This window comes from Carcharhinus amblyrhynchos, chromosome 13 (assembly GCF_965287045.1).
Source record: "Carcharhinus amblyrhynchos chromosome 13, sCarAmb.v2.hapA, whole genome shotgun sequence".
Lineage (NCBI taxonomy): Eukaryota > Metazoa > Chordata > Chondrichthyes > Carcharhiniformes > Carcharhinidae > Carcharhinus > Carcharhinus amblyrhynchos.
The window spans coordinates 51,167,344-51,221,552 of record NC_137336.1 but is presented as its reverse complement, the minus strand read 5'-3'; the positions used below and the strand labels follow the sequence as shown (position 1 = coordinate 51,221,552).

At 39.8% G+C, this 54,209-nt stretch overlaps 1 protein-coding gene across 1 annotated transcript; it reads right to left on the bottom strand.

Annotated features, from left to right (window-relative positions):
- Positions 1 to 2,678: 2,678 nt before the first annotated feature.
- slu7 (SLU7 homolog, splicing factor) lies at positions 2,679 to 49,748 on the bottom strand. Its single transcript, XM_080201683.1, has 17 exons — positions 49,722 to 49,748; positions 47,642 to 47,717; positions 43,624 to 43,836; positions 41,263 to 41,416; positions 40,060 to 40,140; positions 35,464 to 35,628; positions 33,197 to 33,265; positions 28,276 to 28,320; positions 25,406 to 25,534; positions 22,564 to 22,661; positions 17,902 to 17,969; positions 17,669 to 17,808; positions 14,513 to 14,674; positions 11,240 to 11,344; positions 10,099 to 10,182; positions 8,942 to 9,055; positions 2,679 to 3,323 (listed from the first exon to the last, which is right to left on the bottom strand). Exons 3-17 carry the CDS (start codon positions 43,794 to 43,796, stop codon positions 3,144 to 3,146), a joined length of 1,767 nt encoding a protein of 588 aa, XP_080057809.1. The 5' UTR covers positions 43,797 to 43,836; positions 47,642 to 47,717; positions 49,722 to 49,748; the 3' UTR covers positions 2,679 to 3,143.
- Between the last annotated feature and the right edge of the window lie 4,461 nt (positions 49,749 to 54,209).

Here is a 54,209-nt window from a genome sequence, read left to right as displayed (position 1 = left end):
GGGCTTAAATTGAGAAACTCAGTACTCCTGTAGCTTTTCCGCACCAGACAACACACCACATGGAGTCTTTAAATAGAATTTATTTTGATGCAGCACAGATGGAGACTCACTCAACCAGATGTTTCCCCAAATTTCTTCAAGATTATAATTGGTTTTGAAGAACATGCATGTCAATCTCAGACTGGAAAACAAATTCGGATACTGTAACTGCTTTTGTGGTGGTGGGTTTTATGTTAAATTGATCCACAAGATAAAGGGTATTTCTCAGCACCTAAACATGAAAATAGAATTTCAAAGCTTTAGTTATTTCTAAAATTTAACTGTCTTCTGGATGACAAAAGTCTTTTATTTTGAAGTTTATGGAATGGTTTTAAGAATTTATTAACCTTTATTTTTTCCAAACTAATGACAAATTTTAAAAGCTCCATTGAGTGCAATCTAGCGGCCTGGTTAGCTACGGGTGCAAATCCCACTAAATCTCATGAGTGGACAAACGCGTGATGTGCTCTAGAGATTTCAATTTGGGACCTCTTCCTCCCCGCCCACTCTCTGGTGATGTAACTAGGATCATGCCCAGAAAGGGTGTGAACCAGATTTCCATATATTTTAATAAATTTACATCTAATACTGGGCTTGATGGCATAATGTCAGCCCATGATGTTTCTACAGAGCTACTCTTTCTTTGCTTTCTTGTAGCCAAAGTAGCTTGTATGGACAAGAAAGAGCACAGCTTAAATGTTTGAACAAATGGAGCTGGAACTCATACCATGATTCATAATGCGGAACAATTGCTCAGAGGAAGTTTACATTGTGAACGTACCTACACCGTATAGAATGCAGCAGCTCAAGAAAGCAGCTCAGCACCAACTTCTCAAGGGCAATGAGGGATGAGCAGCAAATGCTGGCTTTTTCAGCACTAATGGCACACACTTTTCAGGGTCAGTTAGCTCAGTTGGCTAGACGACTGGTTCATGACGTGGAGCAACATCAACAGCACTGGTTCAATTCCTGTACCGGCTGAGGTTATCCATGAAGGCCCCACAACCTTGTCCCTTGCCTGAGATGTGGTGACCCTCAGATTAAATCACTGCTAGTCAGCTTTCCCTCAAAAGGGGAGAGCAGCCTTGGGGACCATGGCAACTTGCACATGGCTGGCCCTCTGGCAATGGTAACCCAATGGATCTTGAAAGTGGGGGATTCAGTAATGTCAAGGAAAGATGGTTATAGATCTCCTCTTGTTGGAGGTTGTAGGGGGATTTTTACAGTAATTTCATTGCAATGTTAATGTAGGCCTACTTGTGACACACACAAATAAACTTAGGTATTCACTGCCTGGCACTTATGTGGCATGGATATCATTTGCAATTTATCAGCCAAGCCTGAATATCATCCAGGTTTTGCTGCAATGTGGACAGGGGCTACTTCAGTATCTGATCTGTGAATAATGCTGACCATTGTGCAATCATCCGTGAGCAACCCCGCATTGTTTTTATTAATTCATGGGATGTGGACATCATTGGCTGGGCCTGCATTTGCTGCCCATCTCTAATTGCTCTTGAACTGAGTGGCTTGCTAGGCCATATCAGAGAGCACTTAAGAGTAGGCCAGAGCAGGTAAAGATGGCAGATTTCCTTCTCTAAAGAACAGTAGTGAATCAGATGGATTTTTATGATAATCAACAATGGTTTCATGGTCATTAGACTTTTAATCCCAGATTTGTTTTTCACAGAATTCAAATTTCACCACCTGCATCTCTAGAGTATTATCTAGGTTTCTGGATTACTAGTCCAATGAAAATATCACTAAGCCACCACCTGTCCTTCTGACAATCTGATCACTTATGAAGCAGCTGAAAAAATGGTTGGGCCTGGGCTACTACCCTGATGCACTCCTGCAACACTGTCCCAAGAATGAGGTGAAGTGAACGCCAAAAACCACATGCAACTTCGTTTGTGCTGGATATGACACCAATCAGTGGAGAGATTTCCCCAATTTCCGGTGACTTCAGTTTTGTTAGGGCTTCTTGAGGCCATAACTAGGTCAATCATCATCTGGATAATCATTCTCACCTCTGGCGTTGAGCTCTTTTTGTCAGGAGTCAGGAGATGTATGGCCCTGGCAGAACTCAATCTGAGCTTCAATGAGTAATTATTGTTGAGTAAGTGCTAGGGGCACAGTTAGTTCTGGGGCACAAATCTACAATGCTATTGTCAGAATACTGACAGGGCACATAGCTTTTGTGATATTCAGTACATACAGCCCTTGCTGGATATCACGTGGAGTGAATCGAATTGGTTGAAATTGGTGATGTTGGGGACTTCAAAAGACCCAGATGGATTATTCACTCAACACTTCTAACTGACAGGGGTTGCAAATGCTTTAGCCTTGTCTCTTGCATGTGAATGTTGGGCTCCCCTATCATGGAGGAAGGGGATATTTGCAGAGTCTCCTCCTTCAGTTAGCTGTTTAATTGTCCACCATCATTTATAACGATAGAGCTTCAATCTGATCTGTTGGTTATGAGATTGCTTAACTCTGTCACATGCAAGTAGCCTGTGTTGCAGCTTCACCAGGTTGACACCTCATATTTAGGTATGCCTGGTGCTGCTGCTGGCATGCTCTCCTGCATTCTTCACTGAACCAAGGTGGAGGAAAAGATAAATTGCACACTTTCTGGAAACAGTCATATTTGTAATTGTATGGTCAGAGTGTTTATGGGAAAACAAGAGTTGACTCGGTATTTGCCAAATTACCAAAACATATTTCTAAATTGGTGCCAGCCATTCAGCTCATACCAACTGTCTGTAGAATTGAATGTAACGTATGTTTAAATCAATTCAATTTACTTGGAGAACAGAATGCACTGTACACTGTCAAGACTTAAAATAAGAAATCTTTACATAGTACAAAACTTTTTGTCTAACCAAAGCAAAATGCACAAGAGCTAAACACTGCAAAGTTTCTCCAGAAGGTCACTGGCCAAACAGCATTTGCAAAAGGAGATGTTGAATTCATCACACATATTAAAAAATGAAAATGGAATTTTACTTTGACAGCAGATCTGAGAAATCAAGCTTTGTAGAATTGGTGTTCAGGAATTCTTGAAAAGTTCAATTCTTTGATCTTGAAAGAAATCATATAAATTATTGCCCAAGGAAAGAAGCCATAGGATCTTCAGGTCTTTGTCGTTTCATTCTGTATGCCTCCATTTCTTCTTCAGTAGGTTCCTTTGCTTCATAAAGGCTGTTATACCCTCGTTTACGTTCATCAATTTGCAAAATTTGTTCAACTTGCTTCAAACGAGCTTCTTCAGCAACCAGGGCCTAAGCATATCAAAATAAAGTATTATGCAGCAGCGATAACACAACAACAATCTCAAAAGCTCAATATTAATTTCCAAAAGATGCAAAACAGACCAACAAAGTTGCACACCAATCATACTAATATGGCTTAGGTCTAAGGCCTGCACGATCATTAACGGTGGGTAAAAGAATGTATTTAATACTCAGTTTGCCTGAAAATTTCTTATGCTCTTCAATGTGTGTGCATTTTTAAAAAATCTTAATGCTCCAGTTGTGTGCAAGCATGTTTAATAACAATTAACTTTAATATCCAGAAGTTACATTATTTTAAATTAGAGTTGCTCAGAAGAGTGAACTGACTGACCAGAAAGAGGTAAATACAAAAGTTAAGCAATTCAAAATGAAACCGTCTGGGAATAGTGTCCTTGCAGGCACCATCACCAGGAAATAATTTCCCAATGGGAGCAGGTAATTGGTGAATAAGTCCTGATGGATATTTCTAAACTATATTAAAGTGTATTAATATATTATTAATAGTTAATATCTTAATATATTAAATCCAACAGGGCTGGATGGCGTCTAATAGTAGGAGTATTGCAGGTAAAACAGATGAGTTAAGGGGATGATTAACATGTGGAATTGTGATATAGAATCTTCAGGCGAGACAAAGGAGGGGATAAAAGAGGAGGCATGGCATTATTAGTTACGGAGTCAGTTACTGCAGCAAAGAAAGGTGATTTCTTGGATGGGACATCAAATGAAGCTTTGTGGGTAGAGCTTAGGAATAAAAAAGAGGCAGTCACATTGCTGGGTGTTTATTATAAACCCCCAGATAGTCAGCAGTAAATTGAGGAGCAAATGCGTGCACAAGTTGCAGAGGTGTGTAAAAATAATAATAGGGTAATTATAGTAGTTGGTTTCAATTTATCCAACATTAACAGGGATAGACAATGTTAAGGGCTTAGATGGAGTGGATTTCTTGATGTGTACAGGAAAACATTTTAATTCAATATGTAGAGGGTCTAACAAGGAACTGACTGGACCTTATTTTGGGAAATGAAGCCAGACAGGTAGTTAAGGTGGTGGTGGGGAGCATCTTATTGATAATGATCACAACATTGTCCATAACAAGCTTAAATTGTACAAAGAAATAAACAAGTTGCAAAAAAAAAAATTCTGGACTGGGGGGGATGAATGGATTTTAGTAAAATAAGGCAGGATTAGGTCAAGGTAGACTAGGAATAGCTACTAGTGGGGAAATCTACAGAACGGCGGTAGGAGGCATTCAAAAAGGAAATGGGGAGGTTACAAGCCCAGCATGTTTCCTCTAGGGATAGTAATAAGTGCAGAGAACCATGGATGTCCAGAGATATTCAGGCAACAGTGAGATAGAAAAGGAAGGTGTTCAGCCAGTACAAGGGGAGCAGATTAGCAGAAGATTAGAAAGTGCAGGGTGGAGCTTAAGAAAGCAATTAGGAAAGCAAAGACAGGATATGAGAAAGCTCTGGCTGGTAAAAGTAGGGAAAATCCCAAGATATTCTAGTAGTATATTAATGGGAAGAAGACAACCAGGGCCCATTAGGGACCAAGGAGGCAATCAGCGAGTGGAGCCAGAAGATATCGGTAGAATGTTAAATGAATATTTCCCATCCGTCTTCACCCAAGAGAATGATGATAATGGTATGAAACACAGAGACTGAGAGGTTCTTGAGCAAATTGACTTGGGGAAGGACAAGGTATTGGAGGTGTTGGCAGGTTTAAAAGTGGATAAATCTTCAGGTCTGGATATATTGGGCTCGAATTTACCATTTTCATTCTAAGTGCTGAATCTGAGCGTAATGCAGATCTGACTTAGAAATCTGCTTTTAGGAGTCCCCATACACACACAGCCTGAATCACGCAGTGGGCATGGCTTAGAGTGCCTTAAATGATTGGAGCTCTGAACTGCGCATGTGCACTTAGAAAAAAATTCAAAAAAGCACACCCGTGTCAGATTGCTCCTAGGCTGCAGAAAGTGGAGAAAGCGAAAAATGGGAGTGATGGCCCCCAAACACATCGCTGTCCCCCTTATCAACGGCCCCCTCTCCTGCTACCCAGACTGATCACCACCCCCTACCCCCTCTCCACACCGATCGCCCACAGAGTGGCAGCAGACCCCCTTGCCCGCCCCCCTCCCCCCCACTACCCAGACTGATCACCACCTCCTGCCCCCTCTCCACACCGATCGCCCACAGAGTGGCAGCAGACCCCCTTGCCACCTGCTACCCAGACTGATCACCCCCCCTGCCCCCTCTCCACACTGATCGCCCACAGAGTGGCAGCAGACCCCCTTGCCACCCCCCCCCCCGAGATCCATCTGCTCCCCTCCCCACCAGAGATCCTTCTGCCCAACACCCCCCCACACCAGAGATAATCTTACCCGCCTCCCTCCTCCCCCCACTCAGAGAATGATTTGGCCTCACACCCCTCCCACTCCCCAGAAGAACATCTGACCCTCCTCCTCCCCACCGGACAACAATCAGCCCTCCCCACCCCCCCAACACCAGACAACGATCGACTGTTCCCACCTCCACCACCAGATATACATCTGACCCGCCTCCTCCTCTTCCACCCCTGCCCCAACTAGGCAACGATCGGATCTCACTCCCCTCCCCTGCCAACCAGACAATGATCTGACCGCCTCCCTTCTCCCTGCAACCACCGATCTGAGTCAGAAAGCCATTCGAAGTTCTGAACATACTTTTTAGCAGCTGGAGCCCGATTCTGACTTTTATTCAGCAGGTTCATTTTGGCACGATTCCGGATTGATGAACACGATGGTAAAGGGGGAAATGCTGTTGGGCAGGCAGTTCATTAATTCAATTTAAATGCATGCAAATACATTTAAACTGCCGTTGCGCCCGTTTTGGGCACGAAGTGGATCACCGCCATTCCCGGGTTTCGGTCAAATGGCAATCTGCGCGGACACGAGCGCAGATCACGATAACGGCCTCACACCCAACTTTACCACGTTTTCGTGCCTGGACACAATGGTAAAATCGGGCCCATTGTGTCCCAGGCTGCTGTGAGAGGCAAGGGAAGCAGATAAGTAGCAGATGGAATTTTACCTTGAAAAGTGAGAGGTGATACACTTTGGAAGGAGTAATTTGACAAGGAAATATTCAATAAACAGCATGACGCTAGGAAATTCTATGGAACAAAGGGACCGTGGCAAGTTTGTCCATAGTCCTCTCAAAGCACGTTAGTCAGGTGGTGAATAGGGCAGATGGGATACTATCAGTCAAGGTACAGATTTTAAAAGCAGGGAAGTTATGTTGGAGTTGTACAGAACTTTGGTGAGGCCACAGCTGGAGCGTTGTGTGCAGTTCTGGTTGCCACATTATAGGAAGGATGTGATTGCACTGCAGAGGGTGCAAAGGAGATTCACCAGGATGCTGCCTGGGGTGGAATGTTAAAGTTACTAAGGATGGGCATGAGTTGTTTTTGTTAGATCAGAGAAGACTGAGGGTTAACCTAATCTATGTGTACAAGATTATGAAGGCATCCTTTAAAAAGTACCCGGATAAGCAGTTGGCAGATCATAATATTCAAGATTATGGGACAAATGCCGGTAAATGGGGTTAGGTGGGAGGTCAGGTGTTTCTTGCGTGTCAGTGCAGACTCAATGGGCCAAAGGGCCTCTTCTGTACTGTATGATTCTATGATAGGAATTATATTCAATAATTGTAGATTTTCAGAACGCAATCCTTTTTAAAGGAAGAATGCAAAACAAATTTTGCCTGGTTATTGACAAACGCAAGTACAGTGACAATGTTATTAATTCTATGTTTAGTAAAACATGTTATTGAGACTTAAAAGCACTTGACAATTAGTCTGGAAACAAATCAATCCGATCGACACTAATTCTGGTTCATCTCACAGAGAAACACTGACAGGATTGCCACCGTAAATATTTCCAGATGAATTATAAACATGCCAGGGACTAGAGTCATCAAGGTTTGCAGCAAGGAAACAAAACAGGTCCTTTGGCCCAACTTGTCCATGCTGCCCCTTTTTAAAATCCCTAAACTAGTCCTAATTGCCCACATTTGGCTCATATCCTTCTGTATCCATCTTACCCATGTAACTGTCTAAATGCTTTTTAAAAGACAAAATTGTACCCGCCTCTACTACTACCTCTGTTCCAGACACTCACCACTCTGAAATGATTGCCGCTCAGAACGCTTTTGTATCTCTCCCCTCTCACTTTAAATCTATGCCCTTTAGTTTTAGACTCCCCAATTTTGGGGAAAGATGTTGACTATCTAGCTGATTTATGCCCCTCATTACAATGGTTACAGTATCTCTAAATCGTACTTCTCCTATAACAGCATTGTTTGTATCGACATCTCTTAGAATGCCACTGACTTTATTAAATATTTTGAAGTAATTTTTAAAATGTGAACACTGACATTACATTTATAATATGTATTTATACGATTTTATTTTGTGAATAGTGTTATATTTTCCTGCTACTTTTGGTTTCTGAATAATCAGAGAATTTAAAAGAATATTAAGAAACAGTAAGCTAAAGATGAAGAATATTTGCTCTTGCAGAACATGAAATTGCCTAAGGGAAAACGTATCTTGTAGAAAGTTACTGATTCATGTAGAATCAATTACATATCATCAATTACACGTATTCTCAGTAGACATTAGAATCTCCTACACGACATACTCCAATAGTTATCAGCACAGTCAGCTTTTGTTGCCTATTCTAAAGCCACAAAATTGATCTGATATATTAATAGCCAAGTTATGTCTAAACCATTCCTTGCACCTTCATTCAAAAGCATTTTATAATGGCATAATTGAATAAAATAAACATTAATCAAAAGCATGAGGCATTGAAGTCATATATTCTTCTAGGTTAAAAATATTACATTAAGATGTTTCAGTAAAACAGGATTAGCCAATGAAAGAAATATTAGGAGGGACAGAGTACAAGTTATTTTTGTCCATCAAAGCATCGTGTTTGCTCGCTGTAATGTATGATACCATAATAACTCATTTCCATTTTCACAGCAAATGAAATATAGCAATAAATCTGTACTTCAATAACTGAAGTAACAATATTTACTAGAAACATTTATGCCACATGCATCATTAGTATTAAGCTAGAAATAAAATTTTGTAGAATCACTTTTTTCTTATAGCAAGGCTAGCCTATTTTGAATTATTTGTGAACAGTAAAATACTCTAATTGCTCAGAATTTTGATCTATATCAAATATATTCTATATGGTATAAAATTTGTCATGCACAGATGTAATTAATGTACGAGTGCCTGCACAGCATTGTGCACATGTTTCGATACATCATTTTAATGGCTGATTTGCACCATTAAAGTTTAATCCTAAATATGAGTTTTGAAATCATGACAAATAATCAACCTGTGACTATATCATTAAAAAGTTTAATGCTTTGAATTCACGCCTTCAGTTTAGTTACATTTATATTGATCTATATGTTTACACAATTATGGGAAAGAAAATAAATATCATTTTGGTAGAAACCAGAGTTAATAAACAATGAATTAATTGTAGGAATTTATCAAAGCAGGTTTACTTGGACAGGTAATAAATAAATTCGCTGACTCACCTTTTTCAGTTTTTCTTTCTTTTTTGCTTCTTCATCTTCACTGTCTGAGCTATGACTTTTCCTCTCTTTTTTCTTCTTTTTCTTCTTGCCTTCTTTAAGCTTTTCTTTATGTATCTATAACCAAGCATTAAACTAGTGTTACAAGTTATTAGTCAAAGCAAATGCTTCTTGAAGCTCACATGTTGGAAAGTAAATCATTTCAACACAGTCATACTTCATACCACAAACTCAACTCCTGACTTTATCCCTTTTTTAACCTCAAGAATCACACACCACGTATGTTTCAGCTGGCAAATCTGGGTTTCTCCCTCTACGACTGTGGGTCAAATTGTACTCCTGTTTGTTGCAAGCTTGTCAAATGTCAGTTCTTTGATTATGACCTAATCAGGGCTGCTAAAGATTAAATGCTATCTAGGACAATAAAATCACGTAAATGTTTGTATTCAGAGGAGTGGATGTCTTTGCACATGAATCACTAGATGTATTATTCTTAATCACCAGGTTGATTCCTCAGTTTGAGGGTTGTTGAACCATTGCCCATGCTAGATTGTGATATCTCTGAGGCAGACCTCAAGCTTATCTCAGCCAGAATGGGGATTGAACTCTACTACTGTTGACATGATTCTGAATCACATCCTAACCATCTAGCTAATTGAGCTAATCCCACCTGCCTAGACACCAGCATCTAATATATCAGAAAGCTCTGCAAGTGGCCAAATTATTGTCGTTCTTAGAAAATGTGATTTGCACCTGACAGCAAGAAAAATAAAATCATGAATATTCAGGATGGAAGCTGCATCTTTGAAGAGAGAAACAGAAATAACGTCTTAGGTTAATGACCTTTAAGATGAATTGCAAAATGTCGGTTTTGGCTCTTTTTAATCAGAAAAGAGGCAGTGTGTTTTAATTAAAATCGCAATTGTCTCATAAAAATATATGCAGGAGCCCACTCACTACAAAATCCCCATTACTTCAACAGAGCATTGGAAGTCACAAACAAGTTCTTGAGTCAGTAACAAGTGTAAAAAGCGAGGGAAAATGATTCAGAAATTTAGGTACTGACAGCTTCATGCCATCATTTAAGAAAATAAAGTTCCAAGTGATGTTATAGTTTTTCATGATGTTTGTACAGAATATCATGTAAAAATGATACTTACCTCCACTAAAGTCTTTGGTATGCTCTCGTATGCTTCCTGGTTAGAATCTGGGATCTCACTTAGACAGTCTGATTTCTCCTCCACCTACATTGAGAAAAACATGGGCAATGTTACAATGTAAATAGGAATCTAGTATTCTTTATGCCTTTCAACAACTTATCTATAATTTAAAAAAAAAATGCTGCTGGAAATATACAGCAGTCCATCAGTATCTGGTAAGATTAAACACAAGTTAACCTTTCATGCGTAAACCATTCAACAGAACTGGGATCTACTATTAATTTTAAATTTAAGACAATGCTATCACTAAAGTCATGGTGCTTATTTACTGTAGGTATTTTTGGCTTTTGTGCTTCAGGCTGATCTTCTAACCTTCTATGTACCAAGAAACGAACAGACCTCCATCTTGGTTTACTTCAGTAACTGGTTTCAGTAGGTCACCTTGCTAGATCACATCAGTAGTGGGGTTAGTCACTGAATATATCACGTTCAACTCCATTCACAACTCTACACAGCATTCGGATCTAGGATTACATCTAGGTTGATAATCATCTCAAACCAGAGTAAGTTCAACCAGCTCCTATTCACTTAATAGCATCAAGCACCAATACTCTCATTTACCATCATTAACTGGCTCAGTCACATTAAGGTTGCAAAAACAGGGTGGATGGTGGTTACCTTGCAATGAGTGTTGGTGTTTGCTAACCTGTTGAAGCTTCTCCATGACTTACAGAAGTGTAATGGAATATTCACCAAGATGGGTAATCCCTTCCTCTTTTTCACATTCCCCGTGCTATTTCTTTGCTCTCCCTCCTTCCGGGGTTTAACCAGTGGAAGTAGAACGTCTCCGGCCCTGAAACTGCTTATTTTCCTATCCTCTAAACTATAGTAAACATTTACACAGTGCTCCACTTAGAAATCCTTCAACATAACTACTGCAAATAAAATGCTCAAGATTAAAACTTAAATCCTATGGGAGGAGTTAATGCACGGTTAAAGTAAACCAAATAGCTTACAGAATTTAATAATCATGAATAATACCAAATATATGCACATGATTCAACATGGGCTGCTGAAAATGAGGGAATCTTACAAGTTTAATAATAACATAAGGGCCGTTTTGAAGTATTGCAGTACTTACAGCAATCTGCTTTCCTGCTTCTCCTGTACAATAGGAAGTTTTGATAAATGAGTGACAGCACTTGTACCCCCATCTCCCTTCTTTCCAGTAGGAGCCCCAAACGGACTGTAAAGTAACACACAAGTAAAACATGAATTGGAAATCAGTACTCTAAAAATTAGCATTACAAATTGAAAACTCATTAGCATCAGAATCACAAATTTACTGAGACTTGTTCAAAACTATTTAGGAATGTAACAAGGTACGATATTAGTAAAGAAAAGTTCAAAGATTGAGAGTCTCCCCCAAGTAACAGGTAATTCCTTAAATAAATGTCCAACTTATCCCGAGAAGATTCCCCATCACACTGCACATGGGCATGCAGTTTTTTAGTATTTACCAACTTCCCATAATGGCCAAGATGTGACAGTGATTTCCTCATGGTTGCAACATCAACAATTTTACTGAAACAAGATAACACAATTGATTTGAAATGGTGGTAATACATACCTGACTGACACTAAAAGATACAGAGCAAACAAAGAAAAATACAGTGGATTCTGGAAATCAGAAAATGCTGGAAATACTAAAAAGGTTTGGCAACATCTCTGGAGGAAGAAAGGGAGTTAACAAATTACAGGTTGATGATTTTTCTTCAGAACTGGGAAAGATTTAGACATGTAACAGGCTTTAAGGAAGCAAAGTGGGGAGGGGTGAACAGAAGTGAAGGCCTGTGATGGGATGGAAGACAAAGTAGATTAAATGACAAAATGGTTATTGTTGCAAGGAGTGGTAAAGGGATAAGTAAAGAAACAAAAGATGCGTCTAGAGGAGCTGTGACCGGCAACATTACGAGCAGCTCCAAAAGCAAGCCAAAGAGGGAACTTGAATAAATAGATCCGTCACCAGTTGGAGAAAGGAAACAAGATGGGGCAAGAGTTACAGTCTGAAATTAATGATTTCAACGTTGAGTGTGGAAGGATGTGAAGCTCCTAACTGAAAGATGAGGTGTTGTTCCTCAAACTTGTGCTGAGCTTCATTAGAACACTAAGAGGCAGAGGCCAGAAAGCCAGAGTAGGAGCAAGAGAGAGAAGTAAAATGACAGGTTCAGGGTCAGCTTGCAGTCTGAACGGAGATGTTCTGTAAAGTGGTTATCCAGTCTGCATCTGGTCTCCCCCGTGTACAACGGACTGCATTTGTAAGCAGAGAATATAGCATACTGAATTGAATGTACAACATACAAATTGCTATTTTGCCTGGAAGGAGAGTTAGAGCATTGGGTGAGGAAAAAAATAATCAGGTAAAAGAGTAAATGTGGCTCTTCCATTGCTTGTGCTCCAGGATGCCATGGGAAGAAGAGGGGGTGTTGGAGGTGATTGAGGAATGGATCAGGTCACAAAGGGACCAATACTTGTGGAATGCTGAAAGAGAAGAGGGGAATATGTGTTTGTCGGTGGCATCACACTGGAGGCAGCAGAAATGGCAGACAATGATCCAGTAAATATGAAGGTTGGAAAGATGGAAGTTAAGGACACTCTTGAGGATGTGGGACAGCAAAATATCAAGATCATGATTCTGGGAGGAAGGGGAGGGAGTGAGTGGGGAGGTGCGGGAAATGGGACAGAAATGGACATGGGCCCTGTTGACATTGAAGAGGAAAAGACATATCAGAAGTGTTAATTCAAGGACTGGAATTTTGAGTTAATGCCCCATCTACACAAATACTTTATTTCAACAATAATGTGCAAACGCTTATTTAAGGCACACAACTGACAACAGGGAGAGAAAGAAACCTCTCACCCTTGGCTGAGAGACAGGGATTGGCCCATCAAGTTGGCTCTCAAAAGCTGCCAGCTTAACTAAAACCCCACCTTGCCCCCTGGTATGGAATCTCAAATTCAGAAACGAACTGGAAAATTGGTGCTGCCTTCCCCCCCACAAAACGCAAAAGTCCATTCTGATCTTGAGGTGAAAACCGCTTTGGGACAGTACCTCATTGTCTCAATGCTATAACGGTTGGTCTGTTTGGTATTCCACCTAAATGCCCAGCGTCAACCTTTGCTCAATGCTCTCATCTCCAAGTCAAAAAATTATGGCTTCAACCCCATCTCCCAGATAGTTCACTGTAGTATTGAGGGAAACGCTGTTGGCTCAGCACACTGGCCTCTTGGATAAATGTTAAACTGAGACCATATCTACTTTTTTCAGGTGAATGTCACAGATTCCACAGCACTATTCAAAGAAAAGTAAAGGTGTCCTGGCCAACATTTATACCACAATCACCATGTAAACTCACCACTGAGTTTAATGCTGCAACTTTATAAGACCCTTGTCAGACCCCACTTGGAGTACTGTGCGCAGTTCTGGTCGCCTCACTATGGGAAGGATGTGGAAGCTATTGAGAGGGTGCAGAGGAGATTTACAAGGATGTTGCCTGGATTGGGAGGCATGCCTTATGAAGATAGGTTAAGGGAGCTAGGTCTCTTCTCCCTGGAGAGACGAAGGTTGAGAGGCAACCTGATAGAGGTTTATAAATTGTTGACAGGAATAGATAGGGTGGATTCTCAGAGGCTATTTCCCAGGGCTGAAATGGTCGTTATGAGAGGACACGGGTTTAAGGTGCTGGGAAGCAAGTACAGAGGAGATGTTAGGGGTAGGTTTTTCACTTAGAGGGTGGTGAGTGAGTGGATGGAATCGGCTGCCGTCGGTGGTGGTAGAGGCGAACTTGCTGGGGTCTTTTAAAAGACTTCTGGATGAGCGTATGGGATCTAATGGGATTGGGAGTTACAGATAGTTCTATGGCTTGGTAGGTATAGATGTGATCGGCGCAACTTGTGGGCCGAAGGGCCTGTTTGTGCTGCAGTGTTCTATGTTCTAAAGAGATTATCTGGTCCTTTATCTCACTGCTTTTTGTGGGACCTTGCTGTGTACAAACTGCCTGTCAAGTATTTAAAAAATGTGGTGATGTCCTGAGGTTTTGAAAGATCCAACATAAATGCAAGTTCTTCTTCCTAATTCACAATCTAAGTAATCTTAAGTATTACATTGTTTTATCAAGTCCAGAAGCCCCAGGAAGTAGTTCCAGGTAACTAGGAGACAAGGATAAGATTATGTTGAGAGAACACTTCTGAGAACGTGAGACAGCAAAATATCAAGATGAGATGAGAAGGCTAGAGGGGTGTTGAATTGATGGCTGAATACAAATTCCAATGAACTAATAAATGGAAATCATAGTTCTTACGCTTTGAAAGATTGAAGTATGTGAAGTTCTTTGATCAAAGCTCCGTCACTTACCATGTGATTACCAATCAGGACATCCTCTTCGTACTTGGATCGTATGACTGCTTTCTCCTGACCCTTTAAGACAGCACCATGCCTCGAATATTCCACATAATCCTCTGTCTGCGCTAGCAGCAGCTCACGTGGTGGCACATTTAGATGCTCCTGTCCTCCATACTGCAAAAAGAAAGTGATTTTATTAAACATCAGCACCTAGTGCAAAATTCAAACAGGACAGCTGATCACTGCTCCAAAAAAAAATTAATCAGATCATCATACAGTTCTCACATACATCATATTCTATGCAGGTCAAACATGTACAGGTTCCCCCACTTCAGAACGAACACTGGGTCTGAATTCACTGCAACAACAATATTAGTGTCCAATGGCCAATCCACCATTTGTGAATTTGCACCAAATATACTGGCAGAGAACTGATCAGAATGTGCCACAGGAAATCAGAGCCATTGTGGTCAATGGCCAAAGGCCAAAGGAAAAAGCCAATGCAATGTTACACTACTCAGACCCAAAATGTTTAGAAAGGGTTTAAAGGTCAAACTGATGGACTGAACCAAACACAAATTTAAATCAGAGAGCGGATTCTCCATAAGGTCTATATTTACATCTATCTGGTTAGTCCTTTGGATGATTCCTGCTACAATAGCTACCCTGAAACCTCAAGACTTTTAGCCTTCAGTTGCACAAGTAATCTGTAAGTCCTGTACTATCTTTAACTTCCCAGTTGGATTATAATAAGTAATTGGACACACTGCAGTCACCAAGGACCAAATTCATAATGCCTAGAATTGACAATCCAAATTATACTAAAAGATCTAAATAGCTGTTTAAGTCTAGGAATTGGTACATACAGATTATGCATACAGATACATACAACTCTGTTATTTTGCACTTTACACTCAAGTGACCCGAGATTCTATTAGATCTGCAACGCTGAATACAGAACTGATGTTAGGGAACAATGATAGCCAGATGAATGTGTTTAAATATGAGTCTATGGAAAAGCATCAACAACAAAATAAGTAAACAATGACCTGGAGCGAGTGCGATTAAATCCAAAAGTACATAAACGACCACAACTTTTCACTTTTCTATTCTGCTCCAATGTTCATGTTCAGTTTAAAATAGTCTCAATTCAAGGAAATACTTGGGATTCTGGCTGGATTCAATAATACCATAACAGAAATTTAAGAATTCATTGCTACATGGCAATTTTACCAAATTTGCTGTTCAAAAATTAAATGAGGAATAAGAAATTTTTAAGGAATGGATTTCGGCTTTGAATATAGTGCATTCTAAACAAAGAGCTTCTATTGTCAGATTAGATTTCAATTGCATAAGCTAATCTTTATATATTAAAGATGACTAACTTTTGTGTCTATTATAATTAATCACAATTAATTTAACGTGATGAAACATTTGGGCATAGTTAAGATTCTCTCTCTCTTTCTGTCACATATTTCAGCATGCAGCAATCCAGCACTTTTTCTCAGTCAACTCTTAAGATTGTAATGAAATGAAAAACCCTGAGGTAAACAAAGGACTTCTTTTAGGTTTGACCCTTAACTCCAACAACTGCATTTCCTCAAACCTGATACCTGTTGGGAGTGGAGAAGTCATTTTTGGAAAGAAAATCATTATTCGATTGATGGTTGCTCCGGCTCTGCGCTATACTCAATAAACAGCTTTGGATTTAAAACAATCTTACTAACTACCGACATTGTTTTAAATATAATAAAATTTACACACAATATAATTTGTACTGAAATGACCAGTTCAGCAAGAAATGCATTTAAAAATACAGCACAAATTGGGAGAAGGATAAGGCCATATGGCCCTAAGAGCCTGCTTTGCTATTCTGATAGTGGCCTCAACTCCACATTCCACCTACCCCAATAACCTTTGACTCCTTTGTTAGTCAAGGATCCACCTCAGCCCTAAAAAATATTCATTGACCGTGCCTCCACTACATTCCAGGGAAGTGTTCCAAAGACTCATGACCTTTAGAGAAAATAATATCTTCTCATCTCTGCCTTAAACTGGGAGACCTCTTATTTTCGGTCAGCCAGATTTGAGGCACTGTGTCCATACAAGTTCTTCAAGGCAATCAACAGTAAAGTGGCTATTCCTTTTGCATTCACAAAGATATATAGGTTGGACTTTGAATAAAAAGTGGATAAAGACTCCATGCACATGAGCTATTCCAACATTACACACCCAGCACAATGTTCCCTACAGAATTAATGGTGATGTTGTAACTTCTAGCAGAAGCACAAAAAAGCTGTATATCCAATGAGCCAGCCACTTTGCCCTTGTAATTAATATCCTAAAATTAAATCCTAGCTGTGTAAGTCTAACTGTTCACTTATAATGGTCATTCCATGCTGTTTTTAACTTATTATTGATCCTGTTAATTAAAATAGTTGTACTGAATGTCCCAAGCCTTGTAACAAACTTGGATTTTTTTTGATAATGATTAGTTAATTACTGTATTAAATTAATTAATTTGACACACTGAAGCATCAGGGCACTTACTGATACCTGTTTCCCCATTACTGTCTAATGAGAGAGACTTGCTCATGAAGTTTGGTTTGAGTTATTTAAATTAATTTCATAACATTATACAGTGAGTTTTAAGGCAATAATTAATATGCTCTTGTGGTTTACTCCACCTTCTGGAGCAGCTTTCAGGAAATGTTTGATTCGGTCAGCTTGGAACTTTGTGATTCTATACTTCATTTTGAAACAGAAACGGGCTTTCCCAAAAAGAAATGCAACAAAGAACTTGAAGTAACGGAGGTATCTGATAATATGTTCATGATTCCATTTTTTTTCCTTTAATGCAACAACTCTACCAGGCACACACCAAAGATGAGTGCTTTAGGTTGGTTTGAAATTATTGCCCCCTCATAGTTGCAACTGAAACCACTCTGGGAAACTCCATGCTGGTGACACCATGTCTTATCCATGCAAGAAAGGAGATTCAACCCAAAAATCTCCATGTTGATCAGGAAACCAATGACTTAAAAAAAATCAAAAGAGCCACTACATTTTCTACAAAATTTGAACAAAAAGATGTTCAGCCTAGTTTGTAACCTTTAAAGGTGCAACTTTCATGATGCTATTTGGTCTAGAACTTATTTTTCATTGTACCTTTTCTAATATGCTTCCTTTCTGCTGTTTCTCAAACTCTTCTTTCTTAACCTTGAACGACTGGTGAAGGACTTCAAGTTTCGTAGGATCAGCTTGGAGATGAACTTCTGAACCCTTCTCATAAGCCTCCCAAGCAAACACTATTAGGAGAAAAAAATGTTACTGCAACTGTCTCACAATTACAAGTTAGAAGAAATAAAGCCTTGAAATATTTCAAATGTTACAGGACTTACACTGGGTTTGTGCCATTCTGACTGTGTCACCTGTATAACGTACAAAGTTATCTCCTGCGTAGCCAACTCTAAAATAAAATATGCAAGAAAGTAAATATGGATAATACCTTAGTTTTGTGCCATCACTAAAGAAAAAAGAGTTTCCATTTAGAGGAATCCTTTTACAGTATCAGGAAATCTCGAAATCTTTCACTGCCAATAAAATAAGTTTGAGGTATAGTCACTGTTTCAATGAAGACATATGAAGCACTAATTAGCATTAAATTAAAAACCATACTATATTCATTATAAGAACATAAGAAATAGGAGCAGGAGTAGGCCACCTAGCCCTTCGAGCCTGCCCCGCCATTCAATAAGATCATGGCTGATCTGAAGTGGATCAGTTCCACTTTCCCGCTTTCTCCCCATAACCCTTAATTCCCTTGTCTGTCAAAAACCTATCTACCTGTGACTTAAATATATTTAGCGAGGTAGCCTCCACCACTTCAACAGCCAGAGAATTCCAGAGATTCACCACCCTTTGAGTGAAGAAGTTCCTCCTCAACTCCGTTCTAAACTGCCCCCCTCTTATCTTGAGGCTGTGCCCTCTAGTCCTGCTATCCTTTCTAAGTGGGGAGAATCTCTCTACCTCTACCCTATCCATCCCTTTCATTATCTTATACGTCTCTATAAGATCCCTCCTCATCCTTCTAAACTCCAACGAGTACAGACCCAGTCTATTTAGTCTCTCTTCATAGTCCAAAGCCCTCATCTCCGGTATCAGCCTAGTGAACCTCCTCTGCACTCCCTCCAAGGCCAATATATCCTTGCGCAAGTGTGGCGACCAAAACTGCACACAGTACTCCAGTTGTGGCCTCACCAGTGCCCTGTACAATTGTAGCAAGACCTCCCTGCTTTTATATTCTATCCCCCTCGCTATAAAGGCCAGCATTCCGTTCGCCTTCTTGATCACCTGCTGCATCTGCAGACTGGGTTTTAGTGACTCATGCACAAGGACCCCCAGGTCCCTCTGCACCGTAGCATGCTGCAGCTTTTCGCCCTTTAACTAATAATCCCTCCTACTACTATTTCTGCCAAAGTGGATAACCTCACACTCATTGTTAAACAGCATGGCCATTCAGTTATTATTTGATCCCATTTTGCGAATACAAATTGATAAAATGAAAACAATAAATGCAGAACTTTTATTGCAGATCTATTGGCATATTTTCAACACAGAGATTCTGAACCGTAATGTTTAACATCTCTATGCACCCTATCAATCAAGTTTCAATGTTTGTAAGCAAAAGTGGCCTCCAAGCATCTATCATCTTCATTCAAGGGTGTCCCTTGACAATATCATCCTACGACATTGCACATAGTTCAACATACAAACTGTTAATACATAACTTTTACATTTCCTCCACCTCTAATCAACTCCTTTAATGGATATCAGCCTGCTTCTCTGATGACCAGTCTTGCCTCAGTGGAGTACAGTCTACTCCATTAAAAAATTAGAAAGATTTGAATAGCAGCACCCACCTGCATCCTTGCCACAAACCACCTCCTGCAGAGGCCCTTCATCCAAGCTTCTATCACCTCCAGACTCAACTATTCCACTGCTCTGCTTGTCAGCTACCATCCTCCATAAAGATTAGCTCATCCAGGTCGCAGCTACTGCCATCCTAACCTGCACTCGCCTATCTGTGATCACCAATCTACAATAGGTTCTGGCACCCAACATCTCCTATTTAAAATTCACATCATTTATTTAAAACTCTGTACAATTCACCCCTCACCAAGTGTAATCTCCTCAAGTTCTACAAAGCTCTTTACTACATAAAGATTCTCCTTTAAAATTATGGGTGGAATTCAAAGTTCTGAGTGTCGAATTTGCGGGAAAACAAGTAATTCGTGCTTTTTTTTCCACTGGGAGTTCACACTAAAATCTCCCACACTCTGTGCACTGCAGAGGCCGCCAATATGAATCTCATTAGATTCCTGCCCAGGAGGCTGAAACCACCGGGCCTCTGTGTATGTGCAGTGGCCCCGAACTGTCAGTCTCCTGTTAGCTGGTCAGCTCAAGACCCCTGCAGCCTCTCCCCTTCCCCACCAACCCTCAGCACAGCTCGATTGCAGTCCCTCGACCATTCCTGCCCCCGTCCCAGACTGGACGGCTCCTATCTCCAGCCCCCTTTCCGCCCCAGTATCAATCCCGCCCCCCCCCCCCCCCCCCCCCCCACCAGACTGTCTCTCTCTCTCTGTCCACCCAGCCCACCCCGATCGCTGGCCTCGCTCCCGCCCCCATCTATCCCAATACAGAGTGGCAGTGGGACACCTCCCATCCCCACCGATTGCCCCTGCAGGCAATTTGCCCCTTGGGCAGTGTTGGGGACACAGGCCAGAGTGCCCATGCCCAGGGGTCACCTCCCACCACCCCCCGTCTGCCTACCCCCTTGGGGGAGGCCTCAATTGCCCCACCTTCACTCCAGCGGGGTTATGCTGCTAGCTCCCTGAAAGTGGGGGCCTATTATAAACCCTGCTAGAATGAAATACTCTGGCAGGGTGGGAGAGGCTAACAGGGCTGGAGAATTCAGTCTTGGGCTTCTTAATAGCATTTAAGTGATTTGTAAAATATAATTTAAACGTTAGCTCTGCCTCCCTGCCGATTTCTGACGCGATGCAGATTCTCCCAGCCTGTTGTGCTACAAAATTAGCACAGCGGGAGAGAATCACCCCCTATATCTTTGACCAAGCTTCTACACCTCCCCCCTCAACTCAATGCCAACTTCATTTGATTACTCTTTTGTAAAGTGCCTTGGAACCTTTTTTTAAGTTAAGGATGTATTATAAACGCAAGCTGCTGTTACCTGGAAAAAAATCAAACTGGCAAGTAATGTTCATTTCATCTCCCTGCACAAATCATTGAATCATTTGACGTAGTGCCTTTTGGAATCAGATCTCTTTGTACAATGATTCTGGTGCATACTGAAGGATTATAAAGTGGATATAAAAGGCTCTCAGTTAATTACCTTCTACTTACAAATAACAAAGTTTCAACTGAACTGTGGTGAACAGGACAAGAAAGCCATATCCCCAAATCTTTCTATAGAACATATATTAAAGATAATTTTTTTTTTAGGAAAAGGGATGAATTTTGTGATTGACTGAATTTCTTTGTGGTTCCAGTGCAACTAGAGGCATTGAGAGAGTTAATTAAGGGGTGCAGTTGCATACTGACTATGTTCCTGGATTATAATCCAGAGATTTAGATTACTGATCCAGAGACACGAGGTAAATTTAAATGCAATGAATGAAATAATTCTGGCACAAAAAAAAGCTAGCATCGGTAATGGTGACCACAGAACTACCTGCCTGCTTAAAAACCCCAAATGGTCAGTGTACCTGAACAGACCTGGAATGTGCCAGCTAGGGGATTTTCACAGTAACTTTATTGCAATGTTAATGTAAGCCGACTTGTAACACTAATAAATAAACTTAGAAAATTTAGGGAAGGTAATCTGCCACCTTCACCCAGTCTGGCCCAAATATGACTTGGACCAACAGCAATGTGATTGACTTTTAACTGCCCAATGAAATGGCCTCGCAAGCACCTGAGTGCTTTAGGGATGAACAATAGATGTTGCTTTTGTGGCACTTGTATCCCACGAACAAAAATAAAATTAGACTGGCATTTTTGACAAACTTAAAAGATGCAAACAATTTCTTTCATAAAATACAAGTGTGAAGCGGACAATAAAAAAGGAACACTGATGTTTGCATGAATTTTAAGTTACAAAATTTATCGCAACTGCTGGATTTCAGGATTGTACTTTCAGCAATTCTGAGATCCCTCTATCCACCTGCACTGAAACATTCCTGACAATCTTTCATTTTAAAATCAGCTGAAGACAACCTAGGTTTAAGACCCAGTCATTATTCCTTTGTTAGTTATCTGAACACAGTACAACATATTTGCCTCATGATAAAAAATATACCCTTTCATTGATAATTCTAACCACATCTGTGCTATTGTGACTACACATCTAAATAAGTCTTCACTTAAAGTTGTGGTTGTGCCCCTGACAATCATGACTTCAGGTAACACAAACTTTAATTCAATCACAGGTTCCCGTAGAAATCAATATTAAAGCCAGAATTGGATTCCTTTGGATATTTCTCACCCAGACAAAAGTACGCGTTAATAGTACTGTAATTTAAAAAAAATCTTCTGTTTAGTGATATATTTTTGAAAAAATTTCAGGTAGGGATGCACCTCAGTACAATACTTTTAACCAGGCTCCATCTAGTGGTAGAGGTTGGTTGGTGCCGGTAGCAGCTAAAGTCCTGACAATATGCACCAAACAACTTCTGCCACTAGATGGAGGCCAGAACTTCAGAAGCAAAGCCAAGGTCGAAGCCAAAAGTCAAGGGTCACTGAAGAACAGGACCTGAGGACTAGGAAGAAGAGGATGGGAGCTGGCAAATCCAGCAGCATGAGGAAAAAGGCCTGAGCGCAAGAGTGGAGGCAGGAAAAGTCAGGTGAACAGACAGGCTACAGCAGGCGAAGTCTGTACTATATGGTATTAAACTGAAACTGACAATGTTAAACATATACTGTACAATTTTATTAATGGCATTAAAGTGAACTAATGTTAAGGGAATCAATGTCCAATGACTTACTCATCTGGGTTTCTGCCAGTGTTGGAGTAAGGATTCTCTCTCATGGCTCTCGTTTTTGGATCATAGTATGCTGAATTTGGATCCAAGTTCCTGAGGTACTGAGAAAAGCAAAAAAATACATATTTACACAATGAGAAGTTTTAATTTTTCATACATTTTAGTTTGCAAGTTTGAATGAATGGGGCAGCCAGCCAGCTACAAACTGGTAATACGTTCATCTAAGTAGAAGCATAGCATCCCTACAGTGCAGGAGGAGGCCTTTGGCCCAACATGTCTGCAATAACCACAATCTCATCCAGGCCTTAACCTCATGTATTTACCCTAGCTAGTCCCCCTGACACTAAGGGGCAACTTAGCATGGCCAATCCACCTAACCTGCACATTTTTAGACTGTGGGAGGAAACCAGAGTACCCAGAGGAAACCCATGCAGACACGGGGAGGAAGTGCAAACTCCACACAGACAGTGACCCAAGCTAGGAATCGAACGCAGGTCCCTGGCGCTGTGAGATAGCAGTGCTAACCACTGTGCCTTGGAAAGATACGGGAGGGATATTCTTATTTGAGTGGTTTTGTAAAATCTTCGTGCCCCAGAAGTTGGTGATTTCAATCAATTCTATACGCATTATGTTCACCCTGACCTGTCAGCGCATCACCAGTAGTAATTTCAAAGATTAACTAAACTTCCAGAGTCTACCTAATTATTAGTATCATATTTTCTTTTCAACCTGTGGGCTGTCATGGGAATTTTCAGTTCCCTTGTCAACTTACTCATTTTTACTTTAGGAGAAAATAAAGCACTTGGCCACACTTTTGACATTTAGCCAGGACACATTAGTTCCTCAGAAATTGGTCTGTTCCGATTAATGATTTCATTGTTTGAGATTGCATGGGGTGGCCCTGGAGTGGGCGGTGGGGAAGAAAGGGTGGGGGATGTAAAATCAAGCAAAGTATGGGCTCCACTAACTGTAAATCCATCACTGTTGTTGGCACAATATCAGAGCTCATAGGAAAATAATAAGCATCCACACACTAACACAATTTGCCTCGTGTCTGTATGTGATAAGAGTACATTTTCTGTATGATATCAAGTCACATTGTCCACGTGCCTAACACGAGACTCTCAAAACAAGTGCTCTACTTCGAGCTTCAACAGGGCCAGCGAGCTCTAGGTGGGCAGAGGAAACACTTCAAGGACACCCTCAAGTCTCCTTGAAAAAGGCCACTGACACCTGGGAGTCCCAGGCCCAAGACCGTCTGAAGTGGAGGAAAAGCATTCGGGAAGAGGGTATCATCAAGATTCATCAGCAAGAGCAAGCTGAAGCCAAGTGTCGACAGCAAAAAGAGCACGTAGCAAGCTGGGCACCCCATCCACCCACTCCGCCAACCATTGTCTGCACCAGCTGTGACACAGACTGTCGGTCATGCACTAGGCTCCTCAATCACTTGAGAACTCATTTTTAGTTGTTCATCCATTCATGTGCATCACTAATTAGATGACAATGCATATGGCTACCTTAACAGAGGGACTCTGAGGGACTGGTGGAGCAAGGTAGGCCACAAGTTCAACTGCGCAATAAGGTGGTATTGTGATTAGCACGGCTGCCTCACAGCACCACAGACTCCAGTTCAATTCCCAGCTTGGGTCACTGTCTGTGTGGAGTGTGCATATTCTCACTGTGTCTACGTGGGTTTCCTCCAGGCGCTTCGGTTTCCTTCCACAGTCCAAAGATGTGCAGGTTAGGTTCATTGCCCATGCTAAGTTGATCCTAGTTTCGGGGGGGGAATCAGCAGGGTTATGGGGATAGGGTAGGATTGTTGTTGATGCAGGCTCGATGGGCCAAATGGCCTCCTTCTGTACCGTAGGGATTCTATAATTCTATGACCTGGAATTATGTGGAGGTAGTTGACCTGGCTCAGGGGTACAGTTAAGGTCAAAAGGATGCCTTCTTCTTTCCCACCTGCATCGTCAGTACACTATATTGGCTATATTGTGGTCAATCTTAACTTTGGAGAAGGGAAATAAAGCTATTATTGAAATTCCCTGCTATAACTAGGGCTGTAAGGATGTTTTAGTTAAATAGTTTCAAATCACTCCTACTGAGACCCATGTTTAACAAATAACCACTTGAAGACTGTCTGCATCGGTAGAACTGCACCCCACAATAATCTACCACAGAACAGGATTTACCACAGAACAGTCTGACCTGTGTTCAAAATACTAAAATCGTCATTATGTAACTCATGCACTATAGGAAATGCCAAGAATCAAAGAAAACATTGTCAACATTATTATTTACAGTACAAAATAGAATTGTAATCTTGCTACTGTTTTTGTTCTGATACAAAATGCAAATGCAATTCTCAAAGGGATAATTTACATTTTTAATGATGGCTTTAAGACTACTTTATTGGACGATTTAGCAGATTTTGCTTTGAATAGCGCAAACGGTACTTTTTAATGCTGTTGGAACACAAATTATCTTAGACAGCTTGCAAGGACCTCCTAATGGCAAGATGGAAAATATCATTTGTTGGAACCAGAAAAGCCATTCTATTGGCTACTGAACATATGTTTTGCGAAGAAACAGAAAAGAGGGCCAAAAATACTTAGAAGGATATGTAAACACTTCCAAATTTAATACATGATTAAGTTAACAGCTGCCATCCAATCAGATAGTAAACGTCTTCATGTCCCAAAAATTTCAAAATCTATGTTTTGGAAACATAAGCACGATGCAGCAATTTTATCCGAAGTACTATCACCAACAGTAAAATGTAACTGAACAGCAAAGCGTCAAAAAAAATTGTGCTTAAATCTAAATATGAAGAATACTTCCATACTTTTGCAATATCCTCACGGATACGGAGATTTCTGACTGTAATTCTTCGCTTGGAATCAAAGTTCTGTCCAGGCATATCAATGTCATCAGCATACTTATCTTCATCCTCATCTTCACTGTTGTCCTTCTCCTGAAACATAATGACAATTATAAAGCTCAGTTATGTGCTATACAACTGCAAAACAGAAGTTCTCCTCTCACGCTATAACCAATCTACGATTCCATCTGTGACAAAAGCTTTATTTATAAAGAGCAGAACACTCCTTTATCCAAACACTGGTATCATAGATTATTTACTGAGAATTTATTTATTTAGCAAATACAAATCCCCAAAGCCAAAAGACAGCCTCTCCATTTGCTGAGTTTAAGATGACTGGTCTGACACTTAATCTGTGGAGGGGATGCTCATCAGAAATGTGCGGCATTGTTTGTGCCTCTCCCACAAGGGCTTAAAGAGTTTGTACCAAGGCTACATGAGTTGAGGTTAGCTGGCTGCACATGGGCCTCGGCTTATCCCGAAACTATTTAGCATGATCAACCTTCATCGAGCTATAAAGAATGGATTTGTCTTCGAACAAGATTCAACATCTGAATATAAAATTGTTAATCTTTCTTCAATATAAATGCTATAATCAATGAAGCATGCTTTTCTCATCGTACTGTGACTACGTGAATAGAACAGTACAGCGCAGGAACGAACCCTTCGGCCCACCAACCCTGTGCCTATACAGATGTCTCTCTAATCTAATATTTTCTTGCCTCTGCGTGGTCCATATCCCTCCATTCCATGCCTATTCATGTTTCTATCCAGATGCCTCTTGAACGTTGTTACAGAATCTGTTTCCTTTGGCAACATGTTCTAGGCATTCACCACCCTCTGTGTGAAAAACTTGCCCCTTATATGCCTTTTAAACTTTCCCCCTCTCACTTTCAACCTATGCTGAGTAATTGATCCTTTGACTATCCACTCTATCCAAGCCTGTCATAATCTTGTAAACCTCAATCAGGTTCCCTTCTCATCTTCTGATACTCCAATGAAAACAATCCAAGTTTGTTCACTCTTTCTTCACAGACCATTTCCTCCAAATCAGGCAACATCCTGGTAAATTTCTTTTGCATCTCTTCCAACGCACAAACGTCCTTCCAGTATTGTGGCAACCAGAATTGTACACAATTCTCCAAATGCGGCCTTACCAAAGTCTTATACAGCTGCAACATGATTTTCCAATTCCTATACTGAATGCCCCGACCAATGAAGGCCAGTGTGCCATACGCTTTCTTGACCACCTTGCCTATCTGAGTTGCCACCTTCAGGGAACTGTGGATCTGCATGCCTCAATCCCTCTGTATGCTAATATTTCTAAGGGCTCTACCATTTACTGTATATTTACTTCTGCAGCAGACCTTCCAAATGCTATCATCTCACATTTGTCCGGGTTAAATTCCACCTGCCATCTTTTGGCCCAGGTCTCCAGGTGATTTATATCCTGCTATATGCTCTGACAATCCTCCTCAGTATCTACTACTCCCCCAATTAATAGAGGCCCCAGCACTAGTCCTTGTCAACACTGGTGTCACAGACTTCCAGTTAGAAAAGTACCCTTTCACTGCTACTCTCTGCTTTCTATGCCCCAGCCAGTTTTTGTATTTATCTTACCAGCTCACCTTGGATCCCATATGACTTCACCTTGGGTATCAACCTGCCATGAAGAACCTTATTATAGGCTTTACTAAAGTCCAACTGCCCTGCCCAAGTCAATTTTTCTTGTCACTGCCTCAAAGAAGTCAATCAAATTTGACAGACACAACTGCCCCTTCATAAAACCATGCTGCTTATCATTAATAAGCCTATTCTCTTCCAGATGTGAGCACATCTGTCCCTAAGAATCTTCTCCAATAATTTCCCCACCACTGATGCAAGGCTCACTAGCCTGCAATTTCCTGGATTTTTTTTGTTCCTTTTTGAACAGAGGAACAATATTGGCTATTCTCCAATCCTCTGGGACCTTGCCCTTGGCTGAAGAAGATACAAAGATTTTGGCCAATGCCCCATCAATTTCTTCCCTCACCTCACTCAGTATTCTGGGATAGATCTTATCCTGCCCGGGGGACTTGTCCACAACATTTTTCAAAAACTGTAAAACCTCCTCCCTTTTCATTTCAACATACCCTACAATGTCAACATCCTCCTTTCTACACTCACCATCCATCACATCCTTCTCCTTTGTGAATACTGATGCAAAGTACTTCTTAAGGACCTCACCCACTTCATCTGGTTCCACACACAAATTCCCTTCACTGTCCTTGAATGACCTACCCTTCCCTTAGCTACCCTCTTCCTCTTTATATACATATAAAAAGTCTTGGGATTCTCCTTCATCTTGCCTGCCAAGAACATTTCATGGCCCCTTTTAGCCCTCCTATGTCCCTGTTTAAGCTCTTCCAAGCTATCTTTGAATTCCTCAAGAGCCTTAACCATTTTCAATTTCCTGAAATTTATGTATGCCTCCCTCTTCTTTTTCACTAAGCTCACCATCTCTCTTGTCACCCACGGTTTCCAAATCTTGCCATCTTTACCCTCCATTTTTACAGGGACGTACTAGCCCTGAATTGTTAATGACTGACAACAAGGTTCCTGACTGGAAGAGGTGGGGAGCTTTTAAACATTTAAGTACACATAGTTACATGACATCAGTGGGTTTGCAGCCTGAGTCACATGGACCTCACTGTTCACCCAACTTTTCAGTGGGATCAGCATCAGGTGTGCGTGTGTTTGTGTGTGCGTGTCAGAAGAATTTAGTACACTTTCTCTAAACGGAACTAGAAATATTCAGTGATGACAAAAACGCTCCATTCGGCTAACACACATACTGCTGAATTATGATCCTCTTCTCCCCGCTGACGTCTTGAAGAGTTCTGCAGCAATAAAAGATAAGATAGATCAACCATGCAGCCAAGTATGATTACACAAAAAAGAACAGTAATTATAGATTTATATCCACTCTGTGTAATTGTCTTAGTTTTCAGACGTCGACCACAATGAAGTTCCTCTTTATTCCAAGTCTTTAACAAGACTGTATTTCTTGATGAAATGTTGCTTTTTTCATTGTTTTTTAATGCGTTTCAGTTGGCCTCTCAGCTACTCCATCAATGAATATATTTCACCCAGTATTCACAAAATTTCACTACCTGGAAGCTTTTATAGAAATAGTCATAAATAATAGTCATAGATTTGCTCTACCCCACCTCGACCCCTTTGTTTTCACTCTATTCTGTTTAATTTTTTTACCTTTTTTTATCTTTTATTTCTTTATTGTCTTTCTTCATTTTCTCCCCCACTCTTTTCCTCTATTTTACGTCCCTTCCCCTACCTTTTCTCCCCCTTTGCTTCTGCTTTTCTAAATCTTAACTCTGTCCCATTTATCCCCCCCCCGTCCCCCAACACCACATCACCACATCATATCTTCATTTTAGCATCTCTGCCGTTTGGCCATTCACACCCTTTATTGTGTGAATAGCTATTAAGTGGGTTTCCTTGGTTTCTGTGTCTATGACACATCTTTCATTCCTTCACCCTGCAGTATAAATATCTCCCACTTTCTATGCCGTTAGCTTTGACAAAGGGTCATCTGGACTCAAAACGTCAGCTCTTTTCTCTCCTTACAGATGCTGCCAGACCCGGAGATTTTCCAGCATTTTCTCTTTTGGGGTCATAAATGTGAATTTTTTTCAGTATCTTTGCATAAACAAGATTAAAGAATTTTGACTAAATTGATTTATTTCAGGCTTTTTAATGGGATGCATGTTAAAACCGATCAAATGAGTAACAGTCAGAAAACACAAAAGTACATTACCTTTTTGCTATTGTTTACCCAAACAATTTATCTACATCATCAAAATAAATGCCTTGATTCCTGGTCAAATTAAGTAAAAGCATCACAAAAGCCAAAAATATAGGTAATTACATTTCTAAGCTAGATGCAACTATGTATTATAGAAAGAAAAACTTACAGCATGCAGAAGCCCAGTAAGACAATTGTATGGAAAATTCAAAGAGGATACAGTTTATTACACACGGCTCACGTCAAAGCATATGGATTGTATCACCAAAATAAAAATAAGCCATTGATTTTTCTCACTTGTTGTGAGTCCTGAAACTATCTGGAAGATGAATTTTGGAAACAGCTGAATCTTAGTCTCATATCACACAACTTATACACTCTTCATTGCTCAAGGTCTCACAAGAAACATGGGCCAGATTCTGATCACCAAAGGAAGAACTTTCTCTACTTCTAGTTATTTAACTTTCGAATGAAGCCAAGATAGTACTCAAATCCTGGAGAGCTAATCACTGAGTATTACATTCTATCCAATTGCTAGAAAATTAGTCACAGATTAACAGGGCTTTGGTGCCAAAAATTCCCACTTATGTAGATTGAATGGATGCACTTCAGGAATTTACGATGCTTTAATAACACAAATAATTTTAATTAAAGCTTGGAGACAAGTATGGTCCAGTCAGAAATACGCGAGCAGTATTTCTTTTGATCTTTATAATTACTTTAAGCAAGGATTTAAAAAGGGTAAGGTAGCTTCCTTGATCAATAAAGGCATCTGATTTCATAGCACTAAAGACTTGAGTTTGGAACAAAATAGCTGAAGTTTTATATACGCAGAGTACAGCATGTACTTGTTATTTTTAAAATGAGCAGATAACAGGCAATTCCTGCCAATTAAAAAATTGAATATTCCATACTCCACAACTCAGCGAGAAACTTAATTTTGAGTTCAATCATGCTAACTTTAAAATGTCCTTGAATAAACTTGTCTTTTAGGTTTCCCACCAATTGACTTCTTTTGTATCTAGAAACATCAATAGATTAAAATTGTACTGTAAAATGGGGGCATGATAAAACTCCCCCCGATGATGGGACTAGTGCAGCAGCAGCACTGCACATTTCTCAGCAGGCCCAAGCTGGAAGTCTGGGTGAAAAATGTGCAGCTCCAATTTGGGCAAGTAAAAAGACTGAATGGCAATCTGATGGTGATTGCATTCCGTGAAAGATTCAGCTCCATAATCTGTTAGATCTAAGAATGCCCATTCTTCTGGAGAAACAGTCAGAAAATAACAAGATTTGTTGTTATAGTCACTGTTCTATGTCGCTCCAGGATTCTCAGAGCTTTGTCAGAGGGTTGGAGCAAGATGTGTTTTAGATAGGAATTAGCCTGCATTTTAGATGAGTTGGAGCCTATAATGAGCTTGTACCAGAGATTCCCACAAGTTAGAAAGTCAAAGGGCAAGGCGTTAAGCCGAGGAACTGCCCAAAACTAAAATGTTTTGTTTTTGAAGTGAATCACCTGGGGCCATCTGAATGCAACTTGACTCTTCAGTATAAGCCACAAGGCTCCAGGATTGGGCTCTCAGGCCTGTAATGGTGCTCAACTTTCCTCCCCTTTTGTTAGCACAAAGTCTTGTCAACTGCCTCAGGCACAAGGCAGGAAAGGATATTGAAGTGTTCCAAGTTTCTTTTGCACTGATTGTTACAAAGACTTCCTGGATCAACCACAGAAAAAGAGACTTCAGGACAGCTGTTCTGTTCATTTTACTTCACCTCATCTGCCATCTTAAGAAATATTTTGCAATTATTTATTTTTATCTTGATCCTATTCTATATCCTCTTGTCCAGTCTCTTCCGACCAACATTTCTGACTTTTTAAACACACATTTCAGCGGCTTCCAGTTTCCTGGCCCTAACTGCTTCTTTTTCACTATGGATGGCCAATACCTCTACACCTACAACCCCACGAGGACAGTTTGTGAGCTCTCTGCTTGCCTCCTTAAATTGAGGACCGAACAGTTGCCATCCATCACTCATCCATCACTTTTCTCAATTCCTCCATCTAAAATAACGTGGCAATGGATTCTAGGTATGCCTGTCTTTTTTGTGGGGTATGTGGAACAATCCTGCTTAGGCTCCTTCCCACAATTTTTTTTCTGGTACATTAATGAGTATAATCGTGGTGGCCCCTGCTCTCGTCTGGAGCAGAAAATATTCATCAGTCTTGCTTCCAATTTCCACACTTCTCTCACTTTCACATGGTCCATCTCTGAAACTTTTGTTCCTTAACAACTGTCTTCATTTATGGGGGATAGACTGTATACTAATATTCATTACAAGCCCATCGACTTCTACAGCTGCTTTGACTATACTTTCTTCTTTCCATAATGATCCCATTCCATTCTTCATGTTTCTCTACCTCTGTCGCATCTATTCTGACGACGCTTCCTTCCACAATGACACTGCCAACATTGTCTTCCTGTTCCCTGAACTGAGGATTTCTCCTTAGTGTGGTTGACAGGGTCCTCAACTATTTCCAACAAATTTTTTGCAACTTCTGCCCACACCTGTTCTCCTTCTTCCCAAAATCACAATAGGGCTCCCTTTGTCCTTACTTTCCACTGCACCAGTTCTGTATTCAAAGGATGGTCCTCTATCATTTCCACCACCTCTGGCATGATGCCACCACCAAATACATCTTCCCCTCTACCCAATGAGCATTCCAAAGGGACGGTGCACTCCAGGACACCCTAGTCCACTCCTCCATCACTCCCAACATCTCATCCCTTTTTCACTGTACAGACAACCGCAGGAACACCTGCCCCTTTAACTCCTCTCTCTCAGTCCAAGGTTCCAAACACTCCTAACAGGTGAAACAATAATTTACTTGTCCTTCATTCAATTTATTCTACTGTATTCACTATTGACAATGCAGTCTCCTCTACATCAAACACAGTCTGGGTGATTGCTATGCTGAACACCTTCACTCAGCCTATGAGCATGACCCTAACTTTCTGGTCACCCGCTATTTCAATTCACCATCTTTCTCTCATGCTCACATTTCTGTCCTCAATTTGCTTCAATGTGCCAGTGACACCCAACACAAGCTGGTGGAACATCTTCTGGATAAGCATTTTACAGCATTTTGGACTAAACACAGAGTTCAACAGCTTCAGACAATGGACTCCATCCTCCATTTTGATTTTCTGTTTGCCAAGTGCCAGTCTTTATTTTCCTTTTGCTTTCAGATTGAGTTGACCTTTATTCCGCCACTAACACCTACACTGGACCTATGCTTTATTCTTCACTACATTTGCCTCTTGCTCCACGACATATTTGGCATGTAATCGCTCCTGCTTTATAACCCATCCCTGAACTTCTCTTTTACTCCACCTGATCCCACCTCTTTATCAACAGCACAAAAGTCAACACATTTCTACCGCTCAAATTCTGAAGAGGAGCAATATTGGTCTCCAAATGTTAATTCTGTTTCTTCCTCCATGAAAGCTGGTAGACCTGCTGAGTTTTTCTAGTATCTATTGTTATTTCAGATCTCCAGCATCTGAAGTATTTTGCTTATTAAGAAAGCTGTTAAAATCTATTCCAGAAGCAGAATCCAACTAAAAGCTTACAACATTCCTAAGAACATAGGCTTTCTAGGATAATAGTTTAAAATCGAGTGTAAAGCTATTTTTCATCAGTTTTACCATGCAATTTTGAACCAAAGAGGTGATTCAGTAATAGATTATTTTCAAATCTAGAATATGTGACCTTTTGTTAGGATACTGACAAATCCTGTTCTGCATGATGAATACCTGGGTTAGCTGCTACGTATATAGCAGAGGAAAACAATTACATTTTCCAATATTCTTTGTTCCAAAATTATCTCTATAGTTTCAGCCCAGTGAAACGCCATTATAGATATGGAGCAACATCACGATCATTATACTCACCACATAGTCCACTAACTTCCCAGATGCTAACTCTTCCTGCAGTTTCTGAGCTTTCAGAGTTCTCTTGGCCTAAACAAGAGTTAACATAATTTAAATAACAGTGACAGAGCATTTCAGTTTGAGTATAATATGTCTTGCAGAATACTTGATGTTGACTTTTCTCGGTACTTACACGCTGATGTTTATTTTAATTATTACTACGCGCTGCAAAATACTTTGGCATTTTTCTACACTAAACAACACTATACAAATACTTTTTTTTTGAAGAGCAATTCTCTAGTCACTTCACGTTGATACACACATGAATGCTCCCAAGATCAAACCCAACATTCATAACTATTTACATCTTTGTGTGATCTCTCAGCACTTTGTTTGACTCTTTGAATGATGGTCTTCTGTCCTGTTGATAATGTATAGTACATTGAGGGTAAGGTTATGTACTAAGTCCCATTACCCAAACAGATTTACTGCTATTTATTCTAAAAGAAAAATCAACTCATTAAATCCTGTAAAACCTCTTGTATAATTTGGTGTGCTGCTTGAAGTGCTGGTAATACAATGAATTATTCAACCTCTATTATAATTTTTATTGAAACAAAAAGAAATCTATGGGCTTAGGGCAATTGGTGATCCTTTCAGATATTAAGACTCAACTGGACTAGGTGCTTGTTCCAGGAGACAAGTCCTAGCCATTCACTTGCTAGTGTGAATGCTTTTCTTTGATCTGTAATAATTAAAATCTAATGGAATAAGACGTCATGCTTTAAAAAGTAAATTTTCTGTGTGAAGGATTAACAGTAATTAAGACTATCACCCCATGGCTGTGTTAACCCCATGGCAGAATTTACTTATATTTGAAAAGACAATCCCTAACTTTGCCATGTTTAGTTGATATCTAATGGGTAAGTATCCATCTTTCATGTGCTTGATACCAAGTCACTTGATGAAATACCAGTTACAACTAAGCTTCTGGAAGAACTGAACAACTCAGACAGCATGTTTGTGACTTGTGTGTGTACAGTCCAGGAGTTTGCTGTCAAATTTACTCCTTAATAATGGTCAGCCTCACCGTTATTTCCACCACAAAATTTAGGCCAGTTTACCAATAGTAGCCCAGATGACTTTACTTTTCTCCACCCAGCATCAAAAAAGAGAAAGCTAGAATGCTGAGAGAATATAATGAACATGAGTATTAACAGCTGTTTCACTCTGAAATTTGTTACTGTGCTGATTCCCTTCCCATTCTTCATAACCTGCAGTTGAAGCCTCAATAGTATATTATCTTTCTATATTGAGGATGAAATAATAAAGCTGCAAGATTTCCACAATTTACTTAAATTGAACAGATCTCTTCAAAATTACTGAAGTCACCCATGATTTCCTTGAATTGAACAGTACTTCCCAAAATAATCCAAACTTTAAAGCCTGGATCTTTTTAATTACTGATGTCACTATATAACAGCCTCTAGTCAGTTACACCCACGGAGCTGACTGTACTAAAAAAGCAAATTAACATCATCTACAATATTTTTGAAAACTCTATTTTAGAATTATATAAAGAGAACATTGGGGCAGCACAGTTTAAACACTGCAAGAGATCTGGATGGATAAAAATAAGTCGTTCTCTATCAGCTGCAACATAAATGTCTACAATACTCATTATAACAAACCAATTGGTAGCTCTGTATTTAACCTTTCTTTAAAGAAAACAGCTTCTTTACACAATCACTCTTCTACTGGACTAAACGGAGATACAGCGATATGTCCAGATGCACCATAGAAAGCATCCTTTCCGGACGTGTCTCAGCTTGGTATGCTCCTGCTCTGTCCATGATTGCAAGAAACTAAAAAGGGTTGTGAACGAGGTCCAGTTCATCATGCAAACCAGCCTCCAACCAACTGATTCCATCTACACTTCCCGCTGCCTCAGAAAAGTAGTTTTATCAAGGACTCCACGCACCCTGAACATTTTCTCTTCCACCTTCTGCCATGAGGAAAAAAGTACAAAAGTCTGAAAACACATACCAACCAACTCAAGAATAGCTTCTCCCCTGCTGCCATCAGAATTTTGGATGGACATACCATACATTAACCTGATCTTTCTTTACACACTATGACTGTGACATTATATTCTGCACCCTCTCCTTTCCTTCTCCCCTATGTACTTTATGAACAATATGCCTTGTCTGTACAGCACACAAGAAACAATACTTTTCACTGTATCCCAATACACGTGATAATAATAAATCAAATATTCTATTACATACCAAATCTACTTTTGAATATTCCTCCACAATCCTCATATGATCCTCTGAATCATAACCATTCCAACGATCGCGCTTTCCATCATAGTCAAAAGAAAACGTTGGCTGTATGTGCTCATCTGGAGCAATGTTGACACCCGTAAACTTTGCCCCCACCTTTCTAGGTCTCTATTCAAAAAACATATGAAACATCAGTCAGAGCACAGCATAAACATAGCTTAAGGAAAGCATTTGCAAGTTTGTAATACAAAGTTCTCTGTACCATTATTCAAATCAAAACATCTAATTCGTAGGAAACATTTATATTTTCACCAATTCCCATTGTGAAGAACATTAATTTCATATCTTCTCACAAACTCTGTAAGGTCCACCAGTGAAAATTCTGGAGAAAGCATCTAGACCTGACACAAGGGTAGCCAGGAGGCACCCAAGCTACAAAGTTCACTTTGGCACAACACTCTTCCATGTGGTTAAAAATTAAATGGAGGAAGAGAATGTGGCAGGCAGCTGGGGGTGGGGCACCCAAAATTGCAAGCACCATTAAAATTTGTGTCATTTGGAAGGGCTTAAACAAAGCTAGCAAAAGAATGGGAACCAGGAGGTAGCAACAAAAATGAGAAACAAGGTGTACAACGGATTGGCAGAGACAGACAGCACTAGAGTAAGAAGTAGTAAGGTATTAGGTGGGGTCAGAGTAAGAGGGAAGGCAATAAGTCCAAAAGTAGGTTTACTGTAAAGGGAAGAGAATGGGATGAATCTTTGATGTGCATTATAAGAATTTTCTTGTCAGTACTTTACAGGCCAAACAAGAAAGAGGGATTCTGGGATATGCTGCCAATGGAATGGGGTGGGTGAAGTGAAGTCAGAGAGGGATTATTTCAGGAACAGCGATCATGCTATCAGAAGGCTGAGTTTAGCTATCAAAAAGACAAAGAACAATTTACAGTAAAAAAATACTTAATTAGGGAGAAGGAGCAATTTCAGTGGGGCACGGTAGGGAAAACAGGTGAATTGGAATCAAAGAGTTTCAGGCAAAATGGTAATAGAACAATGGTTGCTATTAAGGAGATGCATGAGCGATAACGTGGCACTGGTTTTCTCTGGGTGCTCCAGTTTCCTCCCACAGTCCAAAGACATGCTGGTTAAGTGCACTGGTCATGCAAAATTCTCCCTCAGTGCGCCCGAATAGGTGTCAGAGTGTGCCAGCCAGGGGATTTTCACAGTAACGTCATTGCAGAGTTAATATAAGCTTACTTGTGACAATAATAAACTTAATAAATAAACTTAAACTCCCGAAGGGGAAAGTTAAGCCAAACAAAGCTAGAGTTCTTGGAAAATGAAAGAAATAGAGAAAGGGAGGAAGCAGAAAAGAGGCCTATATGACAAACACAAGGTTGACAATACAAGTGAGAACAATGCTGAATGCAGAATGTGCAGAGATGAAGTGAAAAATGAAATGAGAGGCAAAGAGAGAAACAGAAGAGACTGACAGCTAAACGAAAAGGAAATCCAAAAGTCATACAAATAGTACAGACAATACACAATTTCATGATTCATATGTTATAGGAATAATTGGGGTAATTAAAACTCTGGAATGCTAAGTTGCCAAGTCAGCCAAGGTATTTAGCAAAAAATGAACCTTCCGTACGTAAATAATATGGTCAGTTAGAACTGAACCTTGGTTAAAAACAAGATGTCTACAGTTGTCTTCGTAGGAGATATAAATTATTCACAACAAAAACAGAGAATGCTGGAAAATCTCACCAGGTATGACAGCATCTGTGAAGAGAGAGTAGAGCCAACGCTTTAAGTCGTTAGAGCTAAAGACAAAGAAAATTGGGCAAGATCTAGACTGAGAGGATGAGGGGGAGTACGGGGGGTGTAGCTGACAGGAATGGCATAGACAAAAAGACAAAGGAGATGATAAAGGATGAGAATGGTGCTATGAGTGTCCATTAAGAGATCGGAATGTGTAAATGGCAGAACAAAAGGTGCAGAATATAGGAATGCAGTAGATGGTTCTAGTGGGGGGGGGGATAGGAAACAAAATGGAAAAAATAACAGGATTAACACATGAAAGCAGAACCCAAGGCTGAAATATTGAATGAGTATTTTTCATCTGCTTATACCAAGGATGGTGCTGAAGTCAGTGAAAAGGAAGCAGTTGAAACACTGGACAGGCTAAAATCGATAGAGATATTAGAAAAGCTGGCTGTATTTATGAGGAGTGGATGAAATTATCCAAGGACCCTGAGGGAAGTAAGGGAGGAAATTACTGAGGCGTTCACCATAATCTTCCAATCCTCCTTAGACACCAGGGTGGTGCCAAAGAACTAGAGAATTGCAAATATTATATCCTTGTTCAAAAAAGGTAAAAGATAAACCCAGCAACTACAGGCAGGCAATTTAAATGCAGAGATGGGAACGTTTTTAGAAACAATAATCTGGGACAAAATTAAGAGTCACTTGGAAAAGTGCAGATTAATTAAAGAAAGTAAACACAAATTTGTTCAAAACAAATATATTTAACTAACAATTTGATGGACTAACAGGGAGAGTTGATGAAGTGTACATGGACGCACAAAAAAACTCATGGACTAAAAGGGACAGTGACAGCGTGGATATAAAATTGACCAAGACACAGGAAACAAGAGTAGTGACAAATGATTGTCTCTCGGACTAGAGGAAGACAATAGAGGGGTTCCCCAGAGGTCAGGTACTAGGTTCACTGCTTTCTTAATCTACATTAGTGACCTAGACTTGGGTGTACAAGTTGCAATTTCAAAATTTGCCGATAATACAAAACTTGGAATTATTGTGAATCATGACGAGGACACAAGACAGTTGGTAGACTGGGCAGACATATGACAGATGAAATCCAATGCAGAGAAATGTGAAGTGATCCATTTTGATAGAAGAATGAGGAGAGACAATAGAAAAGAGGGTGCAGAAATAGAAACCTGATGGTATTCACAAATTGTTAAAGGTAGCATAGTTGGTTGAGAAAGTGTTAAAAAGACATATAGAATCTTGGGTTTTATAAATAGCAGCGTGGAAGTTATGGTTACCCTTTAAAAACTGGCTCAATCTCAGATGGAACTCTGTTTCCAATTTTGGGCACCACATTTTTGAAAAAAGATTGCAGATTTTAGAGATGGTGCAGAAATGATTTACAAGAATGGTTCCAGTTATGTGGCTAGATTGGAGGAGCTGGAGCTGTTCTCCTAACAGAAAAGGATATTGAGAGGAGATTTGATGGAGCTGTCTAAAATCCTGAGGGGTCTGGACAAAGTTGATAAAGAAGAGCTGTTAGCGCTGGTGGAATGATTGAGGACCATATGATATTGATACAAGTCAAATTGGCATAGGGACAGCACGATGGCACAATGGTTAGCATTGCTACCTCACAGCATCAGGGACTCGGGTTCAATTCCAGTCTTGGGTGACTGTCTGTGTGGAGTTTGCACATTCTTCCTGTGTCCGTGTGGGTTTTCTTTGGGTGCTCTGGTTTTCTCCTGCAGTCCAAAGATGTGCAAGCTAGGTGAACTGGCCATGTTAGACTGCCCTTTAGTGTCCCAAAATGTGTAGGTTAGATGGATTAGAGGGGGAAATGTGTTGGCTTAGGGGGGGGATAGGCAGGAGGAGAGGGCCTCCTGGGTAAAATACTCTATTTGAGTCTGCACTGACTTTCTACGGGCCAAATGGCCTTTTTTATACAAAAAGATCTTCGTGACATGAGAAAAACCTTTTCTATGCAGCAATCACTTAGGCTATAGAATGCACTGTCTGATAGTGTGGTGGAGGCTGATTCAGTTATAACTTTCAAACTGGGAATTGAATAAGCGCCTTAAGAGAAAAGAATTGCAGTGCTGTTGGGAAGGAGTTGGGGAACAGGACACACCAATTTGTTCCAGCTCACAGACAAGAATGGCCATATGGCCTCCTTCTGTGCTGTAACCATTCTATGATTATATGAGAATGTATAGAATTGCTTCAGGACATGGTTAGAAACTAAAGTGACAATGTTAGCAGGTGGGCTTGGAGGGGTGGGAATCCAAAATGTTTCTGTTCTGACAGGAAATTCAAAGCTGTAATGTATTTTTTATAATTTCATATCTTACAACAGATTAAAGGACTCACTCTAACCAGAATTTTCTATCCATTTAAATCTTGATAATTTACAGAAATATTTCAGCAGAGCTGCTAAGATAAAACCTATTAACAGAGTATCTTTCCCCTTACAATTTCTGCAGTAAAATTAGCTTAGAAGGCGTGGTGCTTCATGCAAATAAACCCTCCTGTATAAATTAAGATTAAATTTTCAAACCATCCTTATGCATTTCCAAATGCCCAGTAATATCACAAATACAAAGCAACTTATCCCCAGAGCCACTCAGAAATGGCACCATGTTTTTCACTGCTTAAGGCAACAGATGTAAAAAGGTTATTTCTGGAATGGTGTACCTCTCTAGATACACATCTAAATAAATTATTGCTCATTCTGACATACCTATTCCAAAGAAATACTGGGAGAAAGGCTCCATGAAAATAACTTGCAAAGAGATGCAACAAAAAAAATTCTTTGAAACTGTCACTTACTTCCATACAGTCCTTTTTCACATGTGTCAGTGCTCCACAGTTTTCGCATGCACCTCTCCTGTATTTGGTCACAACAGGACCCTGAGAAAGCACACAATATCACCAACAAGCTTTTATCCTTTGACTTTCAAATACCCATTTATAGCATGTAAAGATTGAATTCAGGTCAAAACATAATGAGCGAAATAGAAAATACTTCTCCAATTAACAAATAGGGCTGTCCAGTTCTGTTAACGCTGAGAAACAATAGGTTATTCGGCCAATGACTGCAGCACACATTTGTTATATCAGCCTAATATGATATTTTAAGAATTTAGTTGGCCAACATTTTTCTTGCACAGTATTATAATTGATTGCATTCTTTATATGTCAAAGCTTTCTGCTAATCAGCTGTAATTCTATATTTAAGATGTTATGTGAAGAGAATGTTAATTTCTACCATATATTAACCAATTATAGTTTTACACCTTGACCTGGTTGCTGCATTGTCTTCAAGTACTATTTTTATTTGTTAATGACAAGTAACTTCCATCATTTTACAAAGATTATTTTGAGTTATGTCCATTTTAAGTTCTGTCGTACAAAGGGCATCAAGCTTTTATTCAAACCAACAATTTTGCAAACCTGAAACCTAGATTTATGTAGCTGAAATCTAGAAATCTAACAGAGTTAGCTTGATTAAAGTAACAAAGCAACTTTACTATTAAACACGGCTGGAAGCTTGCAAGGTGTGTTCATATTATAACTCTAGCATTGCTATAATGCAATTTACTGATACTTGAGTTGTAATAAAAATTAGACTTGGCGTCACATTTTTGGATTCCATGGGCCACATGAAAAATGAAACAAGAATTAGTTTTACGTAGTTAGAGAGTATGGATGCCGAATCATAAATCACCAATATTCTAACTCCTCCACCTTCACTGGCCTATTCATTAACTTGAAATATTTTGAATGACACAAAGTAAGCAATTGAATTTGTGATCTTGGATTCCTCTTCCAGACAGTCTTTGATTTATTTTCCCTGAAGAATACTCTTCGATCAGGTCTTACAAAGAACTTACCTTGAGTATTCCACAACTACTATATTTCCTCACAAAAATGAAAACTAGACAGTGCTCTATACTTTTTATGGTTTTAAAACTTTTTTGAAAAATGATAACTACAAGAATTTCAGTGGAAACAAGCTGAAACTCCACATACCTCCTGAACACCTTTCTTGTACCAGTCTACAATTGAATTGAACTTTCTCTCCTTCTCAAGTTGCGGCCTTTGGTGCTTGAGAGTCGGTCTTTTGGATGGGTCAATGTACCATGGGACTGATGATATATACTGAGGAATGTGTGGGTTGATGTCTCTGTAGGATGCAAGTGAAAACAGAAGGTTAGTTTAAATTTTGATAGTTCACAATTTTTATTTAAACTCATGGCTTGTGTTTTTGCCAACCAATGTTTAAAGCTGGCACTCCAATAGAAAACGAACTATTTTTGTGATCCATGAATGACATAATGAATATTCCATCATTTGTTATCCTGATTAAAATGTAGACTACCTGGAAGGTTCATTGTGATATTAAGCCTATTCTCTTGGACAATTTAATCTCTCACTTGTAATCTATTTAATAAAATATCTATTTCCATAATGAATTCAGTACTTGGGGTGGTGTTTCGTTGAAAACTCAGTATAAGTACCAAATGTCTCTATTAATCCTATAGGCAGCTCAGCAATAGGCATTTTCCAAGTTAATCATGTCAAGCTGTGCGTCACACAATCGCTACTCTTTTATAGCGAGTAAATCGGTGCAATTTGGGACACTGCACTTCAATAAACTGTGCAAAATGCTTTCTAAAATTTTCTTATATCCACTATTACTTCTTTCATAACTGAAATCTCTCATATCCTAAAACAGGATTTAAACAAAACAAGATCACAAAATGATTAAATGTATCCACTGAATGATCATGGTATCTTTAAAGTTTGATTTGAACACTGGAGCACTGCCAAAAACCTGGGTTTCAATGTTTCCTCTGATAGCTTTCAACCACATCTGGCATTTGAACTTACGCTGTTTGCTGAATTCCCAATATTCAACTGATGCAGACATGAGCTTAAATGAGGGTGGGAATTCCTTTGCCGCAGACAGAATTCAACATTTTTCTTATGCATCCAAATAGATCACAACTGTACAGTACTTATGAACCCCTCACAAGGAGCAAAGACAACAAAGGGGAATGATAAGAGTATCTAAATCAGACAGCAGTGTAAATAGCAAGACAATATTTTGGTTATGTATGTTCGATTTAAGAATCTGAAACTATTTTTGAAGTATGCAGTTTTACACAAAAGAACTGTAAAATGATAAACTGTGAACTCTGAACAATTTATTCAGCAATTATTTATAGCAATTTATATTAAAAACACAGTTAGCAGACTCACTAATGGTACTTCTAGTGCATGTGAGGGGTAGAAATCAGATAATGATTTTCCATCCAGTAAACAAGAAATTTACACATGAACGCTTGAAGGCAAGAATATAAAAATGGGAACCACCTGCTGATGGTAGCTGACATTCTAAAAGATGAAGACAGAGGTGCAAAAGGAGCAAATGGTCCAAAAGAAGCCAATGGTATAATCATTTGGGCCCCAATCTGACAAGGGCATTAGACCCTACTAACTTCAAAATTGCCAGGTCCCAGCAATTCCAATGGTTAGAAACTCCTTTCAGAATTCTACCAGATCATAAAAGTTCCCATCCCAGAGTTGTTCTGCTCATAATCCTTGAGACTGCATTTTGAGTACTGCCTGGTCTTATAGCTGTTCACAAAACCAGAGTACCTCCTCCACAGGTTCTAGGTATTTCTCTTAATGATCTAAGATCCCCAAAAAATGCCTCAGCGATCCTAAAACCTCCCTCTTCAATATTTTTCGAGCATTAGGGTCCACTTCTCAAGCTTCCAAATCCTGGGAGAAGCCTGTAGTAGATCACAAGCTCACCCCAATATTGATCAGGCTCTTTTAATGCTACTTCCAATAACACACCTGCATAACATATCCAATTCACTCACTGTGTGCAATGCCAAAGAACATCTGTTATTAGCAATAAAATAGTACAACAGGTCTAAGTTCAGTCTTTCAGGAATGTAGCACAGACATTTTTATTAAATACCAGTTAATCAGCACTGACATCAACTTGTAGATATGCTACAGCTAATCAAAACCAAATACAATAATGAACTACTAAAAAAAAATCAGACAATGCCAATTTTTTACCAAGATTCAACAACTCCAGGTACAATGAATCATCTGTTCTTTAAAAATAAAAGAGTTCCATATGCTTAGCATTGATGCAGTGAATCACCAATAATGCAACTCTCCACTCAGCAACAATAAGAAAAAGGTTCACGCAGTAATGGTCAAGGCATGTAAGTAGACAGAGCAGTCACCAACCATATAATTAACATCCAATAGTTTTCTCATTTTCAAATCTTCAGTCTGTTTCTCCCCAAGGAAGCCAATCAGCTGACCAAATAAAAAGTAAAGATTTAAAATTGAAATGGTACTCACTTTCCTTCTTCATCAACTTCTGCTGGTGCATTCCCGAGCTTTCGCTGCTCTTCTAATTCCTTCTTCTTTCGCCAATCCTCCCTGGTCATCTTCTTTGGTTCATCTAAGCCCACCACACCGGCAGATTCCTCAGGAGCAGCCGGGTTCATGTTCTGTACAGTCCCAGATTCCATAATGCTTTGATGTCTGGATTTTTTGACCTTAATCTGTGAACTGCAAAAAATAATGTTTATTATAACCGAAGTATTTCGAATTCAGGGTTTCAACAAACACCTTCCACTAAAAATGACTACTTCTTTCCAAATGATGAGTACCCAAATATACATGTATGGACATCTTTACGCAACAAAGCAATAAAGGTAGTCGTCGTAGTCCCAGATAATCATGGGGTGATTGGTGGTGATTTAACCTGAGGATCGCTGCACCTCAGGCAAGGGGAAAGGTTGAAAAGGCAGGCCTTCATGAATAACCTCAGCCAGTACAGGAATTGAACCTGCAATGATGGCATCGCACTGCATCCTGAACCAGCCATCCAGCCAACTGGGCAAATGAACTCCCTCAGCAAAGTAATAGGTCAGCAATCAATGCTGCCTACACAGCACAAAACACAAATATGCAACATTAATAGCTTCAGAAATGGACTGATTCTAAATAAAACAATGGATATCTGAAAGTAATTGTAAGGAACCATGCTAGTTGAGGGTTTTTAAATATGATTTATGTAATAGTATAAACTTAGTGGTGGCTCTTCCAATTGGAAATGCTAGTTTTTTGCCTGAGGTTCCACATGGGAATGGTTTAACTTAGTTTCACTTTATTTCACATGTGGGACAGTGTTAATTGATATAAATTATTTGCATTATTTAATGTCAGAATTGGCAAAAAGAAACTCATGTGGTGACAGCTCTTGCATATCACTCAAACGAACATACTGTAAATATTGGTGAAGAAATAAAACTGAAACTAAAACTCAGTGTTTGGTGTAAGTTAGAGATGAAATCAATTTTCCTGACCTTGATTATCAATAGAAATTGAAGAAGTTCTGAATGCCTGCTGAGAAAACCCAGGGAGCGATGCACAGGTATGGTCAAAAAATATGCAAAGGATTGGAAAACTGAATGTTAAAGTAATATAAATAGACTAACAGAGATTTAAACTAAAATTGATCTGCAGATAATTTTCACTTAGCAAAGACAATGCAAAGTTTACACTGAAAAGAAATACATTTTAAGCAAACACAAAAATACTTCTCCAAGATAAACGTACATGCTTGCATAAGGCTTTCTATAAAATAGAAATAAATTAACAATAATGTTTTATTTCTAAGTTAATATCCATTTGCACCTAGTTTTTAAACAGCATTCTTGATAGGTAGAATAATTGCACAAATATAATTTAAACCGCTCTTCACTACCCTTTCTCTGTTAAAAATAAAGGAAAAACATACATTTATATACATCTTTCATGACCCTAAGGTGTCCCAAAGTGCTTTACAGCCAATAAAGTGTTATTTCAAGTTTACAACTCCACTAATAGCATCATGACTTAGTGCCATTGCCCTCCCTGTCTTTTCTCCATACCACAGCACATTGTTTGAATAGAAACAATCATCTAACGTGCTCTTGAATGCCTCCAACACACTTCCAGGCAGTGCATTCCAGGCTCAAACCACACATTAAGTAAAAACGTTTTTTCTCGCATCACATTTTATTTCTTTTGCAAAATCACTTTAAATCTGTGCCCTCTCATTCTTGATCCTTTTACAAGCAGCAGGCGACGGTGCAGAGGGACCTCGGGGTCCTTGTGCATGAGTCGCAAAAACCCAGCTTGCAGGTGCAGCAGGTGGTCAGGAAGGCGAATGGGATGCTGGCCTTCATCGCGAGGGGGATTGAATATAAAAGTAGGGAGGTCTTGCTGCGGCTGTATAGGGCATTGGTGAGGCCGCAGCTGGAGTACTGTGTGCAGTTTTGGGCGCCGTACTTACGCAAGGATAGTTTGGCCTTGGAGGGAGTGCAGAGCAGGTTTACTAGGCTGATGCCGGAGTTGAGGGGGTTGAGCTATGAGGAGAGGCTGAATAAATTAGGCTTGTACTCGTTAGAGTTTAGAAGAATGAGGGGAGATCTCATTGAGACGTATAAGATGATGAATGGGATGGATAGGATAGAGGTGGAGAGACTCTTCACGCTCAGAAAGGATAGTAGGACTAGGGGGCACAGCCTCAAGATAAAGGGGGGGCGGTTTAGAACAGAGTTGAGGAGGAACTTCTTCACTCAAAGGGTGGTGAATCTCTGGAATTCTCTGCCGGTTGAAGTGGTGGAGGCTACCTCGCTAAATATTTTTAAGACGCGGGTTGATGGGTTTTTGATAAGAGAGGGGATTAAGGGTTATGGGGAGAGGGCGGGAATGTGGAACTGAGCCACGACAGATCAGCCATGATCTTATTGAATGGCGGGGCAGGCTCGAAGGGCTAGTTGGCCTACTCCTGCTCCTATTTCTTATGTTCTTATGTTATGTTCTTAAGTGGGAACAGTTTCTTCCCATCTTCTATAGCCAATCCCCTTATGATTTTGAACTCCTCTATCAAATCTCCTCTTAATCTTTTCCTTGCCAAAGTGAATAGTTCCACCCTAACCAATATATCCTCATAACTGAAATATCCATTTGATGTAGAAGACAGCGCCCCTATTTAATGCATTATCTGAAAGACGTTGCCTGCGATGTGTAGCACTCTCTCTGTAACGCGTTGGAGGCCAGTCCAAGATTTTTGCGTTCAATTCTCAGAAGCGGGATTTGAACCCACAACCTTCTGACTCAAATGATTCTGAGTTACAGCTGGTTCTCAAAAGTGGCAGAAGTAGAACACTAAGTGGGCAGCATTTATTAAAATGCTTTTTTCCGGGCTTGAAATTTACTGCTACACACAAAATGTACTGAGGCAATATCAAAATAAACAACAAAACTTAGAGGCACAATAGCTGAAGAAACTGAGCAATAATTTTGAAGTTATAAATAGTTCTGACATTAACACTGCAGGCAGAAAAAAATCATTTTTTTACCATTTGATAACTCCCTCATGAGTTACACAGCTTTCCCCACTCATAAAAATGAGCTGTACTCCAAATACTTACATGCGTTTGCAATCAATACTACTCAAGTGTAAAGCAACTGCTTGAATTTCTTACACATTTTCTACACATTCTTTTTTTATTTCCAATGTTCTAATTATCAACAACAAGCCCTGATGTATGAATATAGCAGTAAGAGAGGGAATCAAATGACACTGAATAACTGACGCAGGTTTGAATCATGTGAACTTCCTTAACGTGGGACTACCATGGGTAGATATATCTTAGCTTGAATTAATTTACAGTGCAAGACCAAATATCTGAAAATTTTCACAGACTTTTTCAGACAGACTCCTCATCCAATTAATTTCAATATTCTTAAGCAATAACTTCCCATTTTTACCCACAACATCTACAAATTCCCCACTCTTTCTTACTTCCACTGCAAAAACAAAACCCAGCTCCAGGGTACTGTCCTGCACCATCTTTGAACATTTGCTAACAGTTACTGAGCTTGTTTTCACTGTGTCAGAAACATTTGTCTTGCTTATAATTAACCAAAGTTGTTTGCCACATATAGTTTAATAGCCAGTTTAGTCCCTAATCCAAAAGTGAATTATACTTCAGAGATGACAAAACCATTCATGCAACAAGAATGAGAACATGGAGAAAAGTTCATGATCAAACCAAACAGTCAGATATGGATTGATGTTCATCAATGAAACTTAACAGCTTCTTCACGTAAGAGACAGCCACGCACTTACAGGACCACCAAAACAAACATAATATACTTTTAATTTTCAGTACAACAAGATGATCCTCTAATGAAAGCTGCTTTTTCATAATTAATTCTAAGTCTTCCTCTGTGGCCAAATGATCTCATTTACACTATGAAACAGGTTCAAGAACAAAAGCAAATTGGTATGTACAGTTATTCAAAAAGGCAAACATACTTGGAGTTTAATCATTTCAGTCAGGTCTTTCCACAATGTTGGGGGAATGTTTCACCCAAGGTGGCACTGATAAATCCTGCAGACAGAACCAAGATGAAAAATGTTAGAAAGCCACGTAACTTTGCTATAACAGAAAATGTAAAATCACCAAAGCCGGGATACTGCAGCTTCAGGATTTCCTGATGAAACTCTTAGCAAAAATTGAGTGGGAAATAATTTTGAAATCAACCAATTTAGCCAGTGTAACTGTCCACACACGTTCTATGTTCTCTCATACCAGATGTTTACAAACATCCCTCCATCAACACATGCATATACACCAATAAGTAACAAGGTTTTATTGCTACAATTAATAGTTGCTTTTCATTTTTTTTTAAGCACGATCTGTTGATTTCATTCACTGAAGTTTATTATGTGCAAAATAGAGGAGCTATTTTTTGATCCTTTACGTATTGTATTGTTATACATTATAATGAAAAGTTGTGTTACACAGTAGATATTGGAGATATATTGTAATGAGAAGAAACATAGAATCATTGAATCCCTACAGTACGTGAAGCCATTTGGCCCATCGAGTCTGTACCAACCCCATCCCACAGAGGCCCTATTCCCACAACGTCACACATTTACCCTGCTAATCCCCCTCACACTAGGGTCAATTTAGCATGGCCAATCAACTGAATCCACACATTTTTGAATTGTAGGAGGAAACTGGAGCACCTAGAGGAAACCCACGGAAGAAAGTGCAAACTTCACACAGACAGTGACCCAAGGCCAGAACTGAACCTAGGTCCCTGGCACTGTGGGGTAGCAGTGCTAGCCACTGTGCCACCAGTCTTCAGACCTGATCATGAAAACACAGATACTATTGTGAACCATTCAATATTTGTCCTCTGGCTTCTTAAAGGTTGGGTCTTACAGAGACCTCAATGCTTCTCACTACTAATGAAGATCTATATTGTTCAATCATTCCACTTTGTTGCTTGAGTCATTTGATCTTTCTACTCCATGAGATTACTGATAAAATAGAACCCAGCTGTACCCATTGTGTGAACTAATTATGCTGAACAATAATCCCAAAAAGGAAAGTCTTTCAATTCTTCTATTGGAAGAAAAAGACCACACTGTTTATCTGGGTTGCAATTATTGAATATTATCTCCAAATGTGAAATTTCTGTCTCTATGTTCATGTGGGGCAATGTCCAGAACATGTCAATAAAGGCTGAGATAGTCACCAAATTCAGTGTTATCACCTGTATAGTGTTATAAATAACTAATAAGATATTTTCCTATTTATTAGTAACACTACATGAGACTGTTAAAATCTGTACTTTCTGCTTTAATAGTTTCATGGGATCACTATTATGGCACACTCAAACCAACACTGCATTATATTGTGGCTGCACTTAGTATTAGGGCCTCAGACAAGATTTGAGACCAGATGCCCGCAATGGGTATTGCTATTTGACTAGGATCTTTCTATGATTTGACAGGTGAATTTTGAAACGTAAATAAAAATGATAAAGAGGGAGAGCTGGGGTGACTACAGAGCCTGGAACAGAGAAAAAATAAAATTTATTTATTAGTGTCACAAGTAGGCTTACATTTATACTGCAATGAAGTTACTGTGAAAATGCCGTAGTCACCACACTCCAGTGCCTGTTCGGGTACACCGATGCATGGCCGATGCACCTAACCAGCACGTCTTTCGGACTATAGGAGGAGACCACAGCACCCGGAGAAAACCCCCGCAGACACGGGGAAAACACGAATATCCCACACAGACAGTGACCCCAAACTGGGAATCAAACCCGGGTCCCTGGTGCTGTGTGCCATCATACCGCCCCACCAGGGCCCATGCCTGTAGGAAACACTGGGGGCACTGAGATACCCCCTGGGTGCTGGTGATGCACCCCACCCTCTCCCGGCAGGCAGACGGGTGCCTGTCTCCCTAAGTGATGGCGAGGCCCGCTTCTCAGTCCGGAGCCTCCAGGTGCCGAGTCCGGGACATCGGCTCTGGCCGCCAACTGGGAACTGGTCGCAATACCGCTGAAACTAACTCCGGACAGTCTGTACTCACAGCAGTGACAGAGCCTCACCCCACAACCGCCGCGCTGCACAGCCCTGTAAACAAGGCCGCACTTCCGGCCGCTCCGCGGAGCTCCCAGTCTAACAGATAGACCGTGCCCACAGCCGCCATCTTCACTTCACACCGAGGCCAGGCAGTGCGAGCTCTCCGGGAGCAGCAGTGTAATGTTCCTTCATCAATCTTCATTCAAAACTCTGAGTTATGTTTTACAAAACACCCACGATGGAACAATGTCATAAAATATCATTGTAAATCTATGCGGGAGTGCACTTTAGCAAGGAGGTAAAACCAAGTGTTGGGGAATTAGCAGAGTAAATACGTGGGGTTATGGGAATGGGGCGTGGCTGGGATTATTGTCGGTGCAGGCTCAATGGACCGAACGGCCTCCTCCTGCACTGTAGGAGGATTCTATTGTAACAAAAAGGCTAGGCTTGACTTTTAAAGTAGTCCCGCTGAGCAATATTTTGATTCGATGCTCCTAACCCAATTGACGTTAACAAATGCTAACATGTTTTATAAAATTATCAAATCTCCAGGCTGTTTAAGTACGATATCTGAAATAAATGTGGCTTACAAGAAGAGTGCAGTAGGTTTGCATAGAAGATGGCCAGATGTCAGTGTCATCACAGTGAAAAATAATTAAATTATAATGAATTTTTCAGGATATTTAAAAGCATCGCCACTAAAAAAAGTACAAGATACATGCAAACTTTTAAGTTTACGTACCTTTGTTTTAATCTGTTATAAAAATTACTCAATCGATTTCAAAGTGATGCATAATTGCACCTTCAAAATAAATCAAATCGCACTAAAATGTTGTAAGATGTGCCCTTCCAAAATTATACATTATTAAATAAAATTAAACCTTTAACAATTCAGCCTTGGGAAAAATCATCTGCAATCAGGCACCTCTTTTAGTGTACCAACCAAATAAACAAAATCAAATTAATTTAGGGACAACTCAAAAAGGGCAGCTCCCTAAAAGGAGGGGAACCACCCAAAACAGAAAACAAAGTAAACTTAAAACAGCAAATTAAAATGTGATTAGAAGGGTCAATAATACACCCCAGTTCCTGCGGTGCCCAGTGGGCACGGAAAGCATCAACTGTGCCCCCAGACACCACATGCTCCTTTCCAGGGACACCTGGCCGCAAATAAAGCTGTGATAGAGGGGCAGACAGTCGAGTTGGACAATCCCCTTGATTGCCCGCTAATGGGATGCCTTGCTGGGCCCAGGAGCTGGTACACGAGGAGGTCCTCCTTCTTCCCCACCTGCCCTCCGCACTAGGTGCCCATAGACTTACAGCGTGAGACTGAAATGCAAACAAAACATCAATAAAGATTTTTAAGGAAATTGAAAAGGTTGTGCAGCCTATAACACTGAAATTGACATGGTTCTTGGACTCCACAAGGTTTCAAAAAGGGCACCTGTGATTAGGCAATAACTTCCAAAATTCTGGCACAATTACCAGCAAGGAAATGAAAATCTAACCACATGATTGCCAGTGACCAATGAAAACTATGCTGCTAGAGATCATTTTGCAGCTTGAGGCTTGTGAAAGATGATGTTCTGTGAATAGTTATTATTCAATGAAGACAATGCCTGCCGTTTTATTCCCAGATATATAACACAATCCACGCAATACAGAATATAAAACAACACTTCTTTAAAGTTTTTTTTCCCTCTCAGTCTGTGCTTGGCTAAAAATCTGAGAACAAATGCTTTTATTGCAATGTGATTGAGTAAGATTGTTTCAAGTGTAGTGTAGTGTGATTGAAGAAATGAATGAGTGAAAAGGGAGATTTGGCCTAAAATAACCAGTCACATAATTTTTCAGCCCTATACCCATTTGTTCTTTAATCGCCCGCACTTGCTGTTGTTGGAAGATAGGATTTGGATTGAATGAAGTGATTCAAGCATATGTTCACATTGACTAAATCCTGATATATCAATGATCAGAGTGATTATAAAAGTGGTGTAGTAATCAGGCCTGTTTCTTGCCTGAAGCAGAAATAACCTGAATCTGCGCCAAGATTATGATTTATATGAAGAGGATGATAGAATTTTTGTATGATTTCTTTAAGAAACTGCTAAAATTCATGTTTATTAAATTGATGTTCATGCTTGGCTTCAGTTTGCATGTTCAGCACCAGGGATGCTGAAATGATTCATCAGATAATTAAAACGGACACTGTTTTTTGAAGTAAAAACAGAAAATGAACAGCAGGTCTGGCAGCATCTATGGGATGAGAAATAGTTCATGTCTCAAACATTAATTCAATTCCTCCCTTTACAAATGCTGCCAAACCTGCTGAGAATTCCCAACATTTTATTTTTGATTTGATTTCTAGCATCTGCAGTAATTGTTTTTGTTTTACTGCTTTTTGAAGGCCTTTTGATTATTTTGGATCTATTGGAAGTGAAATTTCATTATTAGCTAAAGAGCTTGATAATTTGTGTCCATTTTTTTCTTGTTGCATTTCTTGCTGGTTTTGGCTATGGCCTACTTTTACAATTTTCAATAGTGACTTATTGCTGGCTGAAATTTAAAGTGGGAAATCATTGCAATGATGGTTGGGAATGATATATTGGCATTTAACTATATGTTCACTTTACATGTTGTTAGCGTTAATATCTTACTTTCACAGAGAAATATTTTTCACAATATAAAAATAAAAGTAACCAATTCAAAGGTGAAAAACACAGATATGGCCACTGGACAATTTCTGAAGAAATTAATAGATTCAATCCAGAACTGTAATGAAACTTAATACATACGTAACAAGGATAGATTTTCTGCTTCCTCACCCATGTCAAAATGACTGACTTGCTTTCAGCACAATTCAGGAAACTACAGGGGCATTGCCAATTATTTCCCCATTCATTGCCTGGGATATTGAGTTCCGAGTGGGCCAAGTAGCCTGCTTTGGCAGGGAATCAGAAAATCTACTCTTTAACCTCTGTTGCTGCACAATTCTGTAAATGCACAATGCAATCTGGAAATGAGCCAGATAGACCAGAAGGGTCTGAAGTTCTATCTTTGGCCAGCGCTCGAGTGTTTGCTGATCTCAGATGGAGAGCAGCAGGGAGGCTGCATTTGGCCTTGAGCAATTGTGAAATAAAGAAAGGAAAAGCATCGATGTTCCTGTGTTGATAGTTGTTCTTTTACTCCACTGAAAACATCATGTAAGTTTATTTATTAGTGTCATAAGTCAGCTTGCATTAACACTCCAATGAAGTTACTGCAAAAATCTTGTAATTGCCACACTCTGGTGCCTGTTCGGGTACACTGAGGGAGAATTTAGCATGGCTAATGCACCTAACCAGCACGTCTTGTGGATTGTGGGAGGAAACCCATGCAGACATGGGAAGAATATGCAGACTGTGCATGGACAGTGACCCAATGCAGGAATTTAATCCAGGTCCTGGGCGCTGTGAGGCAGCGGTGCTAACCACTGTACTACCATGAATATTGAGTATGAACCTAATCAGGTTTGACTTAGATAAACCTTCCCACTACCGAACAGCTTACACACACTGATACAACCTATAGATGAAGAATAGCCACTTGAATATGTATCAAAGGGCAGCCAACATCTGTTTGTGAATATGCTCAAACAGTAAACACATTAAGCTATGTAATACCTTTAGGAGAGATGGGGAGGAACTCAAATGTAATATACACTCTCCTCCTCATGTTTCCCACTTGAGTTTTCCAAAACAAGAGAGGGCCCACCTTGGCAGCCTTAATAGAAGCAAATGTTCTTTTCATTTAAGGTGTAAATTTCCATCTCAGAGAAAATGTTCCTATGTGAGAAATGTTCTAGGTTAAGTACAAGGGAAAATATAGGATGGGTTATGCCCCTGAGGAAATAAGCGATGTTGCATACAAGATTTTTAAAAGATATTTAATCTTGTCATGTAATTGACTAAAGGATGAAATCACTGAAAAGATTAAAAACTAAAGGGTAAAAACAATTCACAGGTTAACCAGGTAATAAAAAACAGAAATAGTGTACTCTTAATGGAGTGGGAATGGCTTGTAAGCACTGAATTGTAGATCAGCAACACTTGCAAAACATATTGGCATATAAATACTAATATTGTGAGGTGAGGATTTCAAAAGGTGTTTCATACAAAATGTATTTTTCAATTTTGACAGCTCAGAAAGACAAGAAAGAACCATAGGCCATTAATACCTGATCACTCAGTATTGCCCACAAAAACATGCTTTGGGTTGAATTTCACAATCTGAATGGTACAACACATTGAAGTCAAACTCTTCATTACAATTCCAAATTATCCTCTAAAATCAGCAGAAATGCAAAACATGGCAGAGTCTTGACTTTCCAGTGTTCAGTGATTTTGGGGGCAGTTCTCCGGAGCTGCTAGCCCCAGACAGGAATCCTGATGGCCTGTTTAACTGGTCAAGAGGGCCAAATTGGGATTCCCACTGGATGTCCAACCCATCTTGAGTC

What these genes read in the sequence shown, in the direction of transcription:
- slu7 (XM_080201683.1), bottom strand. Translation starts at nt 43,796, where the DNA reads ATGGAATCTGGGACTGTACAGAACATGAACCCGGCTGCTCCTGAGGAA. An exon ending in GAAGTTGATGAAGAAGGAAA is followed by an intron (nt 41,417 to 43,623) that starts GTGAGTACCATT and finishes TGCATCCTACAG; the next exon opens with AGACATCAACCCACACATTC. An exon ending in ACTGGCAGAAACCCAGATGA is followed by an intron (nt 17,970 to 22,563) that starts GTAAGTCATTGG and finishes ATTTTATTTTAG; the next exon opens with AGTTGGCTACGCAGGAGATA.